This window comes from Saimiri boliviensis, chromosome X (genome assembly GCF_048565385.1).
Source record: "Saimiri boliviensis isolate mSaiBol1 chromosome X, mSaiBol1.pri, whole genome shotgun sequence".
Taxonomy (NCBI): Eukaryota; Metazoa; Chordata; class Mammalia; order Primates; family Cebidae; genus Saimiri; species Saimiri boliviensis.
The window spans coordinates 56,131,169-56,203,257 of NC_133470.1; positions in this window are offsets into that span (position 1 = coordinate 56,131,169).

Consider the following 72,089-nt stretch of genomic DNA (forward strand, 5'->3'; position numbering starts at 1 on the left):
CTCTGCTGATTCTTCTCAAATCCTTTGGGCTTATGTCCCTGACCCTCCTATCCTCCGTCCTGTTACCTGGACTAACCCTGCTTTTCCTGTTTATTTGAATGATACTTCTCTTTTTGGCTTCCCTTCCTCCACTCATATTACCCCTCAAACTGCCAATTATTCCTATTTTGCCCAAGCTGCTTCTCCCCCTATGTGTTTTTATGCGTCGAAGATATGGGACCAACTTGCTCTCAATATTCGCATTCCCTTCTTACCTATTCTCCCCTCTACTAATGGTCCCTTTTGCTTTGAATTAGGAATGAAGCATCTCACCACATTTGAAGGCCCTTCTGCCCTCCTTAAGGGCGAAACCTCTTTCTATGCTAGGGACTGGCTTCTCACCTATCTTGGTATCAAAGAGTCATGGAATTCTTCCTCTCCTGATTTCCCATCTATTCCTCGCTCTCACTGCCATGTTGTTAACTCCTCTCTTGACCCTTCTCCTCCCTGGAAACTCTGCTACCCTAAACACCGCACTGCCCTTACCTATACCCTTTCTAGTGATTTTACTCTTTATGATTGGTCTCTCCCTGCACCGCTCTCTACCTCCTTTGATTGGTACCAGTCCCCTGGCGGCTGGGCCACTCCTATTTTTTCTACCTCCTCTGGCCGCACCTACACGTCTCTCTGGCATCTTTTTACTGCTCTTACCCCTAGTTATTGGAAGGCCGGTACCCGCAGTGTTTCTTACCCCTCTCGCTCCCAACATTATGTTCAAGCCTGTGTTGCTTCTCCATACGCCTTACTTTATGGTCATATTAACATTTCCGTCTCTTCTGGTCACTACCATATTTCTTGTCCTTCTTGCACTCTTACCAACTGCATTGATTCCTCTATTTTTCCTACCCATACTATTCTCGTTGTTCATCAACCCCCTTATGTTATGCTTCCTGTTAATGTTTCTGGCCCCTGGCATGATGAATATAGCCTGCAAATTTTACATGACATCCGCGATTTAATTGTCCGCCCCAAATGTTTTCTGGGTATTCTGATTGCTAGTATTTTGACTATTGTTAGTGTTGTGGCCACGGCTGCCACAGCAGCTGTAAGTTTAGCTCACAGTATTCAAGCTGCCACATTTGTTAACCATCTAGCCCACAATGTTTCTGTTTCTTTGGGTACTCAAATTGATATTGATTCTAAATTGGAGGCTAAGCTTAATGCTTTAGAACAAACTGTTACTGTTTTGGGTGACAAGGTTCATAATCTTCAGTCTCGTCTCCGTTTCCGTTGTCATGCTGATTATAATTCCATTTGTGTTACTAGTGCTCCTTATAATGACTCAGAATGGGACTGGCCTCTGGTCCGTGCCCATCTACAAGGCATTTGGAGTCACAACAATCTGTCTTTAGACATTTTTCGCTTACAGCGTCAAATTCATGCTATTGACTTTTCTCGCAGACAGCTGCCGCAGGATGCCACTATTGCCCGCGACATTGTGGACACGTTGTCCTCTTGGACTCGTGGTTTTCATTTACCTTCCCTTTCCACCTTAATTGGCATTGGAGGTTTTCTCCTTGTACTCATCATTCTCTTGCCGTTCCTCTTCCGCCTTGTGTTCTCCTCCCTCCAGCACCTTCAGCTCAAACTTTTTGAGCTGCATTTAAAAACAAAAAAAGAGGGAATTGTGGGGAACACTCCCGTGTGAGACCCCTAAAAGGCGTGAGTCTCACTATACGGTGAGTTTGATCCCAAACACAGTTTCCTACTGGAGGCAGTCGAGCTATCCGGAATATAGGAACTGAAAGATGAATGATCAGTTTCTAATATCAACCACAATATTGTTTGGGCCTAAAACTATGCGTTGCTGCTAGACCGAGTGACCCCCAACCGGCAACCAGTTCCTGCTTTTAACCTTTTTATGACTTTAAGAAGAATCCTTAAACCTTACTTACCAGACTGCCTTGTACCCTAGATAATGGTTTAACTGTCGATATTTACAAAGCAAATACCACCATAAGGGATGGCTTTGATTCCTGACTCAGAGATTCCTGAATGGGGAAATTGAGTTGAGTTAGGAGTAGACAAAGGAGAATCCGGTTAAGAGATATTCTGATGAGCAAAACCAGAAAACCTTTTCACATCTCAGTTCTAAAACAAGATCAAACCGGAGATACCTGCAGCCAGGAGGAATAATGTCTGGATGCAAACAAGCTTTGTGATTACAGGAAATTCTGTTACTTTTTACAACCACTGATTGTGTATTTGACTTTTCAATTGTATAGGCCATGTAAGGTATACATTTACATTTCGTCTTGCAACCATTGTGTATTTGACTTCTCTATTGTATAGGCCATGTGAGGCATACATTTACATTCCTCTTACTATGACGTAAACCAGAGCCAAGAAAGTGTATTTATTCCTGGCCTTTGAAAAATAAAATTTGCTGTTTAGGCACAGCCTATCAGCCCTCCAGATGCCTCGCTTTCTCTCTCTCTGTCTTTATTATTTTCTCAGGCGCACTCCCTCTTCCAGGTATTGGGACCCTCTTACAGGTCGAGAGACCCCCGGGCAGACGTGCCTACCCGTCCGGACGGTCCACGACATTTGGCGACCACAACGCGGGGCCTGGACACGAGGGATTACAGTGACGCACATCAATTAAGGAGTGAGGCTGCAGCAGTAAGTTTTTGAGTTGTTTTCTTAATCGTGTATATACAAGTGTTGATTTTCAAGTTTTCAGGCTGGAGTAAAACATGGGGCATTTAGAGTCTAAGGAATGTAATATGTTCGTACAGCTTTTACAGTCAATGATTAAGTCCCATAGTTATGATATTAAGATGAAAACTGTTGAAGAATTTGTGTACATTGTTAGGGAAATGTGTCCATGGGTCCCTGAAGGTGGCTTTCTCGATGAAGCCACATGGAACGTCATAGGAGAGAAAATCGATCAATTTTGTTTTCTTAATAAGTCTTTGCCTCAATGTGAAGTTTTGCTTTCTGTTTGGCCTAAACTATGAGAATGTGTTTGTCCTTCTAAAAGTCTTCCTCCTTCTGCCCCTCCCTACACTCCCCTGCCCTCTGGTGCTGCTGCACCACCCGCCGTTATACAACCGCCTCCTGAGGCTGCCCCTCTTCCACCTGATCCTCATGAGTGGGCAGAATGTGGGTCTAACTCCTCACATGTAGAATATCCACCTTTGGATAACTTTGAAACTCTGACAGAGGTTCTTGTGGACGAAGCGCGTGCTCCTGACAATACTCCTCAATGGACTCCTGGACCGGTAACTTTTACTCTCCCACCCAATCTTGCCCAACAATTTCAAGACTTACTTTCACTCTGCTCTCGTGCTCTCTCTACCCAACAGCAGCACTGTTTTCCCGTTACACACCCAACACAGCCTCCTGTCACCCCAGGTGCTGTGATGCCTGCTCCCCTACGTTCTACTGCCACTTCCCCCGTTTCCCCTCTGTCTCACACTTTGATGCCTATGCACAGGGGCTTTGCTGACTCTGACAATCTGCTTCCCGTCCTGTATCCCATTATAGAAGTAGTGGATGATCAAGGACAAGCTGTTCCTAACTATGACCCTATTGCTCCCAAGGTTCTCCGTGAGCTTAAAGAGGCTACCGCCCAGTATGGCCCTACTGCTCCATACACTCTTACTCTTCTTGACAATCTTGCTTTCTCTGCATTACCACCCTCAGACTGGGGTCGTTTGGCTAGAGCCTGTCTGTCTGGAGGTGATTTTCTTTTATGGAAAGCTTACTATGAGGAAGTTGCTATCGAACAGTCACAGCGCAACCGCCGTAACCGTTCTCCTGTTACTCTAAATATGCTTATGGGCCGCGGTGACCATGAGGATCTAAATGATCAAATTGTTATGCCTAATGATGCCTATACTCAGATTAATGCCATTGCAGTCCATGCCTGGCGGCAGCTACCATCCTCCACTTCAAAAACGGAGGAATTATCTAAAATCAGACAGGGCCCTGAGGAACCTTATCAAGACTTTGTTTCTCATCTATTGCAAGCAGTGAGCCGTCAGGTTTCAGATGAGAACGCTGCTTCTATGTTGGTTAAACAATTAGCCTTTGAAAATGCTAATACCGCCTGTCAGGCCGCCATCAGACCCTACCATAAAAAGAGTAATTTACACGATTACATCCACCTTTGCGCTGACATAGGCCCTGCTTACCAACAGGGGCTCGCTATGGCAGCAGCTCAGGCTGGCATGACCGTTGCTGCTTTTTTAAAACAAAAACCTCCTCAAAATAAACCTGGTGTTAAATGCTTTCGCTGTGGCAACCTGGGACATGTGGCAAAGACTTGCCAGGCTTCCCTTACTCCCAATCCTCGGCTTTTGGCTTCATTACCTCCACCTGAGTCGTTCAAGCCCTCTGGTCGTCAGCCTGGTGAGTGCCCTCGCTGCCATCGTGGTAGTCACTGGGCTAGAGAATGTCGCTCTAAACGTGATGCCCAGGGCAATCCTTTGCAACCGCATTCGGGAAACTCCCAGGGGGGGTTGTCTCGACCCCCTCAGAAATTCAGGGCACCGATTGTTCAAACTCAATCCCTTCAGGGGTCAGGAAATCCGTTTCTGAACTTTACAGAGCAACCCCAAACAGTGCAGGACTTGACCTCTGTTCCTCCTCCAGACAGGTATTAACTCCCGACATGGGCCCTCAGGCCATTCCAACAGGCATTTTCGGTCCCCTCCCTTCTGGCCATGCTGGCCTGGTGCTGGGACACAGCAGTTGGTCATTGAAAGGGCTCCCGGTCCTTCCCGGTGTAATTGACTCAGACTATACAGGTGAAATTAAAGTTATGGCTTGGGCACCTAAAGGAATTTATACTCTTACTCCTGAGCAATCATTTGCCCAGTTGTTACTCATCCCTGTTAACTTGACTATGGGCTCCTCCCTTACTAATGATGCTAGGGGTGAACGTGGTTTTGGTTCCTCTTCTTATGCTTATTGGGTGCAGTCTATTTCTGCGACCAGACCTGAACTTTATCTTAAAATTAATGGAAAAAACTTTAAAGGACTTTTAGACACTGGGGCTGATGTCTCTGTAATTTCTGACAGGCATTGTCCCCCTAATTGGCCTACTAATATTGCCATGACCTCTTTACAAGGTATTGGAATGAGCAATCACCCCCATCAGTCCGCCAACTTGCTGACTTGGACTGATATGGACGGACACTCTGGCTCCTTTTGCCCTTATGTTATTCCTGGCATTCCCCTCAATCTCTGGGGGTGAGATGTCTTGGAAGCTATGGGAGCTCATCTGGTTACTGGTGGTAAAGCTCTTGATATTATGCTTAGACAAGGTTATCAGCCTTCCAAGGGCTTGGGTAAACATTTGCAAGGCATGCCTAAGCCTCTTTCTTTATCTCAAAAATGCAACCGTTTTGGTTTAGGATATTTTTCCAAGGGGCCACTGTAATTCCCGATGCTCATGCTGATGCTATCACATGGAAGTCTGATTCCCCAGTATGGGTAGAACAATGGCCCCTGTCTTCCGAAAAAATTACTGCCGCCCGCGAGTTGGTTCGGGAACAGCTTGATGCGGGTCATATTCGGCCTACCAACAGTCCCCGGAATTCTCCTATTTTTGTCATTAAAAAACGTTCTGCTAAATGGAGACTATTACAGGACTTAAGGAAAGTTAATGAAACCATGGAAATTATGGGGCCCCTACAACCAGGTTTGCCCTCTCCTGTTGTTGTGCCGCAGGAGTGGCATCTTATAGTTATTGATTTAAAAGACTGCTTTTTCACCATCCCTTTGGCTCCGGCTGATTGCAAACGTTTTGCCTTTAGCATTCCATCTACCAATTTTGAGAGGCCTTATGATAGATATGAATGGGTCGTTCTCCCACAGGGAATGGCAAATAGTCCTACTTTATGTCAATCCTATGTTGCCAAGGCCATTTACCCAGTACGTCAGGACTTTCCTGATGCTCTACTATTGCATTATATGGATGATTTGTTGCTGGCTGCCCCTTCGCAGTCTCTTTTATTTCAGGCATATGAACTCCTAAAATATTGTCTTAATAGAGCTAATCTTATCATTGCTCCAGACAAAGTTCAAACTGTTACTCCTTACCATTATCTTGGAAGACTCATTGAGTCTAACCAGGTCTCCTTTAAAACTCCACTTTTGTCCACAGGTAATCTTAAGACTTTACATGATTTCCAAAAGTTTTTGGGTTATATTAACTGGATTCGCCCCAGTTTAAAACTTACAACGGGTCAACTTAAGCCCCTCTTTGATATGTTAAAGGGTCCTTCCAAACCAACCTCTCCTAGATCGTTATCAGATCCTGCTAAACAGGCTCTGCAACTTGTGCATGACGCCCTCCGTCAACAAAAATTGAGCAGAATTAAAGACAATATGCCATGGTGTTACTGCATTCTTCGCACTGCTTACACCCCCACTGGAGTTTTTTGGCAACAAGGGATTTTGGAATGGATCCATCTTCCAGCAAGTCGTGGTAAAGTTCTTTCCCCTTACTTTGACCTGGTGGCTACGTTGGTTGCTAAGGGCAGGCAACGTGCCTTAACTTTGTTTGGCACTGATCCTTTGAAAATTGTTGTCCCATATACTAATGCCCAACAGCAGTGGCTGTGGCAGTTTTCTGACTCTTGGGAAATTGCTTTTGCAGGTTTTTCAGGACAAATTTTATGTCATTATCCTGCTGATAAACTACTACAATTTTATTCACAGTGCTCTCTTATCTTTCCACAAACCTGTGTTAAATCGCCCTTGCCTTCTGCTTCTTTAGCCTTTACTGATGGTTCCTCTTCTGGGATTGCAGCTGGAACGGTCAACAAACAGCCATTTTCCTTCCAGACAAATGAACATTCGGCGCAGCGTGTGGAGTTACTGGCAGTCCAGTATGTTTTAGAAAATTGGGATACGCCCTTAAATATCTATTCTGACAGTCAGTACGTGGTTAATTTGATACAAAATTTAGAAACTGCTCCTCTTTCCTTTTCAGATTCCTCTCCAATAATTCATCTCCTCCTTCCCTTGCAGCAAGCGGTGAGAAAACGTTTTCATCCTTTCTTTATAGGACATATCAGGGCTCACTCTACCCTGCCTGGCCCCCTGACTGAGGGTAATTCGTTTGCTGATCAACTTACTCAACATGTTTTCCCTGTTTTATCTCCTATCCAACAGGCCGAGGCTTCTCATGCGCTGCATCACCAAAGTGCGCGCAGCCTTCGTTTGCAATTTAAGATAACCAGAGAGCAGGCTCGACAAATTGTTAAAACCTGTACGGCTTGTTTGCCTCACCTGCCTGTTACCCAACATCACGGGGTTAATCCTCAAGGCTTGCAGGCAGGCCATATTTATCAAATGGATGTCACTCATTTTGCACCCTTTGGTAAATTACAATATGTGCATGTTACCATTGACACCTATTCTCATTTTGTTGTGGCCTCTGCTCATACAGGTGAAGCTGTGAAGGATGTTATTTCTCACTGTTTACAAGTTTTCTCTATTATAGGACCCCCCAAGATTTTAAAGACTGATAACGGTCCTGCCTATACCAGCAAAGGTTTTGCTAACTTTTGTTCTCAGTTCCAGATTTGTCATCGCACTGGCATTCCCTTTAATCCTCAAGGTCAGGGTGTTGTGGAACGCTCCCATGCTGTCCTCAAAACTTTACTACACAAACTCAAACAGGGTAGTACCCTTCACTTAAAGACGCCTCACAACTGGTTGCGTCATGCCTTATATGTCCTAAATTTCTTAACTTTGGATGCCAATGGCTTCTCCGCCGCCGACCGTTTCTGGCACCCTCAGGATAAGGCTACAGCTGAGGTCTTGTGGAAAGATCCTTTAGCCAACCAATGGCATGGACCAGATCCAGTCCTCATCTGGGGACGAGGACATGTTTGTGTTTTTCCCAGGTCTGCTGCCTCGCCAATTTGGGTACCTGAACGTCTTGTCAAGCATGGACCAGTTCGACGGCAGAGCAAACACCCTGATTCCTCGATTTCATCGCCTGACACTGACATCGCCACCTCACTGGAGACGCCGCCGCCTGCGACGGACACAACGAATCTGCACACCGCTCCACGGCAGTGCCCTGCCGACCTGGTCTCAACTTTGCCGTCTGACTGCTGAAGCGACCCAGCTTGTTCTTGAACAAGGACACTCCCGTTCCCCTGCAGTCATGTTTATTGCCATGATGGCCATATTGTCCTGCCAGGTTTCCCCCTCCCATGCTCACTCTGCTGATTCTTCTCAAATCCTTTGGGCTTATGTCCCTGACCCTCCTATCCTCCGTCCTGTTACCTGGACTAACCCTGCTTTTCCTGTTTATTTGAATGATACTTCTCTTTTTGGCTTCCCTTCCTCCACTCATATTACCCCTCAAACTGCCAATTATTCCTATTTTGCCCAAGCTGCTTCTCCCCCTATGTGTTTTTATGCGTCGAAGATATGGGACCAACTTGCTCTCAATATTCGCATTCCCTTCTTACCTATTCTCCCCTCTACTAATGGTCCCTTTTGCTTTGAATTAGGAATGAAGCATCTCACCACATTTGAAGGCCCTTCTGCCCTCCTTAAGGGCGAAACCTCTTTCTATGCTAGGGACTGGCTTCTCACCTATCTTGGTATCAAAGAGTCATGGAATTCTTCCTCTCCTGATTTCCCATCTATTCCTCGCTCTCACTGCCATGTTGTTAACTCCTCTCTTGACCCTTCTCCTCCCTGGAAACTCTGCTACCCTAAACACCGCACTGCCCTTACCTATACCCTTTCTAGTGATTTTACTCTTTATGATTGGTCTCTCCCTGCACCGCTCTCTACCTCCTTTGATTGGTACCAGTCCCCTGGCGGCTGGGCCACTCCTATTTTTTCTACCTCCTCTGGCCGCACCTACACGTCTCTCTGGCATCTTTTTACTGCTCTTACCCCTAGTTATTGGAAGGCCGGTACCCGCAGTGTTTCTTACCCCTCTCGCTCCCAACATTATGTTCAAGCCTGTGTTGCTTCTCCATACGCCTTACTTTATGGTCATATTAACATTTCCGTCTCTTCTGGTCACTACCATATTTCTTGTCCTTCTTGCACTCTTACCAACTGCATTGATTCCTCTATTTTTCCTACCCATACTATTCTCGTTGTTCATCAACCCCCTTATGTTATGCTTCCTGTTAATGTTTCTGGCCCCTGGCATGATGAATATAGCCTGCAAATTTTACATGACATCCGCGATTTAATTGTCCGCCCCAAATGTTTTCTGGGTATTCTGATTGCTAGTATTTTGACTATTGTTAGTGTTGTGGCCACGGCTGCCACAGCAGCTGTAAGTTTAGCTCACAGTATTCAAGCTGCCACATTTGTTAACCATCTAGCCCACAATGTTTCTGTTTCTTTGGGTACTCAAATTGATATTGATTCTAAATTGGAGGCTAAGCTTAATGCTTTAGAACAAACTGTTACTGTTTTGGGTGACAAGGTTCATAATCTTCAGTCTCGTCTCCGTTTCCGTTGTCATGCTGATTATAATTCCATTTGTGTTACTAGTGCTCCTTATAATGACTCAGAATGGGACTGGCCTCTGGTCCGTGCCCATCTACAAGGCATTTGGAGTCACAACAATCTGTCTTTAGACATTTTTCGCTTACAGCGTCAAATTCATGCTATTGACTTTTCTCGCAGACAGCTGCCGCAGGATGCCACTATTGCCCGCGACATTGTGGACACGTTGTCCTCTTGGACTCGTGGTTTTCATTTACCTTCCCTTTCCACCTTAATTGGCATTGGAGGTTTTCTCCTTGTACTCATCATTCTCTTGCCGTTCCTCTTCCGCCTTGTGTTCTCCTCCCTCCAGCACCTTCAGCTCAAACTTTTTGAGCTGCATTTAAAAACAAAAAAAGAGGGAATTGTGGGGAACACTCCCGTGTGAGACCCCTAAAAGGCGTGAGTCTCACTATACGGTGAGTTTGATCCCAAACACAGTTTCCTACTGGAGGCAGTCGAGCTATCCGGAATATAGGAACTGAAAGATGAATGATCAGTTTCTAATATCAACCACAATATTGTTTGGGCCTAAAACTATGCGTTGCTGCTAGACCGAGTGACCCCCAACCGGCAACCAGTTCCTGCTTTTAACCTTTTTATGACTTTAAGAAGAATCCTTAAACCTTACTTACCAGACTGCCTTGTACCCTAGATAATGGTTTAACTGTCGATATTTACAAAGCAAATACCACCATAAGGGATGGCTTTGATTCCTGACTCAGAGATTCCTGAATGGGGAAATTGAGTTGAATTAGGAGTAGACAAAGGAGAATCCGGTTAAGAGATATTCTGATGAGCAAAACCAGAAAACCTTTTCACATCTCAGTTCTAAAACAAGATCAAACCGGAGATACCTGCAGCCAGGAGGAATAATGTCTGGATGCAAACAAGCTTTGTGATTACAGGAAATTCTGTTACTTTTTACAACCACTGATTGTGTATTTGACTTTTCAATTGTATAGGCCATGTAAGGTATACATTTACATTTCGTCTTGCAACCATTGTGTATTTGACTTCTCTATTGTATAGGCCATGTGAGGCATACATTTACATTCCTCTTACTATGACGTAAACCAGAGCCAAGAAAGTGTATTTATTCCTGGCCTTTGAAAAATAAAATTTGCTATTTAGGCACAGCCTATCAGCCCTCCAGATGCCTCGCTTTCTCTCTCTCTGTCTTTATTATTTTCTCAGGCGCACTCCCTCTTCCAGGTATTGGGACCCTCTTACAGGTCGAGAGACCCCCGGGCAGACGTGCCTACCCGTCCGGACAGTCCACGACAAGAAATAAAGATGTTCTTCGAAACCAATGAGAACGAAGACACAACATACCAGAATCTCTGGGACACATTTAAAACAGTGTCTAGAGGAAAATATATAGCAATGAGTGCCCACATGAGAAGAAAGGAGAGATCTAAAATTGACACCCTATCATCAAAATTGAAAGAGCTAGAGGAGCAAGATCAAAAAAACTCAAAACCTAGCAGAAGACAGGAAATAACTAAGATCAGAGCAGAACTGAAGGAAATAGAGACACAAAAAACTCTTCAAAAAATCAATAAATCCAGGAGCTGGTTCTTTGAAAAGATCAACAAAATAGACCACTAGCCAGATTAATAAAAAAGAAAAGAGAGAATAACCAAATTGATGCAATAAAAAATGATAAAGGTGATATCACCACAGACTCCACAGAAATCCAAACCATCATCAGAGATTATTACAAACAACTCTATGCACATAAACTAGTAAACCTGGAAGAAATGGATAAATTCCTGGACACCTGCAACCTCCCAAGCCTAAACCTGGAAGAAGCCGAAACCCTGAATAGACCAATAACATGGTCTGAAGTCGAGGCAGCAATAAAGAGCCTACCACCCAAAAAAAGCCCAGGTCCAGATGGGTTCACAGCTGAATTCTACCAGACATACAAGGAGGAGCTGATACCATTCCTTCTGAAACTATTCCAGACAATCCAAAAAGAGGGAATCCTTCCCAAATCATTTTACGAGACAAACATCATCCTGATACCAAAACCCGGCAGAGACTCAACAAGAAAAGAAAATTTCAGGCCAATATCCATGATGAACATAGATGCAAAAATCTTCAATAAAATACTGGCAAACCGATTGCAACAGCATATCAAAAAGCTCATCCACCATGATCAAGTAGGATTCATCCCGGGGATGCAAGGTTGGTTCAACATACGCAAGTCCATAAACATAATTCACCACATAAACAGAACCAAAGACAAAAACCACATGATTATCTCGATTGATGCAGAGAAGGCTTTTGACAAAATTCAACAACCCTTTAGGCTAAAAACCCTCAATAAACTAGGTATTGACGGAACGTATCTCAAAACAATAAAAGCTATTTACGACAAACCAACAGCCAATATCATACTGAATGGGCAAAAACTGGAAGCATTCCCTTTGAAATCTGGCACTAGACAAGGATGCCCTCTCTCACCACTCCTATTCAATATAGTACTGGAAGTTCTAGCCACAGCAATCCGGCAAGAAAAAGAAATAAAGGGTATCCAAATTGGAAAGGAGGAAATCAAATTGTCTCTATTTGCAGATGACATGATTGTATATCTGGAAGACCCCATCATCTCCGACCAAAATCTCCTGAAACTGATAAAGAACTTCAGCAAAGTCTCAGGATACAAAATCAACGTGCAAAAGTCACAAGCATTCCTATACGCCAGTAATAGACTTCAAGAGAGCCAAATCAAGAACGAACTGCCATTCACAATTGCTACAAAGAGAATAAAGTACCTAGGAATACAACTAACAAGGAACGTAAAGGACCTCTTCAAGGAGAACTACAAGCCATTGCTCAACGAAATAAGAGAGGATACAAACAGATGGAGAAACATTCCATGTTCATGGTTAGGAAGAATCAACATCGTGAAAATGGCCATACTGCCCAAAGTAATTTACAGACTCAACACTATTCCCATCAAGCTACCAATGACCTTCTTCACAGAACTGGAAAAAAACACCTTAAACTTCATATGGAACCAAAAGAGAGCCCGCATAGCCAAGTCAATTCTAAGCAAAAGAACAAAGCGGGAGGCATCACACTACCGGACTTCAAACTATACTACAAGGCTACAGTAATCAAAACAGCATGGTACTGGTACCAAAACAGAGATATAGACCAATGGAACAGAACAGAGGCCTCACAGGAAATACAACATACCCACAACCATCTGATCTTCGACAAACCTGACAAAAACAAGCAATGGGGAAAGGACTCCCTGTTTAATAAATGGTGTTGGGAAAACTGGCTAGCCATGCGCAGAAAGCAGAAACAGGACCCCTTCCTGACACCTTACACCAAAATTAACTCCAGATGGATTAAAGACTTAAACATCAGACCTAATACCATAAAAACCCTAGAAGAAAATCTAGGCAAAACCATTCAGGACATAGGTGTAGGCAAGGACTTCATGACCAAAACGCCAAAAGCAATGGCAACAAAAGCCAATATAGACAAATGGGACCTAATCAAACTCCACAGCTTCTGCACGGCAAAAGAAACAGTCAGTAGAGTGAATGGGCAACCAACAGAATGGGAAAAAATTTTTGCAGTCTACCCATCTGACAAGGGGCTGATATCCAGAATTTACAAAGAACTAAAGCAGATCTACAAGAAAAAAACAAACAAGCGCATTCAAAAATGGGCGAAGGATATGAACAGATACTTTACAAAAGAAGACATACAGGAGGCCAACAAACATATGAAAAAATGCTCATCATCACTGGTCATCAGAGAAATGCAAATCAAAACCACATTGAGATACCATCTCACACCAGTTAGAATGGCGATCATTAAAAAATCGGGAAACAACAGATGCTGGAGAGGATGTGGAGAAATAGGAACACTTTTACACTGTTCGTGGGAATGTAAATTAATTCAACCATTGTGGAAGACAGTGTGGCGATTCCTCAAGGACCTAAAAATAGAAATCCCATTTGACCCAGCAATCCCATTATTGGGTATAGAGCCAAAGGATTATAAATCATTCTACTACAAGGACACGTGCACACGAATGTTCATTGCAGCACTGTTCACAATAGCAAAGACCTGGAACCAACCCAAATGCCCAACGATGATAGACTGGATAGGGAAAATGTGGTACATATACACCATGGAATATTACGCAGCCATCAAAAACGATGAGTTCACGTCCTTTATAGGGACATGGATGAACCTGGAAACCATCATTCTCAGCAAACTGACACAAGAGCAGAAAATCAAACACCATATATTCTCACTCATAGGCGGGTGTTGAACAATGAGAACACATGGACACAGGGAGGGGAGCACTACACAGTGGGGTCCGTTGGGGGGAAATGGGGGAGAGGTAGGGGGGTGGGGAGGTGGGAAGAGATAACATGGGGAGAAATGACAGATACAGGTGAGGGGACGGAAGGCAGCAAACCACACTGCCAGGTGTGTACCTATGCAACAATCTTGCATGCTCATCACATGTACCCCAAAACCTAAAATGCAATAAAAAAAAAAAGAAAAAAAAATCACAAGCATTCCTATGTACCAATAACAGACAAACAGAGAGCCAAATCAAAAGCAAACACTCATTCACAATTGCTTCAAAGAGAATAAAATACCTAGGAATATGACTAACAAAGGATGTAAAGGACATCTTCAAGGAGAACTACAAACTATTGCTCAACGATATAAGAGAGGACACAAACAGACAGAGAAACATTTCATGCTCATGGTTAGAAAGAATCAATATTGTGAAAATGGCCATACTGCCCAAAGTAATCTATAGATTCAATGCTATCCCCATCAAGCTACCAATGACCTTCTTCACAAAACTGGAAAAAACCACCTTAAACTTTATATGGAATCGCAAGAGACCCCACATAGCCAAGACAATCCTAAGCAAAAAGAGCAAAGCTGGAGTCATCACACTCCCAGACTTCAAACTATACTACAAGGCTACAGTAATCAAAACAGCATAGTACTGGTACCAAAACAGAGACATAGATCAACAGAACAGAACAGAGACCCCAGAAGAAACACCACACATCTACAACCATCTGATGTTTGATAAACCCAGCAAAAACAAGCAATGGGGAAAGGATTCCATATTTAATAAATGGTGTTGGGAAAACTGGCTAGCAATGTGCAGAAAGCAGAAACTGGATTCCTACCTGTCACCTTACACTAAAATTAACTCCAGAGGGATCAAAGATTTAAACATAAAACCTAACACCATAAAAACACTAGAAGAAAACCTAGGCCAATCCATCTAGGACATAGGCATAGGCAAGGACTTCATTACTAAAACACCAAAACAATGACAATAAAAGCCAAAATAGACAAATACAATCTACCAAAATTGAATCATAAAGAAATTGAAAATATAAATAGACAAATAATATATAATGAAATTGAAGAGGTAATTTTTAAAAAGTCTCTCTTCAAAGAAAAGCCCAGGATTGATGGCCTCACTGTTGAATTCCATCAACATTTAAAGAAGAACAAATACAAATACTTTGAAAACTTTTTCATAATATAGAAGAGGAGGGAATTTTCTAACCTTATTCTTTGAAGACCAAATCACACTGATGCTCAAACCAGACAAGGACACAACAAAGAAAAGAAAATTAAAAATCAGTTTTCCTAATGAACATAGACACAAAAATCCTCAAAATATCAGCAAACCAAATTCAACAGTAGATTAAAAATATCATTCACTGGCAGCTGAGATTGAATAGAAGAATACAGTGTAAAAACAGGAAGACAATACTTGAGACAGGTCGTTCACCAGGCTTGGAGTACAGTGGCACAAGTGGCTTACTACATCTGCCTCCTTGGCTCACGTCATCTTCCTACCTCAGCCTCATTGGTTGCTGGGACTACTGGCATACACCCTTATGCCCACCTAATTTTTGTAGAGACCTGGTCTCGCTTAGTTGTCCAGGCTGGTCTCAACTCCTGAGCTCAAGATCTGCCCACCTCGGCCTCCTAAAGTGCAAGCCCAGCCTGGGAGGAGAAATAGTCCCTACGACCCTTACCTCATTGATTATATTTGTTAAAGGTTAGAAGTAAGACAGTGACTCTGGTCTGCTTGAACATGTAATCTAGTGATTGAGCAATCTGGAGTTTGTCCTAGTGTCCAAAATCTGAGTGAGACACTAATTGTGTGAACATCCCCCAAACCCCTGTGATTGGAAATAAATACACACTGGGAACTTCAAATTTGATAGCAAAAAATATATATATGTATATCATTCGCCATGATTGAGTACAATTTATCGCAAGCATGTGAGAATGGTTCAACATACAAAAATCAATAGGTGTGATACATTATGTTAACAACAATTAAAACAAAAACTGTATGATTATTTAAATAGATGCAGAAAAAAACATTTAATAATTTTAAATCTCTTTATGATTAAAAAACTGTTAAAATAGGTATAAAATAAATACACCTCAACATAATAAAGACCACATATGACAAATTTACAGCTAACATTACACTTAATAGTGAAATTTTTAAATCTTTTTCTCTAAACTCTGAAACAAAACAAGGGTGCTCACTGTCATCACTTTTATTCAACATAGTAAGATAAGTCCTAGCGAAATTAGGCAAGAGAAATAGATAAAAGGCATCCAAACTGGACATGGGCTAGTCTAACCATCCCTTTTTGCAGATTATATGTAGAAAACCATACAGATTACACACACACACACACACACACACACACACACCTGTTAAAACTAATAAATGAATTAAGTAGTGGGACAGGCAATAACAAATGCTGGGAAGGATGTGGAGAAAAGAGAACCCTTAAACACTCTTGGTGGAAGAGTAAATTAGTACAACTACTATGAGGAACAGTTTGGAAGTTCATCGAAAAAACGAAAAACAGAGCTTCCATACAATCCAGCAATCCCACTACTAGGTATGTATCCAAAGGAAATAAAATCAGTGTGTCAAAATGATATTTGCATTACCATGATTTTTGCAGCATTATTTATAATATCCAAGATATAAAATCAACAACCTATGTGTCCATTAAAGAATTAGTGTATAAAGATAATTTTGTATACATACACAATGGAATATTATTAAGCCTTTAAAAAGAGTAAAATCCTGTTATTTGTGACAACGTGAATGAATTTGAGACCATTATGTTAAGTGAAATAAGCCATGCTCAGAAAGACAAATACCATATGATCTCACTTACATGTAGAATCTAATAAGCTGAATGCATAGAAGCAGAGTAGAATATTGTTTATCAGAGGACACGAGTAGAGGAGTTGAGATGTTGGTGAAAATATTTCAAATATCACTTAGACAGGAGAAATAAGTTCAAGAGATCTGTCTTAAAACATGGTGACTATAATTAATAACCATGTATAGTATTCTTGAAAATTGATGAGAGTAGATTTTAAATGTTCTTACCAAAAAATGATAAATATGTGAGGTAAAGCATATGTTAATTAAACTGATTTATCCATTTTACAATGTATACATATTTCCAAAAAAAGTACACGATAAATATATATAATTCGTATTTGTCAATTTAAAAAATAATTATAAAGAACAGCAATATCAGGAAATACTGTTAAGGTATTTCTAAGCCATGGACATCGATATCTCTCTGTTGATAGTCTTATAAAACATTTTCTATTAAATTCAATATAGGCTGTATCTACACTTTATTTTTCAAACATTTTTTAATATTTTAACTTTATTAGTCTGTGATCTTCTGACCTGAGTGTGTTATAGATCACTTAAAAAGCTTGTTAAAATGTTGATGCTAAAGGCACATCCCCATAAATTCAGATTCAATAGTTGTAGAAGGGGGCTTGGAATCTGCATTTTAATAAACACTGTAGGGAATTTTTATGTCCACTCACATTTCAGAATCACAACTCTTAAGGAAGAAATCTAGTATGTAAAGAAACAGCCTTTCATCTACATTTGATATTTCTCCTAATGCTATCCCTGCCCTATCCCTCGACCTTCTGCTATTCCTCCCCTAGCTTCCCACCCTCCAACAGGCTCCAGTGTGTGATGTTCCCCTCCCTATGTCCATGTGTTCTCATTGTTCAACTCCCACTTATGAGTGAGAACAAGCAGTGTTTGGTTGCAGCAAGCCACCATGGCATGTGTATACCTATGTAACAAATCTGCACACTCTGCACATGTACCCCAGGACCTAAAGTATAATAATAATAATAATAATAATAATAATAATAATAAAATTAGAAAATGGAAAAATGCTTATAGAATAAGGATATAAAGAAAGAAAATTGGCCAGGTATAGTGGTTCATGCCTGTAATCACAGCACTTTGAAAAGCCAAGGCGGGAGGATTGCTTAAGTCCAGGAGTTCAAGACCAGCCTGGGCAACAGGCTGAGACCCCCTCATCTCTATTTAATAAAATTAAAATAAAATATTTTTGTACAAGAAAATGAAATAGCCTTTCTCACACAGTTGAGATGCTTTTACCTTTGCCATAGAGTGCCATTCCCTATTTTAGATCTGGTCCAAGACCTTTCTGGGTCCAGTCAGTATTATTAAGACAGACTTCTCTCTCCATGCCCCATTCCTATTGCTACCCAGCACTGCCAACTTTCTGAACAGGGGCAAGGCATAGTTGCTTCAATCTTGCCCTGGAAGGAAAACATGTAAAACTCCAGGCTTCATTTTGCCTCTTTCCTATGTCACTCAGCTGACATGCTTGACTATTCTTGTTATAGCCACCACACAGCTGTAGTACCCACATTTTCTCACTAAAACTTAGCATAATTAGAACAGACAATAAGAAAGACCCGAATGTATTTTTTTCTGATCTTTGCTGCTAAATTTATTTAGAACTCAGGAATTTCATGGATCAGCTCATTCATCCCCTGTCTAACATAAGCCAGGCCTGGCTTGGCTGAGACTCTGGTGGAAAGGAATTAGGGAAGAGGTAGCATACAAGAGGGATGCAGTAATTTTCTTGCACCCTGAAAAACTTCTTGCTAAGAAAAGTTGAAACACAGTTTGGAGGTATTGTCATAACAGTTTTTCCAGAATTTGGGGACTGGAACTAATATTTTACGCTACTCACTCAAGTCCAGCTTACACTACATCCCTCCCAAATATTGCCAGAACCAGCCTTCCTGTCACAATTGATGATGTGTTTATTCCCTTCTGAGACAGCTCATTCTAGTCAATATGAGAGAAAGTTCTTCCTTGTGTTGAATGGGTAAAATGTGTTCTTCTTATTGCTTTCCAAAGTCTTCTCCTAAAGATAAACTGAAAGTGTTTGCTCCCTCTGCTGTGTTACAGCCTTTGGGCAATCTAATGTCTGAGACCAAGTCCTGCTGATTCTTCTCTTTTCCAGACTAAACAGTTACAGGAACTCCAATTATTTTCCAAGTCCTTCCTGTTTTAAACTGAATATTTGTGTCTACACAAATTCATATGTTGAAGCCCCAACCAGAGTGTGCCTAAATTTGGAGTACTAAGGTTAAATGAAGTCATAAGGGTGGGTTCCTTATCTGATCACATTAGTTTCCTTATGAGAAGAGACACCACAGAACTTGCTCCCCAATACTCCCTTGTTCACACAATGAAGAAAGGCCATGGTGGACGTTATGAGAGGGAGGTAATCTACAAGCCAGTAAGAGAGCCCTTTTCAGAAACCAAAGCTCCTGGCACCTTGATCATGGATGCCTAGCATCTTGAACTGTAAGAAAATAAATATCTGTTGTTCAAGGCACTTATTTTATGATATTTTGCTAATGGGAGCCTGAGAACACTAATGTACCAGACTACTAACTTTCCTCTGTACAGGCGTCAGTTTGTTTTTGTCTCTCTTTATGTTCCGGGTCTAGACCTATTCTCTTGATGTGGGCCTGACCAGAAGAAAAGAGAGCTAGATTATCAACTTTTTAAATTAACTTTATTTTGGAATTATTTTGGTGTTTTCTAAGTCAGTTCTCATCCAACTTAGCACATCTGTCCTGAATGTCCTGAATGCCACGTGGACCCACCCTACTCCACAGGGATCTGATTCTAGAGGCAGATAATGCATCCCTTGTTCTCTTCTAATCCTAGTCTATTAATTTATTGGTAAATATTTAATATAATATGTATTCAATAAGTATTACTATTTTGTGCCTGGCAGTGCTCTGGACACTAGAAACAGAACACTGAATAAGGCAGATACTTTCCCGTTCTGTTGGGCTTATATTCCAGTGGGGGAAAACAGATAATGAAAAGCTGTTTTCTTGCCTTATGGCAAGTAACAAAATAATTCTTAGCTGGACACAGATTCAGACAGAGACTTACAGCACCCTTGCATCCAAACTCATCCTTAACAGAGTTATTTTCATAATTGAGGGAGCCAAGGCTTTCCCTACTCCCACAAAGATGTCTGGGTTTTAAGCTGGGCTGCAAACTGATAGTTAGCAATCAAACCCCTGCAGTTGTCATAAAAACTCTCTGGAAACTAAGTGTTGTAAGAACTCCTTTCATTAGTGGAGATTTCTTATAAAACACTCTAAGTCAGCCTGCCAATACAATCTCCAGGACAATGTTCACCTTCCACATTAGCATATACTTTTTCTACATTCCTGGATTTTTTAGATTTAGTTTTGGCTATTCAAGTCTATTACAATGAAACAATAAAACTGTGCTTTGTAGTCAGATGGGCCTAAGTTCAAATCCTAGCCCCATTTTCTGAGCCACCCAGCTTATAGTCTTATGCAAGTTAGTGAATACTCTAAACCCAGATTCTTCACCCACTTGATTGATTGTTTCCAGGAGTTAACAGAAACATCGCTTCAACAGACTGAACTCGTTTCTTTAGCAGGTTCACTTCCCTTTAACATTCCAACAACTCTCATATCAGTTGCCAGAAAAAGTCACATGTCTTACCAGGTTTTCCTCCTCAATTTTTTTCAGGAAGTTGCTAAGGAAGGAACTCATGCTATACTAATATGTTCTGGTCATTTTGCTTCTCACCACCTCAGCCAGCCATCTTGCTTGGAACTGCTACTCCACTCCAGGCTAGTCATTTCTTGGCCTTTCCTAACTGCTTTTCTTCAGGCCGCTCCAAGTTTCTGCTGCCTTGCTTTTAGGTCCCACCTCCCACCTCCACTCCCAAGGCTGAATTCAATTTTCTATCCTAACTGGAATAGCTACAGGAGATGTTGTCAAGGTTTCAAAGGTTTCAGAGACATTTTTTCTTAGATGTTGATAAAGATCAGAGAACCTAAGATTTCCATTTTCCCAGGAATCTTTATGAGAGAAAACTGTTTCTCAAGCCTATAGACTAGGATTGTGGGCCCAATGCCAATGTGGGTGGGGGAGGAGTTCAGCTACCTCTGTAGATTTCCCAAAGCAAATCTCAGGGAATAGGATTATCTTTTTCTGGTTATAGATGAAAAACAGCTGGCATAAGTCTATCGGAACTGGACCCGGCAAAGGGGGTGAGGTGAAAAGAGAGACCTAAAGATGAGCATTAAGTAGTCCTTAATTTGCAGTTTTGTAAGGGAGGAAAATACATATGTGAGTGGAAGGCATATATGGGATATTGCTTTTCTACCAAAGGCCTAGTTACATTGTAAAGGGGAGGGTTTCCATTCTCTCAATCTTGTCTCTGGGAAAGCAGACCTGACTAGACTTTATTAGCAAGCCTGCTGATATCATCCCAGCTATCATAGGAATCTGGCATGGCAGGGATCTTGTGGTGCCTGAGGATCTTCGATTATGCCAGGATCATCCTCAAGTCTTCTCCAGTTTGCTGTTGTTACTCTTGTAAAGCAGGATCTTCCAATCCTCGGACCCCTGAGGTTCTGAGCAATACACTCATGCGCCATGAACTTTGTTCCCAAATGGACCTTAGCTTTGAGTCTTCTCATGATGCTTCCTTTAAACTGTGGTTTTCTAATGATGCCTCCATGCCATTGTACATTCTCTGAAAGAATCACTGGGCTAAGCAAGAAATATATCTTCTGATCAGATTATTTGTGTTCTTCATTAAGAAAGACAAAAGAAGTATGCTTATCTTACCTTTGGCTTTCTACTCTATCTTCCAGACATACTAAATATTTTGCCACATCTCAGTCATGTAGTAGTCTTTCACATATCCATATACTTGTTTGAAATACCATCTCTTGTCCCAAGTGCTTTTATAATCACCATCAAGGCTCTATATAACCTGAACCTTGCCCACATCTTTGATCTCATCTCATATTACTCTTCCTCTCATTCACTATATACAAAATGTAATTTAAAAAAATTATTCTCTGATACCACCAAGCTCGTGTGTCTTTAGGGGCCATCGTACTAGCTATTTCCTTTATTTAAATTGCCTTTATATTACTACTTAAAGTTTTGTTCTATATCTATTTGTTTATTCTCAGTATCTGCAACTAGAATGGAAAGTTGATGAAGCCTAAGACCTTCATCTTGGTTGTCTAGTATAGTCCCTAGAAAGCACTAGGTGTTCAATAAATATATTTGTAATGAAAATGACTGTCACTGTGTCTTTCAAACAAAGAGCTGGAGTGCAAAGGCTGTATTAGTACCATGTTTATATGTTAATTTACTGCTAGGAGAAAGTGGTGGAGATATAGGGGTGACAGTCTGGTTCCAAGAGTCATGCTAGAAACTCAAGCTTTCAATCTCTGGTCTTTGCTTTAATCCATTTTCCATACAGCAGAAGTTGAAAATTTTATTTTTTCCAGCCGTATTGAGTTACGTTCAACAAATAAAAGTTACACATATGCAAGGTGTACAACATGGTTATTTGCTATACATACACATCGTGAAATAATAGTCACAATAAAATTAAATAACACAGCAATCACCACAATTAATTACAATTTGTTGGTAATGAGGATGAGGACACAAAATCTACTGTTTTCACAAATTTCAAGTAAACAAAACTGAAGTATTAACTGAGTCACTATGCTATACATTAGATACCAGGACTTGCTCATCTCATAAATAAAAGTTTGTACCCATTGACCAACATCTTCCTATTTCCCTCAAACCCCTGTCCCTGGATATCACCATTCTATTCTCTGCTTCTATGAGTTGGACATTTTATTTTAGATTCCATATACAAGTGAGATGACACAGTATTTGTCTTTCTATGTCTGACATAGCTTACTTAACACAATGTCCTTTAAATTAATCCATGGTATCACAAATGGCAGGATTTCCTTCTTTGTATGGCTGAATAGTATTCCATTCTATCTATCTATCTATCTAGCTAGCTATGGTGTATCAATTTATCTTTATCTCACATTTTCTTTATCCATTCATCCATTAACAGACAGTTAGGTTGTTCCTATATGTTGGCTATTGTGAATAATGCTGCAAAGTACATGGGGGCACAAATATCTTTTCAAGGTACTGATCTCATTTTCTGTGGTTATATACCCAGAAGTAGAATTGCTGGATTGTATTCTACTTAATTATTTGAGGAAACTCCATACTCTTTTCCATAGTGGCTGCATTAATTTATATTCCCACTAACAGTTTCCAAGGATTTCTTTTTCTCCATACTCTTGCCAACATATTATTTCATGTCTTTTTGATAATAGACATCCTAATAGATGTCTGGTGATATCTCATTGTGATTTTGAGTTACATTTTTGTGATGATTAGTGACATTGGACATCTTTTTATATAGCTGTGGGCCATTTGTATATCCACTATGGAAAAATGTTTATTCAAGCCCTTTGCTCATTCAATTCAAATTAATAAATTTATGCATTATTTTATTTTATTTTGTCTTTGAGTTGTGAGTTTCTTATAAATTTTGAAATTAACTCCTATCTGATACATGGCTTGAAAATACGTTCTTCTATTCTGTGAATTGCCTTTTCATGTTGTTGCTTGTTTTCTTTGCTGTGCAAAAGCTGTTTAGTTTGCTGCAGCCCACCTGTTTATGTTTTATTTTTTTGCACGGGCTTTTGGTCTCATATTAAAAAAATCATTGTCAAGACCAATGACAAGGTGATATATTTCCTGTTTCCTTCCAGTAGTTTTATGGTTTTAAGTCTTACATTTAAGCCTTCAATCCAGTTCGAGTTCATTATTGTATACAGTGTAAGCAAAAGGCCTAATTTTGTTATTTTGCCTGTGGATACTCAGTTTTCCCTGCATCATTTATTAAAGAGAATAACCTTTCCATATTGAATATTCTTGGTATCCTTGTCAAGTATTAGTTGGACATATGTGTGTGGATTTATTTTTGGGCTCTCAAATCTGTTATATTGGTCCATGTGTCCTTTTTAATATTAGTATTATACTGTTTTGATTACTATAGCTTTGTAATATAGTTTAACATCAGAAAATGTGATGCTCTTAGCCTTGTTCCTTCTCAAGATTGCTATTGATATTTAGAATGTTTTGTCATTTCAAATAAATTTTGGGATTCTACTTTTATTTCTGTGAAAAATGTCACTACAATTTTGATGAAGATTGGATTGAATTTGTGATCATTTGGGGAAATACAGACATTTTAAAACTTCTAAGTCTTCTGACCAATTAGTAAAGGATATCTTTTTATTTGTGTCTTCTTTAATTTCTTTCACCGATTTTCTATAGTTTTCAATGTACAGATTTTTCATCTCAGTTTATTCCTTAGTATTTATTTTTTTATGCTGTTCTAAGTGTAAATGTTTTCTTAATTTATTTTTCAGATAGTTCATTGTTAGTGTATAAAAACACAACTGATTTTTGTTTGTTGATTTTGTATGCTGGAATTTTACTGACTATGTTCATTAGTTCTAACAGTGTTTTTTGGTGGAGTCTTTAGAGTTCTCTATGTATAGGTCATCTGCAATCAGAGACAATTTTACTTTTTTTTTTTTTTTTTTTGATAACTTTTATTTGTTTATCTTGCCTAATTGCTCTGGCTAAGACTTCCAGTACAATATTAAATAGAAGTGACAAGAGTGAGTATTCTTTTTTTCTTTTTAAGATTTATTTTAAGCTCATGGGTACAAGTGCAGGTTTTGCTACCTAGGTAAACTTGTTTCATGGGAGTTTACTGTATAAATTATTTTATGACCCAGGTATTAAGCTGGTACCTATTGGTTATTTTTCCTGATCCTCTCCCTCCTCTCACTTTCCACTTTCTGAAATACCTCAGTGAGTGTTGTTCCCCTCTAGTTGCCCATGTGTTATTATCATTTAGCTCCCATTTATAAATGAGAACATAAGTTATTTGGTTTTCTGTTGCTTGGTTAGTTTGCTAAGAATAATGTTCTCCAGTTCCATTCATGTCCCTGCAAAGAACATAATCCCATTCTTTGGTATTGCTGCATACAACTTTATGGTGCATATGCACCACATTTTCTTTATCCAGTCTATTATTGATGCATTTTTAGGTTAATTTCATGTCTTTCCTATTGTAAATTGTACTGCAATGAACATACATGTGCATGCATCTTTATAATACAATGATTTGTATTCCTTTGGTTATATGCCCAGTAATGGGATTACTGGGTTGAATGGAATTTCTGTCTTTCGGCCTTTGAGGAATCATCACACTGTCTTGCACAATGGTTGAACTAATTTACACTTCCAACAGCAGTGTGTAAGCATTCCCTTTTCTCCACAACCTCTCTAGCATCTATTATTTTTTGATTTTTCATAATAGTCACTCTGACTGGTGTGAGATGGTGTCTCATTGTGGTTTTTATTTGCATTTCTCTAATGATCAGTGAGATTGGGTCTCTTTTTTTCATATCATTCTTGACTACATGCATATCTTCTTTTGTGCCTACTTTTTGGGGCAAAGGTTATGAAAAATGGGCCTTCTTATGTTGTTCCTGGTCTTAAGGGAAAAAGGTTTTAGATTTTTACTGCTTAGTGTGATGTTTACCATGGGCTTTTCACACATTTATTGTGTTGAGGTATATCTCCTCTACATCTAAATTTTTTGGTTTTTCATTGTGAAAGAATGTTAATTTTTCAAATGCTTTTTCTGCAACTATTGAGAAGATTCTTTGATTTTTATTCTCATTCTATTAATGTGGTATATCACACATCGATTTTTTTGTCTGTTGAACCACACTTTCATCCCAGGGTCAAATTCCACTTGATCATGGTGTATGATTGTTTTAATATGCTGTTGAATTTTCAGTTTGATAGTATTTTGTTGAAAACTTTTGCATCAACTCATCTGAGATATTGGTCTGTAATTTTTATTTTTTGTAGCAACCTTATTTGGATTTGGTATGGTAGCCTTGTAAAGTGAATTTGTAAGTGTTCCCTCTTCTTGAAATTTTTTGGAAGTGTTTGAAAATAGGCATTTGTTTTTCCTTAAATGCTTTGTAGGGTTTACCTGTGAAACTATGTCCTGAAATTTTCTTTAATGGCAGTTTTATTTATTTATTTATTTATTTATTTATTTATTTATTTTTAATACACCTTCAAGCTCCTTACTTATTATTGGTCTGTTTAAATTTTCTGCTTCTTTATGATTCAGTGTTGGTAGGTTGTAAGTTTTTAAGAATGTATGCATTTTGTGGAGGCAATTTAATATATTGGTGTAGTATTGTTAATAGTAGCATATTATGAACATTTGTAATTCTGTAGTATCAATTGCAATGCATTTTCTTTCATTTTAAATATTATATACTTGAGTTATTTCCCTTTTCTGTTAGTCTAGCTGAGAGTTTGCTGAGTTTATCAATTTAAAATATTGACTCAGTTTTATTGATTTTTTTACTGTATTTTATTTCTGCTTTATTCATCATTATTTCCTTTTTTTATGTTGTTTTGGTAACTAGTTTGTTTTTCTTTTGCTAGTTAATTGAGGTCTAAAGTTAGGTTGTCAATTTAAAGTCTCTTTTTTCTTACTGTAGGCATTTATTGCTATTAATATTTTTCTCTCAGAACTGCCTTTGCTGCATTCCTTGAGCTTTGGCAGGTTGTAGCTTCATTTTTGTTTTTTCTCAACATATTTTTAAAATTTCCCTTTTGATTTCTCTTTGACCTATTGGTTGTCTGGAAGTGTGTTGTTTAATTTCCACATATTTGTGAATTTTCCAAAATTCCTTCTGTTGTTAATTTCTAGTTTATAGTGTTGTGTTTGTAAAATATACGCGAGATGGTTTCAATTTTTGTAAATTTGTTAATATTTGTTTTGTGGCCCAACATACAATCTGTTCTGAAGCATGTTCTGCATGCACTTGAGAAGAATCTGTATTCTGTTGCTGTTGGAAGAAATGTTCTTTACGTGATTGTTAGGTCCATTTTGTCTAAAGTGTGGTTCAAGTTCACCGTTTGCTTACTGACTTTTCTGTCTGGATGATCTATTCATTTTCAGAAGTGGAATATTGAAGTCCTCTATTACATTGTGTTTTGTTGTTTTCTTCAGTTTTATTAATATTTGCTTTAAATATTTAGGTTTTCCAATGTTGCACACGTATACATTTATAGTTATTATATATACCCTTTTATCATGAATTGACTCCTTTATCATTATATAGTGATGCACCTTGTCTCTTATTACAGAATTCAACTGAAAATTTGTTCTCCCTGATATAAGTATAGCCACTCATGCACTCTTTTGGCTAAAAATTTCTTAGACTACCATTTTCATTCTTTAACTTTCAGGCCTATGTGTTTCATTAAGGTTACAGGAGTCTATTCTAAGCAATACAATATTGATCCTTATTTTTTAATTACAAAAATTGTGGGTACATAGTAGGTATACATATTTATGAGGTACTTGAGATATTTTTATCCAGGCATACTGGGTATGTGGGATACCCAGTATCACATCAGGGCAAGTGGGATATTAATCACCTCAAGTATTTATCCTTTTCATGTTACAGACAATCCAATTATAAACTTTCAGTTATTTTACAATGTATAATAAGTTATTTTTCACTGTAGTTATTCTACTATGCTATCACGTACAAGACTGTATTCATTATGACTATATTATTGTACCTAGTAAACATCATTACTTCCCTTTTCACCCCACTACCCTTCTCAGGCTCTGATAACCATCATTTGCTCTCTATCTTTATTAGTTCAACAGGTTTGATTTTTAGCTTCTACAAATATGTGAGAACATGTAAAATTTATCTTTCTGTCCCTCACTCTTTTCACTTAACATGAAATCCTCCAGTTCCAACCATATTGTTGCAAATGACGCAACCTCATATAGAGCACATTTTATCTATTCCTCTGTTGATGGACACTTAGGTTTCTTTAAAATTTTGGCTATCTGAGTTTTAGTTCTTATAAAGGTTTTTTTTGTTTTTGTTTTTGTTTTTGTTTTTTTTTTGTATGGATAGTTATTCAATTCAATGTTCCTGTGAATAATCACTGGAGACCTCTATTCAGCTCTTTTGTTCCACCTACCCGACTTAAAAAAAAATCCATTCATTCATTCTGTGTCTTTTAATTACAGAATAGAATCCAATTACATTTTAAGTAATTATTGATAGGTAAAGACCATTACTTTCTTTTTAATTTTTTTTACTATTTTGTGGATTTTTCCAATTCTTTTTATGTATTTTTGATGCTTTATTGATTTTTCTAAGAGGAAGTTTGCTTTAGTGCCTTTCCCTTTATCTTTTGTATATCGACTAAAGGGTTTCTCTTTGTGTTTATGGGCTCACATGAAATATCTTATAACAATCTCTTTTAGCTAGTAATATCTTCACATCAATTGCATGTAGAAATGGTACACTTTCATTTTCCTTTACCATGTTTTATACTGTTGATATCACAATATCTTATGCTGTGTATTCACCAACAAATTATTGTAGCTATAGCTATTTTAATAATTTTATCTTTTACATTTTATATCAGAGTTAAAAGTGATTTATATACCACTATTGTAGTCTTACAGAATTAAGAATTTGACTATATATTTACCTTTGCCAGGGTGTTTTATAGTGCCATATATTCTCATGTTGTTAACTGGTATTCTTTCATTTTGACTCAAAGAATTCTCCTTAGTATCTTTCAAAGGTAGGTCTTACTGTCACGTACTCTCTTAGCTTTTGTTTGGGAATTTCTTTATTTCTCCTTCATTTTTGAAAAACCATTTTACTGAATATACTATTCTTGGTTGCTGTATTAGTCAGAGTTCTCTAGAGGGACAGAACTGATAGAATAGATATTTATATAAAGGGGAGTTTATTAAGGAGTATTGACTCACATGATTACAAGGTAAGGTCCCACAATAGGTCATCTTCAAGCTGAGGAGCATAGAAGCCAATATGAGTCCCAAAGCTGAAGAACTTGGAGTCTGGTATTTGAGGGTGAGAAGCATCCAGCATGAAAGAAAGACATAGGCTGGGAGACCAAGCCAGTCCACTCTTTTCACATTTTTCTAACTACTTTTATTCTGGCTGCACTGGCAGCTGATTAGATTGTGCCCACAAAGTTTGATGGTGGGTCTACCTTTCCCAGTCCACTAACTACAATGTTAATCTCTTTTTGCAACACCTTCACAGACACACCCAGGAACAATACTTTGCATTCTTCAATACAGTCAAGTTGACACTCAATATTAACCATCAAAATTGCCTTTTTTTGTTGTTGTTGTTGTTTGGGAACTTTAAATATTCATCCCACTCCTTCTTTGCCTGAAAAGTTCTGTTAAGAAATATGCCGATATCCTTATTAGATTTACCTTGAATGTAATGAGTCTCTTTTCTCTTGTTGCTTTGAAGATTCTTACTTTATCGTTGACTTTTGAAAATTTAATTTTAATGTATATCAGAGTATTCACCTTGAGGTTGATCTTGTTTGGGGTTCCTTTAACTTCATAAATCTGGATGTCCATATAACTTTCAATATTTGAAAAATTTTCAGCTAGTCTTTCTTTAAATAAGTTTTCTGCCCTTTGCCCTTTGCCCTTCTCTCTCTCTCTCTCTCTCTCTCTCTCTCTCTCTCTCTCTCTCTCTCTTTTCTTCTTATTCCAGGACTCCTAACATCTGCCCTAACATTTGCATATTCTCCCACTTGATGTTGTCACACAGGTCCCTTTTGCTTTCTTCATTTCTTTTTTTTTTTCTTCTTCTTCTTCTTCTTTTTATTTCTCTAACTGGCTAATTTCAATGACCTTTCTTTGATTTTCTTAATTTTTTCTTCTGTACGATCAAGTCTGCAGTTGAAGTGCTCTGTTAAATATTTCAATTCTGTCATTGCATTATTCAGCTCCAGAATTTTTGTTTGGTTTTCATTATGTTTTCTGTTTATTAAACTTTTCACATTATTCATGTCTTCTTTTTCCTTTTTCTTTTAGATGTTTATCTGTGTTCCCTTGCATTTCATTAAGCTCTTTAAAAATAATTATTTGGAATTGTTTATCAAGCAATACATGGATCTCCATTTCTTTGAGGTGTGTAACTGAATTTGTATTAGTTTTCTTTGGTGGTGTCATGTTTTCTTGATTCTTCATTATCTGTGTAGCCTTGTGTCTGTGCATTTGTAGGAGCAAATGCACCTTCCAGTCTTTACTGACTGGTTTTGGCAGAGAAAGATCTTCTCCTACTGCATCCTTAGTCTGATGGGATTGCCTCTGGGGTTTTAATTGAATGGGTTTGTATTCAACTTACCTGGCTCCTGCTGAGTCCTTAATGTGGCTCACAGTTGGTGTGCCTCTTAAGAACTTATGGAGACATGGATCCTGGGTGGACTGGACTGTCTCCAGGGCCTTGGTCATCAGGGCTGGCACTGGGATAAGGATCTTCTTCAGTACCCACATACAATGGGCCTGTTACCAGGAGAAGAGATGATTATGGCTCATTTTGGGTCCCTTGGAGGACTCCCACTGTGTCTCTGAGTGGTTTCTGAGCAGAAAGTACTGAATTTTAACTGAAGCTGAGAAGGACTGGAACTGAGTCACCAGTACATTCTTGGGTCCAAAAGCGAGACTGAGGTCTGCAGACCTGCCTCTGAGGGCATGAATAGGCGAAAAGGCATGTCTTCCTCGAGAATCCTGGCAGACAGTACTGTTCTCAGAATACAAGCTGAAGAGGCCAGAGCCAACTTATAGGGCTGTTTCTATATCCAGAGCCAACACTGAGTTCTGCAGACCAGTCACCTGAAGCACAAGTGAGCGTCACTTCTATGTTTTGTGCAATATGATTCTGGTAGCAGGACCAAAGCCAAACGGGGATGTAGCCAAGCCCACAAGGGTCAGATCTGTTTCCTGGTCTGATCTTGCAACCACAACCTGCCACTTGGATGACGGTCTGCTCTTTCAAAATAACCATCCTTGGTCTTGGACTCTGCCAGCGTTTTGTTATCTCTTTCCTGAATTCCAAAGCTTCAACTAAAGTATCTTTGTCTGTGGATGGCTGCCAAATTATTGTTTTTGTTTGGGGAATAGGAGTAAGGGCTTTTTATTTTGCCATCTTGCTGATATGATTGCTACAGAGTGAACTTCTCAGAACATAAGTTTTTTTTTTTTTTTTTTTTTTTTTCCTTTTTTATATCACTCCCTTGCTTAAACCCTTCAGTGACTTTCTATTATCATCAGGTTAAACTCATTCATTATATTACAAAAAATTACTGAATGATCTATTTGTTATTACCCATTGCTGCATAAATATTACCTCAAATATATAGACTGAAATCAGCATTCCTTTATTAGTTCACAATTCTGTAGGCCAAAAGTCTAGTTATGTTGCTGTTAGGTTCTCTTTTCAGGATATCACAAGGCTGAAATCAAAGTGGCAGCTTAACTGAGTTATCATTGGATACTCTGGAGAAAAATTATCTTTTAAGCTCATATTTGTTTTCAGCAGCATTAAGTCCCTTAAAGTTTTAGGACTGTTTTCTTCCTGGCTATAAGCTAGGGTCCACTCTCAGCTCTCTCCATCTTCCAGACAGCAAAAGTACATCAAATCCTTTATGTGCATTAAATATTTGACTTCTTTTCCTACCACTATTCAGAAAAAATTCTCTGATTTTAAAGGCCTGTATCAGGCCCACCCAGATAATCTCTCTGTCTTGATGTAAAATTATTTGTGATCATAATTACACATAAAAAAATCCCTTTAAAACAATATTTGGATTAGTCTTTTATTGAATAACTTCACACCAGAGGCCAGAAATTTGTGGAAGTCATTTTAGAATTTTACCTACCACAAATATCCATTTTGTATTAGGCACTTAGACACTGAGCTAAAACATTGAATTAGCTCATAATTACCAAAAATTATGGTACATGAAGCTTTTATATTATAGTACAAGGAAACAGAAAACAAATAAATAAGTGTAATATATAATACAGCAGATGATAATAAATGGCATGGAAAATTAAATTAGAAAGGAAGATTGGAATTGATAGGGTAAAATTGTAATTCAATTATAAATTAGATAATCAAGAGATTCCTCACTGAGTGAGTGAAATTTAAGCAAATATTTTAAAGAGGTAAACTAGTAAAGCCTACTGTTATTTGGGGAAAGGGCATTTTGGGCATAGGGAACAGCAGGTGCAAATTCTCTGAAGTAGAAAACAGTCTGTATTCTGTCCCCAAAGTTGCTTCCTGGTTCCCTCTTCAGCATCATCTCAGTCCCTGCATTCCCCACTTTTTCTGCTTAACTTACATTCTTCTTTCTGTAATATTTTTCCCCAGGCCTTTACATGACTGGATCTTCTCATTTAGATCGTGGCTCATGTAATTTTCCTGTTCAATTATTAAATCTTATACGTCCCTTTAGTCTTTCTTTATGACCCTTATAATTTGTGAGTATAAACTATTAGGTAATTTTTTGTGAAATTACTTTTTCTAATAGATGGTTAATTTGATCTGCAAAAGTGTCATGTGTGTTTTGCTATTATATTACCAATGCCTAGTGCAGTGACACATAATTTAGGCTTCATTGAATAAATTAATCAAAACATAATGTAAAAATAAATTGGTTAATTAGACTAATGTATATTAGTCTATGAAGTCCTGTCTGTCAAGCTTGATTTTAAATGTTTGCGGACATCCAAGTAATGTGTTCTTATTATTGAATTTGTAAGCAAAACCCACATTTTAATTTAGAAAACATATGTAAAATCAAATACCACCCACTTCTATCACAATGTTTTTTTTTCATGTAAGCTTTTGTTTGAATCAGGTCATTTAAATAAGAGAGGACACAAACAGATGGAAAAACATTTCATGCTCATGGTTAGGAAGAATCAATATCGTATAAATGGCCATACTGCCCAAGGTAATTGATAGATTCAATGCTATCCACATCAAGGTACCAGTGGTTATCTTCACAGAATTGGAAAAAACCACCTTCAATTTCATATGGAACAAAAGGAGAGCCAGCATAGCCAACAAAGCTGGAGGGTATCATGCTACCTGACTTCAAACTATGCTACAAACCTACAGTAATCAAAACAGCATGGTACTGGTACCAAAATGGAGATATACACCAATGGAATAGAACAGAGACTTCATAAGTAATGCCACACATCTACAACCATCTGATCTTTGATAAACCTGAAAAAAAAAAAAACAATGGGGAAAGGATTCCCTGTTTAATAAATGGTGTTGGGAAAACTGGCTAGCCATGTGCAGAAAGCTGAAACTGAATCCCTTCCTTACACCTTATACAAAAATTAACTCCAGATGAATTAAAGATTTAAACATAAGACCTAACACCATAAGAACCCTAGAATAAAAACTAGGCAATACCATTCAGGACATAGACATAGTGAAGGACTTCATGACTGAAACACCAAAAGCAATGGCAACAAAAGCCAAAACAGACAAATGGTATATAATTAAACTTAAGAGCTTCTGTACAGCAAAAGAAACAATCATTAGAGTGAAATGACAACCAACAGAATGGGAAATAAAGTTTTGCCATGTATCCATCTGACAAAGGGCTAATAACCAGAATCTACAAATTACTTAACCAAATTTACAAGAATAAAACAACCCCATCAAAAAATGGCTGAAGGGTATCAATAGACACTTTTCAAAACAAGACATTTATGCATCCAACAAACATATGGAAGAAAACTCCTCATCATCACTGATTAGAGAAATGGAAATCAAAACCATATTGAGATACCATCTCATGACATTTAGAATGGTGATCATTTAAAAATCTGGAGACAACAGATGCTGGAGACAATGTGGAGAAATAGGAACACTTTTACACTGTTGGTGTAAAAGTATTCAACCATTATGGAAGATAGTGTGGTGATTTCTCTAGGAACTGAAACTAGAAATAACATTTGACCCAACAATCCCATTACTGGGTATATACTCAAAGGATTATAAAACATTCAGTTATAAAGACGCATGCACATGTATGTTTATTGTGGCACTGTTTACAATAACAAAGACTTGGAACCAACCCAAATACCCATCAGTGATAGAATGGATAAGGAAAATGTGGTACATATATACCAGGGAATACAATACAGCCATGCAAAAGGGTGAGTTCATGTTCTTTGCAGGGACATGGATGAAACTAGAAACCATCATTCTCAGCAAACTGACACAAGAACAGAAAACCAAACGCTGCATGTTGTCATTCATAATTGGACGTTGAACAATGAGAACACATGGACACAGAGAGGGGAACATCACACACTGGGGCCTGTCAGAGGGTGAGGGGGGCTAGGAGAGGCACAGCAAAGGCTGGGGGATTGGGGAGGGATAACATTAATAAAAATACCTAATTTAGATGATGGGGGGATGAATGCAGCAAACCACTAAGGCACATGTATACCCATGTAACAAACCTGCATGTTCTGCACATGTACCCTGGAATTAAAGTATAATAAAAAAAGAAAAAGAAAAAAGTGTTTAAAAACCACTGATCTGATCTCATCACCTCAATGCTGAAAATGGGACACTGTGGTCACAGAAGCAAAAACAGAGATTTTCTCAAGGTTAGGTGGTGAGTCAGTGGTAGCACTAACGCCCTGAATTATGTCTTTTAACTCTTAGTCTAGTAAGATTCTTTCTCCATACTCTATCTATGTGTATCTAAATGAAATGTGCCATAGTGGGGGATATGGAAGATGTGGTTGCAGATGACAACTGGGCCCCTCTGTGAAGTCAAGGAAAACAGTGAGAAATACAGCTGATGTCAATGTAGAGCATGCCGGTCCTGCCTGGGACAAAGAGCAAAGTGCTCATGTATTCAAGAAATGGGCTGGAGAGCTGCCTCCTAGATACAGCATGAATATTTTCTTACTCTTCAGGCATGCAATAGTGCCCACATAAAGTTCTCTGGATGTACGGTCACATATTCACAGCACTTGCAGACTGGGGAGTAACCAATTACAATATGGCTGTGAAACTGGTTTATTTCTTGTATATAAGCAGAAAAGATTGCCAAATCTTAGTGTTACATGGTACTTTAATTCATAAACATGTATGAATTATTGACTCTTTCAGAAATTCTCTTGGATATCATGGATAGTGTTGAATAAGACATGGATCCTACCCACAAAGAGGTCATAATGTAGTAGGGTACATAGATAAGAATACAGAGTATGATAAGGCTTGTGTTGGAGATTAGTAGGGGGAACTAATTGTATGCATTATTCACCCCTGTAGTATAATTGGTCAATGGTTGTCCAAAATTTTGATCACTTCCAGAGATGGGGAAGCTCATTATCTTTCTAGGCACATGCTTCTGTAGAACTGCCTGCCAGTTCTCCAAGTCATAAAGACTGCAAATATTTCGTGGAAGCTGAGAATTGAGTGTAGTTTTTAAAAAATCATATAAACATATTAGTATAATAGAAAGAGCTCTGAAAGTAAATCAGCAAAGGGAAGGTTAAAAGAAACCCAAAACAACCATTACAGAAATAACTATGCAGGTTTTGAAAAGAACGAAGCAGTTTTAAGTATGTACAGACATAAAAAGAACTTAAAGATATATAGTTAAATGAATAAATCGTATCACAGAACAATAAATTTAAAAAGACAAAAATTATAGATTACATTTATATAAAGTCACTGTACATGAATACATGCAGAAAATCTATAAAATACAGATGTAACACTGTTGATCTGAGAGTATAAAAGTAGATTGGGATGGGGGTTGCAAGGAGAGAACTGGTCTGAAAATTAGTATACATGAATCTTAGTTTCAAATTCCCTACTGATTCACAGTGTAACCTCAGGCAATTCCTGCCTCCTTTCCAGGCTTCAGTTTTCTGACTTAAATGAAAGAAGAGCTTAAATATGTTCTTCTGTAAAGTTATTTCCAACTCCACTATTCTTACTCTGTCCTGGCAATTTCTTCTTCATGAATATCTACAAGTTAATTTTGAGCCGAAATTCAGGAGTTGACATTTATATTGTTTATATTTCATCTTGTTCATTTTGGTCTTGAATTCCAGGTGTCTGAGATCATTTTAAAATCATTATATTTTATTCTATGGCATTAGCCTTGGGGTGACTGCAAAACTGATACCCCTTTCTTACATGCATTCATCCATCTTCAATCAAAAGAAAAGTCAATGAGAACATGACTTAGTCAATCCTTTCAAGTTGACACAAAACTAGTATGCAGTAGTGTTTTGATAACCCATTTCTGCTCTGAAAATTCACCAAACAATACACTTATCTTGTCTGTACTTCAACATCCCACCCATTGAAAATCTTATAGGAGATTTTGTCAGGCATTTCGTTAAAATACAGATAACACTTCCCTAATTTACCTGCCTAGCAATCCTGTCAAAAAATACAATTTAAATAGTTTTGAATGACTTAATCTAAGTGAACCCAAAATAGCTCCTGGTGATTTCTGCTTTCTCTTCTAAGTTCCTATGAACATATTTTCTTCTAGGGTTTTTTTTTTTTTATTTTTATTTTATTATTTCCTGGTTTCCCGTTTCTAGTATTTGACTTTTACCTATTTATTTATTTATTTTTAAAATCAGTACATTTGACAATCACTAGTCTTCAAGAACTAAGAGGAATGTTATTGGACTGGATTATGCTAGAGAACAGTGGTTGAATTCCAACTCACTCCATCAAGGCCTTGACACTTCTGACCTGAGACAGGATACTCCCTGGGCATGCCCTTTTTTTAACTTAAGTTCCCTCCAAGATTAATAAAAAATTGAAGAAAGAAGCCTTTAAAAGAACCCTGAGCATAAGGAAACCATGGCTTTGGTACCACATCTAAAGAGTTCAATAACGGGGTCAGGAAATGTCTTGGATTCTGATATGGTTTGGCTCTGTGTCTCCACCCAAATTTCATTTAAAATTGTTATCCTCATGTGTCAAGGGAGGGAGGTAATTGGATCATGAGGGCAGTTTCCTTCATGCTGTTCTTGTGATAATGAGTGAGTTTTCATGAGACCTCATGGGTTTATAAGCATTTGGAAGTTTCTTCTTTGCTTTTCTCTCTCCTGCTGAACTGTGAAGGAGTTTGTTTCCCCTTCCCCTTTCACCATGATTGTGAGTTTCCTGAGGCCTCCTTAGCAATGTGGAACTGTGAATCAATTAAACCTCTTTTCTTTATAAATGACTCAGTCTCGGGCAGTTCTTTATAGCAGGGTGAGAACAGATTAATACAGACTATTATTAAATTTTTGGAAAAGAAATTAGTATAGACTGGTCATTGGAATATTTATTCACTCATCAAAAATTAATATCTACTGGCAATACAGAACTGAGTCAGATATGGGACATGACCTTGAGAAATCCAGAAAGGAGATAAGAATGGTAATAACTAAAAAAAATTTTGAGATTAAGTGACAGGCCTGAGAATAACTTCATTCTTCAAACATATTCCTAGTGCTTGTGTAACCATATCCTTATGTAACCTACTTTTTTGAGACACTTTGAAACTATAGAATCAATCGAGGCAGGATAATAGAAGGATCTTTTCATTGTCAGGAGACACAAGTTCTAATGTCAGCTCTGTCACTGACTGCTGGTGTGACCACAGAGCAGTCCCATTTTCTCTCTGTGTCTCAGTCTCCCTATCACTAATCTGAGGAGTTGAGAGAACATGAGATAATCACAATTAGTTCTTTCCTGAATGACACATGCCAACCTGGTGTATATTATAGTGCTTCCAGTGGGCTTCTGTCATGTTGCTTGTGTTGAATACAGTTGGGAGAAGTGAAATAAACAGTGTTCACAGCTTAAGCTTAAACAAAGAGAGAGTATCACCAATTAGGATTGTATGAACACATCAGCTGTAGTGACACAGTACATGAGAGCTTAGAGCAGGTCAATGAAAGATAGTTCTAGTCTGGAGACACAGACAGCTTTTTGTTAAGACTAAATTCCAGAATGTCTGGAACAAAAGAAAAGCTCTGTACATCTGGGCTTCTTCCAACTGAGAGAGATAAGTCTTTCAACAATTAAAAAAAAAATAAGGTTAGTAGATGAAAAAGATGAGCAGAACAAATGAAAAGAACTCACATATACTGAGCATCTACTATGTGCCAGACTCTGTAGTAATATCTGATGAAAGAGAGATGAATCTCTGGTTCATACTGCTTTCAAAAATCTAACTTAATTTATTCATCAAGAACATATTCTGCTGCTACTATGCAACAGGCCCCATTCTGGATGCTTAGGACACACCAAAGCACCCTAAGCACCTAGAATGGTGCCTGCTGCATAGTAGGAGTAGTGCATAAACAAAGACAAAAACCCCTGCATTAGGAGGGCACAGGTCGAATGTCATGAGAAGTTTACAGTCTTTGGCACTACAAAGGACAAGAAAAGTAATTAGAATCCATCATTCTTCCTCAAGGTTCTTAAAGGTTAGTTGAGGAAATATGATTACTACTCATAAAACAATAGACAAATTCAAGGCAGGATATAATCAAAGATCACATTTTGGGTTATAAATAGATTTTCTTCTTTTGCCTAGATTGTTAAAACTTCATTAAAAATTCTTTATGTGACAGGATTGAGTTAATCATAGGTTTCAGTATATGATACTTATTATCACTGGTCCATGCAAGGTTCCACTCATGTTTTCATTTGTTTGTTCTTCTATTTATTTTTCCCCTTTAGCTGCACCCATTCACTTAATCTTTCACTGGTCTATGTTCAAATGTCACTTCTTCGGTGAAGACTTTCCTGAATTTCCTATCTAAAATCTCACCTCCTCATCACTAACTATCTTCTTACCTTGTTTTATTTTTCTTTACAGAACATATCACTACTTAAACTCCAATTACTTATCACTTTCAGAAGAATGTAAGCTTCTTGGGAGTAGGGACTTTGTATTACACAATACTGTATTTCTAGAGACTAAAATAGTGCCCAGCAGAAAGTAGGTGGTCAACTAATATTTGTAAAATGAATGTATGTATGAATGAATAAATGAATAAATAAAAAGAAGATCGATGATAACCAGGGAAGTTAAGTTTTCATAGATGACTCATAAATACCTGAAGTATTGTATATGTTAATAATTAATTATTTGCCTTGTCTGTACTTTTATTGATAGCACTCCTTCAAAAAATACTCATTGACTACTTGTGACAGGCACTGTTCTAGGCACTGCAGAGACCAAAACAAAGAGCACAAGGTTATTATTTTCCACAAGAAGATTGCAGCTCAATAAGTAAAACAAACACATAAATAGATAATTACAAATATGATGTAATGAAACCTTTAATAAACATGTGGACAAAGTGCTATGGAATCTCAGGGAAGAAAGCAACCAATTTCAAAAGGGCCATATATGTCTTGTTAGAGAAAGTGACATTTCATTTCTTCTTTCAGCAAAAATGTGTGTGGAATCTGCTGTTAGCCTACCCTGTGCTGGGTGCCAGTGACACAGCAGCAACTGTGACTTAGGTTCAATATGCGGAATAACTGAGCACCAAACAAGAAGTATTTGCTCTGTAGGACAGATGAAAACAAGCTACAACCCAGAGCTTGCATGACTGCCAATGTGAGAAGCTTTATTCCAGGTAGTTGAAAAGTCCAGCAAAAACGACTTTTGGCAGCCACTTGGAAGGAGACATGCTCTGGAGAATGAAAACAGATTTCAAATAAGCTTAAATTGACTCTGCTAAGTAACATTGCTTCAGCTCCCTGAAATGGAAAGGTGAGTCTAAAAGTACGCTATGTTCCAATGGTTAGGTCGTTTTGTAGCTAGCTTCTGAGATCCCAAAGCACAGAAAAGAGGATTCATGGAATACGTTTGCAATTAAAACAATTAAAAAACTAACAATAGAGATTACAGTAGCACATTTCAAAATGCTGTGGTAAAGAATGTAAGTGTAAGTCCTCCAGCTTCCCTTGAATGACCTAATTTGCTTTCAAAATTTGTCGTTACCTGGAAGCATTTGCTTTGTAGTACAACTACTATTATACATCACAATAGCAAATGCTCCAAGTAACAGGCATTGATTTGTGATAGAGCTGCTTCCTACATGGTTAATTCTAAGTAGCATGCTCTAGAGTGACAGATTTCAAAGATTACAGTAGAATAACAAAGGTGGTATATAAAGAACTTTGTTTCAACTTTGAGAATTACCACAGCCACATATAAATCATTACAAATAAAGTCAATAATATAAATCCAAGAATAATTATTTCATTTGTTCTGTTAAACTGTATTTAACAAGGTTCTTGATGTCTCTGAACATCAGTTAAGACAGCTAGTAATAAATATAAAAGTTAGATGTGATGCATCTAAAACTTAGCACAAGCACTTAAAATATCCATAATAGAATATTATCTCAATGCAGCATGTTACATAGCCTTCCGATATTGTGCAGCTGACTATCACATCCAGTGGAGTGCAGATGCCAAACCAATGGGGCTGAACCTTGGTTGTCCATTTAAATAGACACGTACTGACTGAATTCAAAGAAAGACTAGGACAAAATTCACAGCTTTCTGAATGGAGGTGTCCTTAGAAGACAATTAAATATAAAGTTCAGATACTTCAGGATCCTTATTTCAATGTCTGCATGATAAACAAATAAACCATGCAGTTCAAGTTAATTCATAACCGGTTTCCAAAAGAGGCCAAAATTAGTACATCACACACACATTTGCATATGAATTCTGTTTTTAATTACAATTATTTGAAAACATCCTTAAGATGTATTTCAAAACTGAAAATAAAACTAAACATCTGTAGATTTTCTGACACCTTTCATTAGATGAGTTTATAGTTGCCTATCAGCTCTAAAGGCAAACCACAAGGGAAGTAACTTTAGACCAGTGATTCTCAAACTGTATATTATAATCCATTAAAAAGGCATAAAATTTATTTAGTGGATGGATTGGGACCAGTAGTATGTATATGTGTGTGTGTATATATACATATATATACATGTATATGGATATATACACACACACACATATATACATATATACACACTATACACATATATACATGTGTTATATTTGTATATATGTATGTATATGCATATGACATATACGTATATACACACATATACATGTATACATCTGTATGTACACGTGTATATGTGTGTATATATGTATATATGTATATATAAATATATCTGTACATATATGTATATATACATATATACACATATATATGAACATGCACACACACATATATATATACATATATACATATAAGCAGACACACACACACACACATACAGCTACCAAGTAATAATGTACATTCTTTTTTACTGTGAATCACAGCCAGAACGTTTTCAAAAGTACTTCTTTAGACTCTATTTTCTTCTATGCCACAAAACTTACAAAGACCCCCCCCCCACCCCATTTGTTTCTTCCTACTACACCTAACTACACACAAACCATAGTCATTTCTGTGTTTGAGGCTTTGCTTCTCTCAGCTTTCTTGCTGCATATATCATTTACAGTTTCTGTATTTATCCAAATTCAATTCCTAGATCCAGCATAAGGATGACTGATCCCATGAAGTCATCTCTGACCATATATTTCTAACTGTTCACATCAACATTTCTTTCCTCTCTTTTTAATTTAACCATGATACTTATCTTCCAAGTCATAGTAAGAATCAAAAAAAAAAAAAAAAAAAAAAAAAAGAAAGAACAGTAAGAATCTCAAAGACAGAAAAGACTTGAAAGTCTATTTGGTCTAGCTCTCTATCAAGGTGGTACAGCTCAGAAAACTCTGCATCCAAATCACTTGGGGAGTGTATTCCATATACAGATTGCTGGGTCTTACCATCAGAACTTCTGAATCAGGATGTAAAGAGTGGGGTATGAGAATCTACATGTACATCATTTGGGGGGACCTGATGCCTAATTTAGTTTGAGATTTGAGGATCATTTTTGTTTTACTACCCAGACCAGGTACAATAGTTTTTCCCATTTTTTCTGGGAAAAGCCCAGGGTCATTGCTTTCATTAGTATCAATTCCATTTTTCTAGTACTGTCCAGCTGAATGGTAGGGGTTCTCATTTTGCAGAATTGTGGAGGCTAAGAGCAGAATTTAGCCACCAAGCAAGAACATAACTGAATGACAACACCTTTCCAGGACCATAGGGAGCTACCTACTGGATCCCCCAGGACTTTGCTCCTGCCTCTCTAGAATGGCAGGAGTAGTTGCCATCTATTTCTACATGTCATGAATCTCAAAAATATTATCTTTAAAATCACCAGAAATTGGGCATATAATTTCAAATTCTGTGTTTACAGCTCTGCAGGTTAACTACTCTAAGCCTGAGTTTCCTCATCTGAAAAGTGGGAATACTAGTGGTATCAATTTCATGTGGTGATATGAGAAATAAATATAGCAATGAACAGGAAACTGGTTATGATAAAAGAGAGATTCACTAAATGACAGTTGTCATCATTCCCACGGTCCTTCTGGTTCTGAATAACTTTTGATTTTTATCACCCAGGTTCAGCAGACAATACTAAGAAACAAAAGACTTTTGACTGGATTCTATGATGGCTGTTAAATTCAACTGTTGTGCAACCAGTCCTCACACAGCAAACAAATCTGATGAACCCGAGACCTCTTGCACTCTAAGGAGAATAATACCCCTAGACCAATGAGCCAAGCCTCGCTTATATGATAGGTAAAGATCTGTCCAATGGGGACATTATGAATGCTATCTGATACTGAGTTGTGCATCACAGAATCCCCCAAAGCCTAGGTTATATATCCTACCTCTCTCCTGTAATTGTACAGTAAACCTTATACAAAGACTTAATATATTTCCCACAAAATTTGCAGATATTTAAAACCATGATTAACTATCCCATGAAGCTTGATATTATCCATAAATGTAAACAACCAATATCTTGATCTATGTCACTGATATCAAGTAGTATAGAGTTCAGTGAATAATCTTGTGGCACTCCAGTACAAACCTCTATAAATTCATGAATTCTTCTAGGGATCAATTATTCAGTCACCCAACAGCTGGACTGTTGGATTCACCCAAAAGTCCACAAAGCTGTCACACCTTTTAATAACTTGATTTCAGTAAGATTTTAAGCAACATTACCTAAATACTGTCAGTCTGGTAACCATGTCAAAGGACAAAAGATTAACATAACTCACTTTTCTGTAAATCATATGAAATTTTATTTGCATAAACTTATGAAAATGAAAAACAACTTAGAATTGGCAAGATTTTCCTAGTGTGATAGTGTATATTACCATTAAAAAAATTCTTTTTTGGGGATCAAAAACTTCTATAAGTTCCTCCATATGCATAGATTCATGTAACTATCACCACAATCTAGATACAGTGTAGTTCTGATGACCCCAAATTATTCCCTTATCCCCTCTGTAGTTATATCCCCCATTCCTAAACCCTAGCAACCACTGCTATATTTGCTCTTATAGCTTCACTTTTACTAGAATATCATGTAAATACAACTATATAGTAAGTAAGTTTTTAACTCTGGCTTCTTTTTCTTAGAATAATGTATTTGCAAATACATCCATGCTGCTATATGTATCTGTAGTTGGCTATTTTCTATTCCTGAGTGGTATCCCATGGAATCCAAGTATCACAGTTTGTTTATCTATTCAACTGTTGGTGAACATTTGGATTGTTTTCAGTTTTTGATGATTTTGAATAGGAATATAAGACATTAATTTACAGATCTTTATGTAAATTTAAGTATTAAATTTTCTAGATTAAATACTCAGAAGTAGTTGTTCTAGATCATATGGTAAGTACAATTTTTTTAAAAACTGCCATACTGTCTTCCAAGGTGGTTCTATCATTTTACATTCCCCCTACTTCCCTTGCTTTTTGTGAACTAGGACTGCACTCTTGTTTCATCAGTCCTACTGCTTAAAATCCAGGGGCTTCATCTATATATGCCTCATAACACCTAGCCCAGGCTTGGGTATAAAGCAGGTACTTGTTGAATATCATTTATAGTTTTGATTTTTTTCTACCTTTCACACATGTCTTTTTAAAGTTTATTCTGCTTAATGAGTCTCTTGTAACTTGTAGAATAAAAGCCACATACTTAAAAATCACTTTTAAAGTCTTTCATAAGCTGTTCCTCGTATTCCTTTTCCAGCTTCATCACCATATATCACTAGAGCCCATATTCCAACAATACCAGAAAACTTCAATCTATTCCTTCCACCTGGAATGTGTCCCTCAATCTCATACTACTTCTACTACGAATATTTAAAATTATATTTACTAGATATCCCCATGATATGTTATTTTATCATTTCCATTTTACAAATTTGGAAACGAAAGTTCAGATAAATGAAGTAACATGCACAAGATCACTCAGCTGGTGAATTTAGAGCTAGAAATCAAACAAAAAACTACAGGATAGAGCCTCAAATCCTTCCCCTGGCATTCGAGGTTCTTCATAACTTTTTTCAGCCTTTGTTGAAAGGTAATGTGCTATAGAGTTGAGAGCATTGATTCTGTCTGGATCCAAACTTCCTCGATTTAAATCTTGACTCTGCTACTTGCTGTCTGTGGAATATTAAATAAGTTATTTAACTTTTCTAGGCCTCAGTTTCTGAACTGTCAGTTGGGAGTCATGATGTTCATAATATTAATCTGTCTCTTAGGGTTATTGTAAGGATTAAGTTAATACATGTTAGACTCACTTTTGTTTCTGAAATACAGTAGGTAATGAACAAATATTAACTGTTGGTATTACTTTGTATTATCATCTTTTCTCATTCCATTATTGCACATTCTGTATTCTGCATTGTCTTGTTTCTTTGTGTTAGTCCATATGGTTTCCTGCATCACATCTGTATGTATAAAAACTCAATTTGCTTTTCTCAGCCCTGGCCAAATGCCACCCTCTTTGTAACCTTCTTGGAATCTACTTGCTAGAAGCCAACCTTTCCTTCTTAACACTTTCACAGTAATTTCTTTACATCTCTCTTATTATAGTATTTATCAATTTCTGCCTTTTATTAACTTGTGTAGGTACTTCCCTCTTCCTTGACTGCTTATGTTCAAAAATGGAAATTTATACTTTTCTCTGTTGCTCACAGTGTTTATCACAATATATGGCACAGGGCCTTCAAGTACAATGAATTGCTGTTGAATTGCAATCATCTCTTTCTTGTTACTCTCAGCAGTGACAGCTACACCCTGGAACAAGCTGATAGGAGCTTCACTCTGACGTTAAGCCAGCCAAGCCTTTCATCTCCTCTTTGCAGACACTTTTATTTTGTGTTAATATTTTCCATATGGGTATCTTTAAACCTGCAGTTGAAGGTGACTAGAATAGGTCTAGCCTAGGCAAGCCACCCTGTAGTTAGTAGTTGTTGTCAACTTTGGGATCTTCCCTTCCAGTGGAGATGGGGTGAGGAGCTCTTTTAATTTATTGACACTGATACAGACATTGAGTCTGATGACACCAGATGGCCCCAATAAATTACACAGATCTGGGGCTCTCCAGATTTCTGACATATAGCATAGCTTTGTAATTGGTCCTATAAGGTTTCATCTAGGCCCAGAGACACACATTCTTAAACATAAATACAAGTAATACTCAGACTTCTGTTTCTGAAAGGAATCAGTCATAAGTCCCTCAGAATGGCCAGCCCTCTGATATTTGTTGATGTGGGGAAGGAGAGCCAGTGGGAGGTATGGATAGCCAAGGCTGAGTATAAAAAGAAACCTAGACTGATGAAGATAGCCTTTTAATGTTTCCATGCTCAAAACATTGAGGATGAGTTCAGCAGGAGAGCTATTATTTATTAAGCCAGTTGCATTCATTTGTTCCTTCATCCCTATTAAAAAATATTGTCTTTGGACTCATGATGTCTTTGCATATTGTCTTCTATCCCTTTTCTTTGCTATCACTTTTGTAGTTTTTGGTCAGTCTCTCCATTTATTGTGGGCATTGGAGCCTGGCTCACTGTCTTCATCCATGCTACCATCCTGGATGACAAGTTCCCAAAGATGACCTAGCTAACATCTGGGCTTTTGGGTCCTTTGACTTCTTCATTTGGAGTGATTTTGTTCTACATCTCTTTTCAGACACCCTGGCTAGCGTCATCACCCAGAACTACTCCACTCTTGAAATAATAAGTGTAAACATCCAGTTACTATCACACATCTTTTCAGCTTTCTTTTCAGTTACTCCCAGGTGACCCCTCTGCCTTCTTCCTATTTAAGCAGTTAGTGTGACACAATCTTGTTTATAATTTGCTGCTTCAAAAGGCAGGAGCCAGGTCCTCAGTCCCCACTCCATTTTTCCCCCAACCAACCTTAGTCCACTCCAGTAGGAGCTCATACTAAAAATTAACTTCCTCCCAGCCTAAAAAACAGCACGTAGGCCAAGCTACTATGGCCATGGCCTATCAGCTATTGATCATTGTAGAACTAAAACTTAACCAATGATTAGGTTCAAGAGCCCCAATCTCTTGAAACTAGGGCTAAAGTGTGTGGGTATAACAGTGATCTTCCTAGAGTATTACGTATAGTGCATTGGGGGAGAATTGTCTTTGGGGGCCTTGAATCCCCAAGCAAATGCCGTTTTTAAATAAGACTTTTTCCCTTTGATTATGAGAATGGTCTTTTAATTATTTTGAAGTCTTTAGGCCTTAAATGAAAAGCGGACCAAAACAACATGGTTGTAATGTAGCTGTTTGATTGGATCAAATACTTTATTTCAAATATAAGAGTGGCTTTTAGCAATGTAATTGAGAAGGGCTGATAAATTACTACTATCTTGGAAACCTAGGTCTTGAATACCTGGATGTTCTTCATAAGAGTTGTGGTTATGCCTTGGACCTTTCCTCCACTGAAGCCTGAAGGAACAGGATATATTTCCAGTGTCAGACATTGTTGTTATCCCAGAAAGGCCCTTCAGTTGTAATTGCTTTCTAGAACCAAAAAAGACTGACCCATCTTTCTGGAGATCTGCAAGTTGCTGGAAAATATGTTTCTGTTATTATCACCACCAATTATGTTTCTGTCACCAATGTTCTATCACCATTCCTTTCTACAGTCTGTCCAAACAAGAGAAGTTCTAATCCTTTTCTCCCCTCCAGTCTAGGCAAGGGTATACTATAAAATTTGCCTTGTTTTACTCACTTCTGGCAAATCTGTGCTTTCTGCATAAAGGGCAATTTATTTTGAAGGGGGAAAATGGTACTCTTGGTTTAACCTTTGGACATAGAAACTTGGTCATAACCAGATAAGAATGGATGTTGGAGGGGCAGAATTAGGAGGACCAGTGGAGCTGAGTTATACCAGGAGTTCCCTGAACTACCACTGGAATGCATGAGAGGGGTCTGGGGAACACATCCACTGCCACAGTCCACAATTTTCTCTAAAATACCAAAACATAGTAGGGGATATATTGCCTTAGCATCATAATACCTGGGTTTTAAATCCTGAACTCTATCATGTTTTAGTTGTGTAAGCTTGGGCAAGACACTTCATCTATCTGAGCCTCAGATTGCCTACCTGTAAGATGTATAAAATGGAGATACTACTTGCCTTATCAAGTTATAGTTAATTCTGAATGAAATGATTAGTATAAAAACATTTGCCTTATTCGTCCATTCAGAATATCTCCCGGGAATGTGACAGGGAATTCCACCTGATTAGCAATGTATTCAGAAGCCCAAATGTAACAGAAACAACAGGTAGGGATGTTGAATCCTGTTCTGTACTCTGGCTTGTAGTCTGATCCCCTATGGCTAGATGAGGCAGTATTTACTCAAGAAACTATGCTTGAGTACTCTGACCCCCTAGACTGGATTATGTTTTTCCTTCTCAATACCTAGTAACTAAAAGTGTGGACTTAGGAGTCAGACTGAGTGGGTTCCGATTTTGCCCTATCACTTTATAACTGTGTAACCTTGTGCAAATGGCTTAACTTCTCAGGTTTCAGTGTGTAAAATGGGGATAATAATGCAGTACATATTTAAAGCACTTAATAGAACAGTGCCTCGTGCATTATAAGTGCTGCAGAAGTTATTCACTTTTATTATCATCATCCCAACGTTAGTTGAAATTCATTACTCTCATCTATTATTAATTTGTGACATCTACCCCCACTTGGCTGGGAACACATCCAATGCAAATAATACATATGTATACAAATTTCAAGTGAGAGCACATGAATAAAATGTGAATGAACATCCTCTTTATTTTACCTCTAGAGAGAACCACACTTTTCTTGTATAAGTTTATGATCTTACAAAATACATGTATGAGATCATACTATATATACTGTTCTATCACCTGACTTACTAAGTTAACAAAGAATTTTGGTAGTCTTTTCTTGTAAAATCTTCTTCTTTAGTTTCAAAAATTCTGAGGTCACTTATAAGATCATTGTTAATATTTTAAGGTGATTGAGAAAATACATATAAAAGTCACAGTAATTGTATCACAGTCATGTTTACAAATATTTGAAAAATTGCATTTCCTGTATGTGTAAGATATTTTTTTTATTTAGCATAGATCTGCACCTATAGATTAAAAGAGTCCTTACTGTAACTCTGGAATGCCAGAGGGATCTATAACCTCGAGGATGGAGCTTGTGATGCAATCAAATTGGTATTTCCAGATCTTACAATCTATGGCTATATGTCGAATGGTAAATATTGGTGGGTCCTGCTGGGTTTCCTTTTGCTAATCAATATCTTGAGCTGGCCATGGTTGCATTTAAAACTGCCTTGTTGTTCAAGGACAAGGCTTCCATGTGGGCCAGGAAGTTGGGAGGGAGAAAGAGGAGGAGGAGGAAAAAAATTACTTTTAATTTCATTGGACCTCACTTTTCTAATGACTAACAAAGTAACTAATTTATACAGTTGTTCTCAGGATTAAGAGAGATAATACACATAAAAGCTTTCAATACAGTGCCTGGTACATAAGAAATGCTTGATAAACAAAATATTAAAAAAAAAATAGTTAAAAAGCAAGATCTTTGAACCTGTACTAGCTAATGAGGTTTATACTTTCTATGCTATGTATATTAGATGTGCAGAAGCCAAGCTATATGTTAGCAAACAAGAGAAGAATACATCTTCAGCCTTTGGTGTTATACTCTGTCACACTTGGTATTCTATTTCTGCAAAGGTTTTCATGAAGAAATCTATCTCACACATAAAAAAAAATTCTTCCTCAATTACTTATAAATGAGTACATAGAGATCTGGAGCATGAAACAATTACAAATGCCATTTATTTGCCATGCTCTATTTAGTATCATTTCTCCTATCGAGTTGAGAAACTTACTGAGCTATTCTTGTCTTGCTGACTTTCTCTTCTCTTAGAGTGTGTTTTCCCAAAAGATTACTTTTTCCTTTACCTGCAGAAAACATATGCCTGGTAGACTTATTACTCTTCCTGTAATATCTGAATCTCAATGATAAACCCAAGTTCAATTGAAACTGGGATCTGTGCTGCTGGAAAGACTACTAACTTCCTCACTATCCATCTCCTACTTTTCCTTTTGGCAATGGAATCATCCCTAAGTTTAGCTGAGTACACAGGCATTCAGCTAGAGGCTACATTTTCTTGTCTCCCTTGCAGTTCGCTATGGCAATGAAACTAAGTTATAACCAAAAAAACTGCAAGTGGACATAACGTATGCAACTTCTTGATTATCTTTGTAAAGATGAACCTGTTTTCCACACAATTGTTCTCACTCCTCCACCTCCATTGGCTTGAAAGAAGAGAAACTAGTTTAAGACATTCTGGTGGAGATTTGAGTAAGAACTTACTACTGCTATTTTGTTGCTTATTTTCTGGTTGTTTTGCAACTCCTCTTTTTTCTTTATTTATTTCTTATTGTTTTCCTTTATGGTTCAGTGATTTTTTTCTGGTAGTATGTTTCGAGATGCTTTTTTACTTTCAGTGAATCCATTCCAGGATTTTGCATTGCGGTTAGTACTAGGCTTACAAAAACCACAATCTTGTAGCTATAACAAGTTACTTTAAAGAGATGACAACTTATTTTAGATCACAAAGAGAATAAAGAAAAAAGGAATACAAAACTGTCTATACTTTAATGCCATTCCCTACATATTGACATCTAGTCATCTCAATTTACATGTTTTTATACCACCTATCTCTTACCAGATTGATGTAGTTATTATTATTTTTTGGATAGATTTGTATTTTGGGCTTTATATTTGAGTAATGAGTAGATTGCCCACCACACTATAACTGTGGTATTATAGTATTCTAGATTTTTCTGTGTACTTAATTTTAATAGTAAGCTTTATACATCCATTTTTTGCACAATAGTGTGTTTTTCTTTCAGATTGAAGAACACTTCAGCATTCTGTTGTAAGGTGGGTCTAGCGGTGATGAATTCTCTCAATTTTTGTTTGTCTGTGAAAATCTTTATTTTACATACTTAAAGAATACATTTTCTGGATACGATATTCTTGGATGTAGGTATTTTTTATTCCAGCATGCTGGAAATGTGGAAATCATTTTTTACTCCCTGTGACATGTATGGTTTTCATTGAGAAATCTGTTGACACACAAATTGGATCTCCTTTATTGTTAATTGCTTTTTTAAAAATCTTACTGCTTTTTTTAATAGCAGCTTTATTGAAATATAATTCACATGACATAAAATTCAAGCTTTCAAAGTGTACAATTCTGTGGGTTTTAGTATAGAGTTATGCATCACCATGATCTAATTCTAGAACATTTTCATCCCCCAACAAGACACTCAGCTCACTAGCAGTCACTGTCCACCATTCCCCATTCTACCCAGCCCCTGGCAACCATTGTTCTACTTTCTGTCTATATGGATTTGTTTATTCTGGGCATTTCATATAAATGGAATCAGTCATACAATATGTGACTGTCTATGTCTGGGTTCTTTCACTTAGCATTAAGTTTTTCAAGGTTAATCAACTTTGTAGCAGGTATCAGAAGACCAAATCTAATCGTTATTGATATTCAAGTGGAATTTGAGCAAGAAAAAGTAGAGTGCTTATTTGAAGGAATTATAAGAGAAATATTTCCAAAACTTGAGAAATATATGATATCCAGGCACAGGAAGATCAGAAAATACAAGGCATATTTGATTCAGGTAAGAGTACCTCAAAACATAATAATCAAACTCTCAAAAGTTAATTATAAAGAGATAATCTTAAAAGCAGTAACAGCTTTTAAGGTCTTTAGAGGTAATTTTTTTTTCTTATGTATCAGGAATTTAACATGTCATTTATTTATTTATTTATTTATTTATTTATTTATTGCATTTTAGGATTTTGGGGTATAGGTGACGAACACACAAGATTGTTGCATAGGTACACACGTGGCAGTGTGATTTGCTGCCTTCCTCCCATTCAACTATACCTGGCATTTCTCCCCATGCTGTCTCTCCCCAACTCCCCATCTCGTGCTGTTCCTCCCCTATTTCCCCTCAACAGACCCCAGTGTGTGGTGCTCTACTCCCTGTGCCCATGTGTTCTCATTGTTCAATACCCGCCTATAAGTGAGAACACGCAGTGTTTGATTTTCTGCTCTTGTGTCAGTTTGCTGAGAATGATGGTTTCCAGGTTCATCCATGTCCCTACAAAGGACATGAACTCATCATTCTTGATGGCTGCATAATATTCCATGGTGTATATGTGCCACATTTTCCCTGTCCAGTCTATCATCAATGGGCATTTGGGTTGGTTCCAGGTCTTTGTTATTGTAAACTGTGCTGCAATGAGCATTTGTGTACATGTGTCCTTATAGTAGAATGATTTATAATCCTTTGGATATATACCCAGTAATGGGATTGCTGGGTCAAATGGAATTTCTATTTCTAGGTCCTTGAGGAATCATCACACTGTCTTGCACAATGGTTGATCTAATTTACACTCCCAACAACAGTGTAAAAGTGTTCCTATTTCTCCACATTCTCTCCAGCATCTGTTGTCTCCAGATTTTTTAATGATCACCATTCTGACTGGCATGAGATGGTATCTCAATGTAGTTTTGATTTGCATTTCTCTAATGACCAGTGATGATGAGCATTTCTTCATATGTTTGTTGCCCTCATGTATGTCTTCTTTTGTAAAGTGTCTGTTCATATTCTTTGCCCACTTTTGAATGGGATTGTTTGTTTTTTTCTTGTAAATCTGTTTTAGTTCTTTGTAAAGTTCTGAATATCAGCCCTTTGTCAGATGGGTAGACTGCAAAAATTGTTTTCCATTCTGTTGGTTGCCAATTCACTCTAATGACTGTTTCTTTGCTGAGAAGAAGCTGTGTAGTTTGATTAGGTCTCATTTGTCTATTTTGGCTTTTGTTGCCAATGCTTTTGGTGCTTTGGTCATGAAGTCCTTGCCTACGTCTATGTCCTGAATGGTTTTGCCTAGATTTTCTTCTAGGGTTTTTATGGTGTTAGGTCTTATATCTAAGTCTTTAATCCATCTGGTGTTAATTTTAGTGTAAGGTGTCAGAAAGGAGTCCAGTTTCTGCTTTCTGCACATGGCCAGCCAGTTTCCCCACTCCATTTACTAAACAGGGAATCCTTTCCCCATTGCTTGCTTTTGTCAGGTTTGTCAAAGATCAGATGGTGGTAGATATGTTGCATTTCCTCCGAGGCCGCTGTTCTGTTCCATTGGTCTATATCTCTGTTTTGGTACCAGTCCCGTGTTGTTTTGAGTACTGTAGCCTTATAGTATAGTTTGAAGTCCAGTAGTGTGATGCCTCCCACTTTGTTCTTTTTGCTTAGATTTGACTTGGCTATGCGGGCTCTCTTTTGGTTCCATATGAAGTTTAAGATGTTTTTTTCCAGTTCTGTGAAAAAGGTCATTGGTAGCTTGATGGGGATAGCATTCAATCTGTAAATTACTTTGGGCAGCATGGCCACTTTCACCATATTGATTCTTCCTAACCATGAACATGGAGTGTTTCTCTGTCTGTTTGTATCCTCTCTTATTTCATTGAGCAGTGGCTTGTAGTTCTCCCTGAAGAGGTCCTTTACATTCCTCGTTAGTTGTATTCCTAGGTATTTTATTCTCTTTGTAGCAATTTTGAATGGCAGTTTGTTCTTGATTTGGCTCTCTTTAAGTCTTTGATTGGTGTATAGAAATGCTTGTGATTCCAGGTCTTTGCTATTGTAAACAGTGCTGCAATGAACATTCGTGTGCATGTGTCCTTGTAGTAGAATGATTTATAATCCTTTGGATATATACCCAGTAATGGGATTGCTGGGTCAAATGGGATTTCTATTTTTAGGTCCCTGAGGAATCGCCACACTGTCTTCCACAATGGTTGAATTAATTTACATTCCCACCAACAGTGTAAAAGTGTTCCTATTTCTCCACATCCTCTCCAGCATCTGTTGTTTCCAACCCAAATGCCCAACGATGATAGACTGGATAGGGAAAATGTGGTACATATACACCATGGAATATTATGCAGCCATCAAAAACGATGAGTTCACGTCCTTTGTAGGTACATGGATGAACCTGGAAACCATTATTCTCAGCAAACTGACACAAGAGCAGAAAATCAAACACCGTATATTCTCGCTCATAGGCGGGTGTTGAACAATGAGAACACATGGACACAGGGAGGGGAGCACAACACACTGGGATCCATTGGGGGGAAATGGGGGAGGGGCGGGGGGGTGGGGAGGTGGGAAGAGATAGCATGGGGAGAAATGACAGATACAGGTGAGGGGACGGAAGGCAGCAAACCACATTGCCATGTGTGTACCTATGCAACAATCTTGCATGTTCATCACATGTACCCCAAAACCTAAAATGCAATAGAAAAAAATTACATTTACTTGTTCCAGATCTGAAAAAAAAAAAAAAGAAATGCTTGTGATTTTGCACATTGATTTTGTATTCTGAGACTTTGCTGAAGTTGCTTATCAGTTTCAGGAGATTTTGGACTGAGACTATGGGATCTTCGAGATATACAATCATGTCGTCTGCAAATAGAGACAATTTGAATTCCTCCTTTCTTATTTGGATACCCTTTATTTATTTATTTATTTTTCTTGCCTGATTGCTCTGGCTAGAACTTCCAGTACTATATTGAATAGGAGTGGTGAGAGACGGCATCCTTGTCTAGTGCCAGATTTCAAAGGGAATGCTTCCAGTTTTTGCTCATTCAGTATGATATTGGCTGTTGGTTTGTCATAAATAGCTTTTATTATTTTGAGATGCATTCTGTCAATACCTAGTTTATTGAGGGGTTTTAGCATAAAGTGCTGTTGAATTTTGTCATAGACCTTCTCTGCATCATTTGAGATAATCATGTGGTTTTTTACTTTGGTTCTGTTTATGTGGTGAATTATGTTTATAGACTTGCGTATGTTGAACTAGCCTTGCATCCCTGGGATGAATCTTACTTGATCATGGTGGATAAGCTTTTTGATTTGCTATTGCAATTGGCTTGCCAGTAGTTTATTGAAGATTTTTGCGTCTATGTTCATCATGGATATTGGTCTGAAGTTTTCTTGTTGAGTCTCTACCCGGTTTGGGTATCAGGATAATGATGGTCTCATAAAATGATTTGGGAAGGATTTCCTGTTTTTGGATTATTTGGAATAGTTTCAGAAGGAATGGTACCAACTCCTCTTTGTATGTCTGGTAGAATTCGGCTGTGAATCCATCTGGACCTGGGCTTTTTTTGGGTGGTGGCTGTTAATTGCTGCCTCAACTTCAGACCTCGGATTGGTCTATTCAGGGTTTTGACTTCTTTCTGGTTTAGGCTTGGGAGGATGCAGGTGTCCAGGAATTTATCCATTTCTTCCAGGTTTACTAGTTTATGTGCATAGAGTTGTTTGTAATAATCTCTGATGATGGTTTGAATTTCTGTGGAATCTTTTGTGATATTCCCTTTATCATTTTTTATTGCATCTACTTGATTATTCTCTCTTTTCTTTTTTATTAATCTGGCTAGTGGTCTATTTTGTTGATCTTTTTGAAAAACGATCTACTGGATTTACTGATTTTTTGAAGGGATTTTTGTGTCTCTATCTCCTTCAGTTCTGCTCTGATCTTAGTTATTTCTTGTCTTCTGCTAGGTTTTCGTTTTTTTTTTTTTTTTTTTTTTTTCTTGCTCCTCTAGCTCTTTCCATTTTGACAATAGGCTGTCAATTTTAGATCTCTCCTTGCTTCTGATGTGGGCACTCATTGCTATATATTTTCCTCTAGAGACTGCTTTAAATGTGCGCCACAGATTCTGGTATGTTGTGTCTTCATTCTCATTGGTTTCAAAGAACATCCTTATTTCTGCCTTCATTTCATTGTTTATCCAGTCAACATTCAAGAGGCAGTTGTTCAGTTTCCATGAAGCTGTGTGATTCTGAGTTAGTTTCTGAATCTGAGTTCTAACTTGATTGCACTGTGGTCTGAGAGACTGTTTGCTATGATTTCCGTTCTTTTGCATTTGCTGAGGAGTGATTTACTTCCAATTATGTGGTCAATTTTAGAGTAGGTGTGATGTGGTGCTGAAAAGAATGTATATTCTTTGGATTTGGGGTGGATAGTTCTGTAAATGTCTATTAGGTTTGCTTCTTCCAGGTCTGAGTTCAAGTCCTGGATATCCTTGTTCATTTTCTGTCTGGTTGATCTGTCTAATATTGACAATTGGGTGTTAAAGTCTCCCACTATTATTGTGTGGGAGTCTAAGTCTCTTTGTAAGTCATTAAGAACTTGCCTTATGTATCTGGGTGCTCCTGTATTGGGTGCATATATATTTAGGATCGTTAGCTCTTCTTGTTGCATTGATCCTTTTACCATTATGTAATGTCTTTCTTTGTCTCTTTTGATCTTTGTTGCTTTAAAGGCTAGTTTATCAGAGATGAGAATGCAACTCCTGCTTTTTTTTTTTTTTTTTTTTTTTTTCTCTCTATTTGCTTGGTAAATCTTCCTCTATCCCTTTACTTTGAGCCTTTGTGTATCCTTGCATGTGAGATGGGTTTCCTGGACACAGCACGCTGATGGGTTTTGGCTTTTTATCCAATTTGCCAGTCTTTGTCTTTTAATTGGGGCATTTAGTCCATTTACATTTAGAGTTAATATTGTTATGTGTGAATTTGATCCTGCCATTTTGATGCTAGCTGGCTGTTTTGCCCATTAGTTGATGAAGATTCTTCATTGTGTTGATGGTCTTTACCATTTGGTATGTTTTTGGAGTGGCTGCTACTGGTTGTTGCTTTCTATGATTAGTGCCTCTTTCAGGAGCTCTTGTGAAGCAGGCCTGGTGGTGATGAAATCTCTGAGTACTTGCTTGTTCACAAAGGATTTTATTTTTCCTTCACTTATGAAGCTTAGTTTGGCTGGATATGTAATTCTGGGTGAAAAGTTTTTTCTTTAAGGATGTTGAATATTGGCCCCCAATCTCTTCTGGCTTGTAGGGTTTCTGCTGAGAGATCTGCTGTGAGTCTGATGGGTTTCCCTTTGTGGGTAACCCGACCTTTCTCTCTGGCTGCCCTTAGCATTTTCTTCTTCATTTCAACCCTGGTGTATCTGACAATTATGTGCCTTGGGGTTGCTATTCTTGAAGAGTATCTTTGTGGTGTTCTCTGTATTTCCTGGACTTGAATATTGGCCTGGCTTGCTAGATTGGGGAAGTTTTCCTGGATAATATCCTGAAGAGTATTTTCCAGCTTAGATTCATTCTCTTCATCACATTCAGGTACACCTATCAAACGTAGATTAGGTCTTTTCACATAGTCCCACATTTCTTGGAGACTTTGTTTATTCCTTTTTACCCCTTTTTCTCTAATCTTGCCTTCTTGTTTTATTTCATTGAGTTGGTCTTTGACCTCTGATATCCTTTCTTCTGCTTGGTCCATTCAGCTGTTGAAAGTTGTATATGCTTCGTGAAGTTCTTGTGTTGTGTTTTTCAGCTCCATCAATTCACTTATATTCCTCTCTAAGTCGTCCATTCTCGTTAGTATTTTATCAAATCTTTTTTCAACATTTTTAGTTTCTTTGCATTGCATTAGAACATGTTCTTTTAGCTCACAGGTTTCTCATTACCCACCTTCTGAAGCCTGATTCTGTAATTTCTTCACACTCATTTTCAATCCAGCATTGTTCCCTTGCTAGTGAAGAGTTGTGATCCCTTGTAGGAGGAGAGACGTTCTGGTTTTGGGTATTTTCATCCTTTTTGTGCTGGTTTCTTCCCATCTTTGTGGATTTATCCACCTGTCGTCTTTGTAGTTACTGACTTTCAGATTGGGTCTCTGAGTGGACGTCCAGTTTGTTGATGACGAACTTATTTCTGTTTCTTAGTTTTTTCTTCTAACAGTCTTGTCCCTCTGCTGTAGGACTGCTGAGGTCCACTCCAGGGCCTGCTTGCCTGGGGATCACCTGCAGCAGCTGCAGAACAGTAAGGGTTGCTACCAGTTTCTTCTTCTGCTATCTTTGTCTCAGAAGGATACCCACCAAATGTCAGTCTGAGCTCTCCTTTATGAGGTGACTGTGGATATATGGGGGTCAGGGAGCTGCTTGAGGAGACAGTCTGTCCTTTATAGGAGCTCAAGTGCTGAGCTGTGAGCTCCATTGTTCATTCGGAACTGCTGGACAGGTATGTTTAAGTCTGTTGCAGCAGAACTTATAAATCCTTCCCTCCCCCCCCCCCAGGTGCTCTGTCCTGGGGAATTAGGGCTTTATTTATGAGTTTCCATTGTCCTGCTGCCTTTTTTTCAAGGCTGCCCTGCACAGCAAGGAGGCAGCCTAGTCACCGTCTGCCTGCAGAGGCTTTACAGAGCTGTTGTGGGCTCTGCCCAGCTGCCATGTGAACTTCCCTGCAGTCCTGTTTATATGGGTGTAGTTAGAACTGCCTCAGCAATGGTGGTCCACCTCTGTAATGGCAGACTCTCTTTGTAATAGTGGGTTGCCTTGGCAATGGTGGGTTGCCTTGGCAATGGTAGGCTGCCTCAGCAATGGCAGACTACCTCTGTAGTGGTGGAGTGCCTTGGTAATGCCAGATGCCCCACTCCTACAGAGCTGGACCTTTCTGGGTTCAACTGTGCTTGCTGTGAAACTCTCAACCCAGAGCGTTTCCAACTGGTTTTTGTGGGGGTGGGACTAGCCAAGCCTGATCACCTGGCTCCCAGCCTCAGAGCCTTTTTTTTTTTTTTTAGTTGAGCAGTCGACTCTCTCCCAAGTGCTCCAGTTGCCTGTTGAAAAGGCACCAGGATCTGTGTGATTTCCTGTGCAGTGACCCACTGCTCTGGCTGAAACAGTGGCGCTGATATTCTTGTCACTTTATTGCTTGGGAATCTTCTAGCTTGGCTCCCTGTTTCAGTCCCCTTTTTAATCAGATGAATGGGCAATCCTGCCTTCCCAGAGCTCCAATCACCAGATAAACAGGCTCCCAGACCCTTGTATTTTGTACAGAGAATCGCTGTGCCAGGGCGTTGGCAAAACAGCCATGCTGGTGACCCATGGGGCTCCTCCACCAGGAAATCTCCTGGTCTGTGGGCAATAAAAATTCATCTAAAAATGTGGCGTCCATTCACCCTCTGCACTTTCACTGGGAGCTGCAATCCTGAGCTGCTCCTAATGGGCCATCTTGCAACATGTCCCTTTTGAGGTAATTTTTTTTATGTCTTGTAGATGATCTTCATTGCTTTTTATTCTTTTTTTCTCCAGTGACTCTGTATTTTCAAATAGCCTGTCTTCAGGCTCACTGACTCTTTCCTTTGCTTGATGCATCCTGCAGTTGACACCCTTTAAAACTTTTTTTTTAGTTCAGCAAATGTATTTACCAGTTTCAAAATTTCTGTTGGATTTTTTTATTATTATTTAAATCTCTTTGTTAAATTTCTCTGGTAAATTTCTAAACTGCTTATCTGTTCTCTTTTGAAAATCACCGAATTTCCTTAAAACTACTATTTTAGATTCGGGGTCAGAGAGCTCACATATCATCGTCTCACTAGGTCAGTTACTGGTTCCTTGCTTTGCTCATTTGGGTGGATCATGGTTCCCTGTTTGCTAGCCTTTTTTTTGTGCATATTTCAATGCCTTTGTGCTGTAGAAATATCATTTATTCTAGTCCTTTCCAGTTTCTTCTGTTTTTCATTTAATATATTTGCTTAGAGGTCCTTTACCACTATGTCACTGTTGCTTTTCAGTTTTAGGTTGTTCCTGCCCTTCAGGTTCACCTTGGATGTAGTAAATGATCTGAGCTCTGTCCTTCCTGAATGGGGATATCATGTTCTTCCAATGGCGATATCATGGCAATGTGGGTAGGTTAGCTAGGGGTTTGTACCCAGGAGACCTGTGGGATGAACCTCCTGGAGCATGGTGCTACTGAACAGCCACCCTGATTTGGCAATCTCCTTTGGCTGAATTACAGAGCCTGGCAACAGAAGTCACACATTTACCCTTTGTCTCCACCTGCTCTTAAAAATACTTCTCTCTTCAGAGACTGACAATGCTTCCCATGGGTTAAGGCATGGAGCCCAAGAAAGTGCAGAAGCTGGTTGTCCACTTCAATCTCATTTTTTTCAGGTTACAAACAGTGAGTTTGGGGAAATTTTTATGCATATTTGGTGTCGAGCAGAATTGGGGGAAAGGTATTGCAGATGTAGAAGTTCAACCCTTTTACTATCTTCTTGGAGGTTTCTTTGTTCTCTGTGGCTCCAGAAATGTCTCATCTTCATATTTGAATTCTAGGGTATTTTAGGTGATAATTTCATCACTTTTTTTTTTCTGTTGAAGGAAATAATATCAGCTGACTTCTATGCTGCAAGTTTGGAACCAAATCATTCAAATGAAGGAAGCAATCCAAGAGACGGTGGAACTAGAAGGTAAGTCCCAGTTGTTCTATTCTCAGAAAATGGCACACAGGACATGTTCACCCCACTCCCTTGACTAGAGATTTTCCCTAGATAAATCCGTGGAACCAAGCCACATCACCAACCTGGTCCACTCACTTCTGGACAGTTACAGGAGATAAAACCTTCTATCTTAATTACACCTCTACATTTTGAAGTCTTTTTGTTCTAACAGCAACTTGCCTTTTTCACTCAACTAATACAAGACTATATCTTAAAACTATACCTAATTTTTCTGAGCACAGAATGTCACACAGTGATTGTTCTTTAGTTAGGAACATGTCTGTTTTATTCCCTATATGCCTAGATATAAAGCTTATACTGCCAGCCTTAATACAACATTTAGCAAGGGCCAGAGAAGTGGGACAGGAACCTTCTTTCGATGTCAAGGTGGTGTGTGTACTAACCTTATCTCTGGGCCATTTCCTGGAAATGTACCAATTGGAACCTAAACCAATGGTTTCTTCCCTTTGCCCTGGATCTTCAAAAATCAGTCAGGAGTAGCTGAAAGTCTCTATCTGATGTGTGGCTGATAGACTTTCAACACAGTCATTCTACAATAGAATGACTTTTGGACATAATAATAGTATTTGATAATAAATTTATTGTGTAAATCCATGAAAAAATTTAGAGAAGAATTTCTTGTATTATTCTACTATGGTGATGGAGGTAGCCCTGAGGCCCATGGTTTTCAAGCCTACTCCCTGAAATATCCGATGCCTTCATACGTACCACTGTTCTAAACTTCAAAGCTCATAGGAATCGTAATTGGTGGCCAGCACTCAAAAGTTTCAGAATTCCCACTAGGTCAAGATCTGCCTGTGTGAACTGCTTCTAATGGGATGCAGCTGCAAATCTCAAAATGGACTTTAGCTTAAGGGATAATGTTACGTCTTCATCTATTCCTTATCAATTTGTATTGACTTAGATTGCGGTGGGTCTTATACTATTAAAAGAGCTGATCAGTAAATTCAATGCATCAGTAATATCAGTCCCTTTATTTGCTACCTGCCTACTTACAAAAAGAATTTTAGGCAGCTTACAAGAAAATACAGTGATAAATATTTATTATGAGTAAAAGAAAGAGAATGCAATAGTGAAAAGAGAAAAGAGAGAAAGCTAATCATAGTGGAAACATTGAGATAGTTGTGAGCACTTAAACAGCTAAAACAAAGGGATAATGTGACAAGACACAGGACATTTTACTAATGAAAAGAAGCTACCATTCCATCAGGAGAGGAAACCTTCTCCATGCAGATTTAGTTTTCTGGCCAGTCATTACTGTATGACATTCAATATTATTATGCTGTCCTCAATAGCAGTTTTACAAGCAATGCAGAAATAATCTACCTAGGTCATTTTTTTAAAGCAATCTTGAATTTCAAAATGATTAAAGATGGAGTTAAATTATAATGAAACAAGGCATCCTTTAGAGTATGGAGTATTGAGCTTTCTGGACATTTAATGATACACAAAGAATAAAATTGGCATGTGTTTTTAAAGCAGTGTCTACAGGGAAATTTATAGGACTATATGCCTGCCAGAGAAGCAAGAAAATATATAAAATTGACATCCTAATATCATGATTAAATAAACTAGAGGAGTAAGATCAAACACATATTGAAAAGTCAGCAGAAGACAAGAAATAACTAAAATCAAAGCAGAACTGAAGCAGATAGAAATCCAAAAAAAAAAAACTTCAAAAATTAATAAATCCAGGAGCTAGTTTTTCAAACACATCAACAAAAACAGATAGACTGCTAGCCAGACTAATAAAAAAATAAAAGAGTGAAGATTCAAACAGATTAAATAAAAATTTATAAAGGGGATATCACCACTGATCCCACAGAAATACAAACTACCATCAGAGATTACTACAAACACTTCTATGCAAATAAACCAGTAAATCTAGAAGAAATGGATAAATACCTGGACACTTACACCCTCCCAAGACTAAACCAGGAAGAGATTGAATCCCTGACTAGACTAATAAAAGGGTCTGAAGTTGAGGCAACAATTAACAGCCTACCAACCAAAAAAAGTTCAAGTCTAGATGGGTTCACAGTCAAATTCTACCAAACAAACAAAGAAAAGCTAGTACCAATCATTCTGAAGCTATTCCAAACAATACAAAAAGAAGGTATCCTCCCTAACTCATTTTATGAGACAAACATCATCTTGACACCAAAACCTGGCAGAAACACAACCGAAAAAGAAAATTTCAGGACAATGTCCATGATGAACATTGATGCAAAAATCTTCAATAAAATACTGGCAAACTGAATCCAACAGCACGTCAAAAAGCTTATGTATCATGATCAAGTTGGCTTCATCCCAGAGATGCAAGGCTGGTTCAACATATGCAAATCTATAAACATAATCCACCATATAAACAGAACCAAAGACAAAAACCACATGACTATTTCAAAAGATGCAGAGAAGTTCTTTGACAAGACTCAACAGCCATTTATGCTAAAATCTCAATAAACTAGATATTGATGGAGCATATCTCAAAATAATAAAAGCTATTTGTGACAAACCCACAGTCAGTATCATACTGAATAGGCAAAAACTGGAAGCATTTCACTTGATAACTGGCACAAGACAAGGATGCCCACTCTCACCACTCCTATTCAACATAGTATTGGAAGTTCTGGCCAGGGCAATCAGGCAAGAGAAAGAAACAAAGTCTATTCAAATAAGAAAAGAAGGCGTCAAATTGTTCCTGTTTGCAGATGACATGATTGTATATTTAGAACACCTTACCATATCAGCCCAAAATCTTCTTAAGCTCATAAACAACTTCAGCAAAGTCTCAGCATAAAAAAAAATCAATGTACAAAATTTTAAGCATTTCTATATACCAATAATAGACAAACGGAGAGCCAAATCATGTGTGAACTCCCATTTACAATTGCTACAAAGGGAACAAAATATCTAGGAATAAAACTAACAAGGGTTGTGAAGCACCTTTTCAAGGAGAGCTACAAACCACTGCTCAAGGAAATAAGAGAGGACACAAACAAATGAAAAAACATTCCATGCTCATTGTTAGAAAGAATCGGTATAGTGAAAATGGTCATACTGCCCTATGTAATACATAGATTCAATGCTAGCTCCATCAAGCTACCAATGATTTTCTTCAGAGAACTGAAAAAACGAACAAACAAACAAACAAACAAAAAAACTTAAACTTCATGTGGAACCAAAAAAGCCTGCATAGCCAAGACAATCCTAAACAAAAAGAACAAAGCTGTAGGCATTGCGTTACCTGACTTCAAACTATATTACAAGGCTACTGTAATCAAAACAACATGGTACTGGTACCAAAACAGAGATATAGACCAATGGAACAGAACAGAAGCTTCAGAAAGAATGCCACACAACTACAACCATCTGATCTTTGACAAATCTGAAAAAAACAAGCAACGGGGAAAGGATTCCCTGTTTAATAAATGGTGTTGGGTAAACGGACTAGCCATATGAGGCCTAATACCATAAAGCTCTAGAACAAAACCTAGGCAATATCATTCAGGATATAGGCATTGACAAGAACTTCATGATTAAAACACCAGAAGAAATGGCAACAAAAACCAAAATAGACAAGTGAGATCTAAGTAAATTTAAGAGCTTCTGCAAGTCAAAATAAACTATCAATAGAGCGAATGGGCAAGCAACAGAATGGGAAAAAAATTTTGCAATCTACCCATATGACAGAGGACTAATATCCAGAATCTATGGAGAACTTAAACAAATTTACAAAAAGAAAGCAAATAATCCTATCAAAAAGTGGGCAAAGGATATGAACAGATACTTTCCAAAAGAAGACCTTTATGCAACCAGTGATGATATGAAAAAAAGTTGATCATCTCTGGTCGTTAGAGAAATGCAAATCAAAACTACATTAAGATGCCACCTCACACCAGTGCACACCTAAGTTTATTGCAGCACTGTTTACAATAGCAAAGACTTGGAACCAACCCAAATACCCATCAATGATAGACTGAATAAAGAAAATGTGGCACATATACACTATGGAATATAATGCAGCCATAAGAAAGGATCCATTCATGTCCTTTGCAGGGACATGGATAAAACTGGAAACTATCATTCTCAGCAAACTGATGCAAGAACAGAAAACCAAACACCACATGTTGTCACTCATAAGAGGGTGCTGAACAATGAGAACACATGGACACAGGGAGGGGAATATCACACACCTGGACCTAGGGAGTGGGGGCTAGGGGAGGAATGGCAGGAGGTGGGGGGATTGGAGAGAGATAGCATTAGGAGAAATACCTAATGTAGATAATGGGGCAATGAATGCAGCAAAGCACCACCATGGCATGTGTATACCTATGTAACAAAACCGCACAATCTGCACATGTACCCCAGAACTTAAACTACAGTAAATAAATTTTAAAAAAGAAAAGAAAATTGGCATGTGTTAAATACCAAATATATGCCACAGGGCTAGAGAGCATTATTTATTCCTCCAGTTACCTTATGAATTGAGCATCTCCATTAATTAACATACTCAAATGTATTACAGTTATTTGTTTGTTCCTTAAACATATTTATCAAGGCACCACATCACACCTACTCTAAAACTGACCGCATAATTGGAAGTAAATCACTCCTCAGCCAATGCAAAAGAACGGAAATCATAACAAACAGTCTCTCAGACCACAGTGCAATCAAGTTAGGACTCAGAATTCAGAAACTAACTCAGAACAGCACAGCTTCATGGAAACTGAACAACATGCTCCTGAATGACTACTGGATAAATAATGAAATGAAGGCAGAAATGAAGATGTTCTTTAAAACCAGTGAGAAAATGATACAACGTACCAGAATCTCTGGGACACATTTAAAGTAGTGTCTACAGGGAAATTTATAGCACTGAATGGCACAAATGAAAGGAGTAAAGATCTATAATTGACACCCTAGCAACATGATTAAAAGAATTAGAGGAACAAGATCAAACAAATTCAAAAACTAGCAGAAGACAAGAAATAACTGAGATTAGAGCATAACTGAAGGAAATAGAGACACAAAAAGCCCTTCAAAAAATCAATGAATCGAGGAACTGGTTTTTCAAAAACATCAACAAAATAGATAGACTACTAGCCAGACTAATAAAGAAGAAAAGAGAAGAATCAAATAAATGCAATGAAAATGATAAAGGGGATATCACCACCAATCCCACATAAATACAAACTACCATCAGAGATTACTATAAACACCTCTATGCAAATAAACCAGCAAATCTAGAAGAAATTGATACATTCCTGAACACTTAACACCTCCCAAGACTAATCCAGGAAGAAGTTGAATCCCTGAATAGACCAATAACAAGGGGTGGAGTTGAGGCAGCAATTAATAACCTACCAACCAAAAAAAAAAGTCCAGGACCAGCCAAACTACCAGAGAAACAAAGAGGAGCTGGTACTATCCTTCTGAAAGTATTCTAAACAATAGAAAAAGATGGAATTCTTCCTAACTAATTTTATGAGACCAAGACCATCCTGATATCAAAACCTGGCAGAGACACAGCTAAAAAGTAAATTTCAGGCCAATACCCATGGTGACACTGATGTGAAAATCCTCAATAAAATATTGGCAAACCAAATTCAACAGCACATCAAAAAGCTTATCCGTCATGATCAAGTTGATTTCATCCCTGGGATGCAAGGCTGATTCAACATATGCAAATCTATAAACATAACCCATCACATAAGCAGAATCAAAGACAAAAACCACATGATTATCTCAATAGATGCAGTGAAGGCCTTTGACAAAATTCAACGGCCCTTTATGCTAAAAACTCTCAATAAACTATATATCAATGGAACATATCTCAAAATAATGAGCTATTTATAATTTTGACTTACATGTTTAGAATTGAGTGTTTTTATTTTTCAATTTGCCATGATGCCTTTAAAATGTGCAATGTATTGGCATGTTTCTTTAAAAGTAAATTTAGCATAACTTTAATAAATCTGATCACCAAAAAAAAAAAAAAAAAAAAGAAAACCCTATCATTTCATTCCCCAAATTTCTTGAACTGATAAGTAACTTCAGCAAAGAATCAGGATACAAAATCAATGTGCAAAAATTGCAAGCAGAGAGCCAAATCATGAGTGAACTCTCATTCACAATTGCTACAAAGAGAATAAAATACCTAGGAAATACAACATAAAAGGGACGTGAGAAACTTCTTCAAGGAGAATGACAAACCACTGCTCAAGGAAATAAGAAAGGATACAAACAAGTGCAAAAACATTCCATCCTCATGGATAGGAAGAATCAATATAATGAAAATTGCCATAGTGTCCAAAGTAATTTATAGATTCAATGTTATTCCCATCAAACTACCATTGACATTCTTCACAGAATTAAAAAATATATTTTAAATTTTATGTCAATCAAAGAAGACCCTGTATAGTCAAGACAATCCTAAGCAAAAAAGAGCAAAGCTGGTGGCATTACACTACCTGACTTTAAACTATCCTACAAAGCTATAGTAAGCAAAACAGCATGATACCAGTACCAAAACAGACATAGATACCAATGGACCATAACAGACACTTCAGAAATAACACCACATATCTACAACCATCTCATCTTGACAAACTTGAAGAAAAAGAAAAGAAGTGAAGAAAGGATCTCTTTTCAGTAAATGATGTTGGGAAAACTGGCTATCCATATGCAGAAAAATGAGCCACATGCCAAAAACTGAAACTGGACCTCTTCCTTATTACATCTTCTGCAAAACTTAACTCAAGATGGATTAAAGACTTATATGTAAAACTCCAAAACCATAAATCTCTAAAAGAAAACCTAGGTAATACCACTCAGAACATAGGCATGGGAAAAGACTTAATGACAAAAATGCTAAAAGCAATTTCAACAAGCCAAAATTGACAAATTGGATCTAATGAAACTAAAGAGTTTCTGCACAGCAAAAGAAACTATTATCAGAGTAAACAGGCAACCTACTGAATGGAAGAACATTTTTACAATCTACCAATCTGACAAAGGTCTAATATGCAAAATTTTCAAGAAACTTAAATATATTTGCAAGAAAAAGACAAACAACTCTACTGAAAAGTGGGAAAAGCATATGAACAGACAATTCTCAAAGGAAGACATTTATTTGGCCAGCACACATATGAAAAAATGTTCAACATCTACTTTGGAAGGGGGAGGCAGGCAAATCACAAGGTCAAGAGATCAAGACCATCCTGGCCAACATGATGAAATTCCTTCTCTCCTAAAAAAAATACAAAAATTAGCTGGGCATAGTGGTATGCACTTGTAGTCCCACCTACTCATGAGGCTGAGGTAAGAGAATCATGTGATCCCAGGAGGCGGAGGTTGCAGTGAGCTGAGATAGTGCCACTGCACTCCAGCCTGGCGACAGAGCAAGACTACATTTCCAAAAAAAAAAAAGCTCAAGGTCACTGATCATCAGAGAAATGTAAATCAAAACCACAATGGGATATCATCTCACACCAGTCAGAATGAGATTATTAAAAAGTCGGGAAACAATAGATTCCAGAAAGGCTGTGGAGAAATAGGAATATTTTTACACTGTTGGTGGAAATGTAAATTAGTTCAACCATTGTGGAAGACAGTATGGCTATTTCTGAAGGATCTAGAACCAGAAATAACATTTGACATTTGACCCTGAAATCTCTTTACTGGGTATATATCCAAAGGAATATAAATCATTCTACTATATAAACACAAGCACGCATAAGTTTATTTCAACACTATTCACAATAACAAAGGCATGGAACAAACTCAAATTCTGGGTTGAAATTTTTTTCTTTAAGGATGTTGAATATTGGCCCCCACTCTCTTCTGGCTTGTAAGATTTCTGCTGAGAGATCCACTCTGAGTCTGATAGGCTTTCTTTTGTAGGTAACTTAACCTTTCTCTCTGGCTGCCCTTAGCATTTTTTCTTCTTAATTTCAACCCTGGTGAATCTGACCAGGGTTTATTATGTGGTCTTGCAGTTGCTCTTCTCAAGAAATATCTGTATGGTGTTCTCTGTATTTCCTGAAGTTGAATGTTGGCCTGCCTTGCCGGGTTGGGGAAGTTTTCCTGGATAATATCCTGAAGAGTGTTTTCTAACTTGTTTTCATTCTCTCTGTCACTTTCAGGTACACCAATTAAACGTAGATCTGGCTTTTACACTTAATTCCATATTTCTTGGAGGCTTTGCTCATTTCTTTTCACTTTTTTTCTGTAATCTTGTCTTCTCACTTTATTTCATTGAGTTGATGTTCAATCTCTGATATCCTTTCTTCTGCTTGATCAATTTGGCTATTGAAACTTGTATATGCTTCACAAAGTTCTCATGCTGTGTTTTTTAGCTCCATCAGGTGGTTTACGTTCTTCTTTACACTCTTTATATTAGTTAGCATTTTGGCCATTTTTCAAGGTTTGTAGCTTCCTTGCGTTGGGTTAGAACATGCTCCTTTAGTTCAGAGAGGTTTGTTATTACCCACCTTCTCCATCCTTCTTCTGTCAATTCTTCAAACCCTTCTCCATCCAGTTTTGTTCTCTTGCTGGAGAGGAGTTGTGATTCCCTTCAAGAAGAGGCGTTCTATTTTTTGGCAATTTCATCCTTTTTGTGCTGGTTTCTTCTCATCTTTGTGGATGTATCTACCTTTAGTCTTTGAAACTGGTGAATTTTGAATGAGATCTCTGAGTGGACATCTTTTCTGTTGATGTTGAAACTATCTCTTTCTGTTTGTTAGTTTTTCTTCTAATAGCCAGGCTCCTCTGCTGTAGGTCTGCTGAAGTATGCTGTAGGTCCACTCCAGACCCTACTTTCATGGGAATTACCACAAGGAGCTTCAGAACAGCAAAGATTGCTGCCTGTTCATTTCTCTTGTAGATTTGTCCCAGAAGGCTACCCACCAGATGCTAGCCAGAGTTCTCTTGTATGAGGTGTCTGTCAACTGCTGCTGGGAGTTGCCTCCCAATCAGGATACATGGGTTCATGGTGCCACTTCAGGAGGCAAGCTGTCCCTTATCAGTGTTTGAAAACTGTCCTGGGAGATCTGCTGCTCTCTTTAAATCTACCAGGCAGGGACATTTAAGTTTGCTGAAGCTGTACCCACAACCACCCATTTTCCCAGGTGCTCTGTCCCAGGAAGGTGGGGGCTTTATTTATAAGTCCCTCATGGGCTAATGCCTCTTTTCAGAGATGCCCTGCCCAGCCAGGAGTGAGTATAGTGACACAGTCTGCCTGCAGAAGTCTTGCTGAGCTGCCATGGTCTCTGCCCAGTTTGTACTTCCCAGTAATTTGTCCATCAATTGATTAATAGAGAAACAAATGTGATAAATCTATGAAATGGAATATTATATGATATTATGGACTGAATATTTATGTCTCCCAAATTCAAATGATGAAACCCTCATCCCCAATGTGATGGTATTTGAAGGTGGGGACTTTAGGAGATAATTCAGTTAAGATGAGTTATTGATGGGATTAGTGATCTTAGAGAACAAGAAGAGAGACTAGAGAGAAAGAAGCTGGCAGTAGGCTAGGAAGAGTGCTCAGTCTAGGAACTGGAATCTTCCAGCACTTATTTTTATTTCTAAAATTTCAACCATTGTGTATATGTAATAGTTATACACATTTGTGATGTATATGTGATATTTTAATACAAGCATGCAATGTGCAATAATCAAATTAGGGTAACTGTGGTATCCATCACCTCAAAAATGTGTCATTTCTTTGTTTTAGAAACATTCATATTATGCTTTTAGTTATTTTGAACTATACACTCAATTATTGTTAATTATACTAGCCATATTATGCTGTTAAACACCAGATTTTATCCTTTCTAACTATTTTTCTACCAATTAACAATATTTTATTCACCCTCCCCTTTACACTACACCCTGCCCAGACCCTGCTAACCATCCCTTATTCTCTATACCCTAAGTAAAATATTTTTTTTAGGTCTCACATAAAATATGACTAAATTTGATATTTATATTTCTGTGTCTTGCTTATTTTGCTATGCATAATGTCCTTCAAGTCTTTCATGTTGCTGCAAATGACAGAATTTCTATGTCATGGGTAGTATTATTCTATGAATGAATAATATTCCATTGTGCATATGTGCCATATTTTTTATTCATGCATAAATTGATGGACAGATTGATTCCATATCTTGGCTATTGTGAATAGTGCTTCAATAATCATGAAAGCTATCTCTTCTATATACTGATCTCTTTTGTTTTGAATATATACCTGTGAGTAGACTTATTGTATCATAAGGTAGTTCCATATTTTGATTTTTTTATTCAATTCATTTTCATTTTTATGTGTGTGTAGGTATATAGTAGGTATATATGTTTGTAAAGTGCAAGAGATATTTTGATAAAGGTTTGCAATGTGAAAGAAGCACATCATGGAGAATGGGGTATCCTTCCTCTCATTTATCTTTCGAGCTCAAAAATCCAATTACATTCCTTAATATATTTTATAATATATGATTAAATTATTATGGATAATAGTCGCCCTGTTTTGCTATCAAACAGCATGTCTTTCTTATTCTTTCTATTTTTTATACCCGGTAACCATCCCCACTTTCCTCCAGCCTCCCATTACTATATCCAGGCTCTAGTCATCATCTTTCTACTATCTATGTCCATGAGTTAAACAGTTTTGATTTTTTAGATTCCACAAGTAAGTGACAACAGATTATGTTTGTCTTTCTGTGCCTCGTATATTTCACTTAACATAACAATCTCCAATTCTATTCATATTGTTGCAAATAATTGAACTGCATTCAATTTTATGGCTGAATAGTACTCCATTGTGCATATGTACCACATTTTTTTTTTGTCTATTCATCTGTTGATAGTTATTTAAGTTTCTTCCAAATCTAAACTATTGTAAATAGTGCTGCAACAAACATAGGATTGATACATTGAAACGTATCTCTTTGATATATGAATTTGCTTTCTTTTGGGTACATACCCAGGAGTGAGACTGTTGAATTCTATGAGCTCAATTCTTAGTTTTGTAAAAAACATCCAAACTGTTCTCCATAGTGATTATACTAATTTACATTCCCACCAGTAGTGTAAGAGCATTTCCTTTTCTCCCCATCCTCTCCAGCATTTGTAGTTGCCTATATTTTGGATATAAGTCATTCTAACTGGAATGATATGACATCTCAGTGTAGTTTTGATTTTCACTTCTCTGGTGATAAGTGATGTTAACCATCTTTTTTTATACCTGTCTCTATTTGTATGTCTTCTTTTAAGACATATCTATTCCACAGGGAGGGGAGCACTACACACTGGGGTCTGTTGTGGGGAAAGGGTAGATGGATGGGGATTGGGGAGGTGGGGAAAGATAGCATGGGGATAAATGTCAGATATAGGTGAAGGGGAGGAAGGCAGCAAATCACACTGCCATGAGTGTACCTATGCAACAATCTTGCATGCTCTTCACATGTACCCCCAAACCTAAAATGCAATAAAAAAATAATAAAATAAAGTAAAATAAAATTGTGTATACAAAAAAGGACACATGCATGCAAAAAAAGACATATCTATTCAAATCTTTTGCTTATTTCGTTTATTGGATTATTAGATTTCTTTTCTATAGACTTATTTGAGTTCCTTATATTTTCTGGTTATTGAACCCTTGTGAGATTAGTATTTTGCAAATATATTATCCTATTCTGTGAGTCATCTCTTCAATTTGTTTATTGTATACTTTGCTGTGCAGAAGCTTTTAAATTTGATATAATCCCATTTGTCCATTTGGTCTTATGTTGCTTGTGTTTCTGAGGTATTGCTCAAGAAATTATTGTCCAAGCCAATGTTGTGGAATATTTCCCCAAAGTTCCCTGGTAGTATTTTCATAGTATGAGGTATTAGATTTTAATTTTTGATCTGTTTTAATTTTATATTCTATATGGTGAGATATGTGGGTGTATTTTTAATTTTCTGCATATGGATATCCAGTTTTCCCAGCACGATTTATTGAAGAGACTGTCTTTGCCTCAGTGTATGTTCTTGGCAACTTTATTTAAAAAAAAAAAGTTGTAGGTGTGTGGATTTGTTTCTGGATTCTCTATTCTGGTCCATTGGTCTGTTTGTCTGATTTTATGCCAGTACCATGCTGTTTTGATTATTATAACTCTGTGGTGTAATTTGAACTCAGGTAACATTATTCATCCTATTTTGTTCTTTTTACTCAAGTTAGCTTTGGTTATTCTATGTCTTTTATTGTTTCATATAAATATTAGGTATTTTTCTATTTTTGTAGAGAATGTCATTGGGATTTTGATAGAAATTGCATTGAATCTGAAGATTGCTTTGGGTAGTAGGGACATTTTCACAATATTGTTTC